Genomic DNA, 72,089 nt, shown 5'->3' with positions numbered 1-72,089 from the left:
TAGGCTGAATCATAACAGGTGCAAGGAAACCTATGGGATCAAATACTCGACTAACTAGTGAAAGCATTTTCCTTTTAGTTACTTTTTCTCTTTCATCAAATTTCAAAAATTCGGTGTCTATTTCCAAGGTATCTAAATCTTTGTCCCAAACCAGTCCTAATACCGGTGATGTTTTATTTTCTGAAAATGCAGGAATGCCAGAACTTTCCCATCCTCTGAGATCAAACATTCCTTCTTTCATTACATTAGTTGCAGATTCGATGAATATTTCTAGTTCGTCATTATTTTGTACACTAGTTACGCAATTATCGACATAAAAACTATCTTGTAATTTTTTAAGAAATTCTTCAGAATATTTTTCTTTCCACGTTTCTGTGGATAAATGATGGTCAATAACCGCCATCAGCAAAAATGGACTACAAGTAATGCCAAATACCACACGGGTGTGACGAAATGTCTTCACTCTACCATCATCACCATACCAAAGAAATCGTAAAAAATCTCGATCTCTTTCATTTAGAGATATCTGTAAAAAAGCTCTTCTGATGTCTGAAATCACACCAATTTCATGTAAGCGAAATCTTGCTAGAATAGACGGAATAGTTTCAATCAAATTAATTCCAGTCTCTAAGCAATCATTTAGAGATGGCTGATTAGAAAGCTTAGATGAAGCATCAAAAACGGGTCTAATTTTCATGGAAGATAGTGAGGACGTTTTCTTAATGACTGGACGATGTGGGAGGTAATGAACAACAGGTAAAGACAACTCCTTTTGGGGAACTTCTTCAATCACTCCTTCCTGCAGCCATTCATTAAAGACTTCATGATACCTTTCACGATATCCGATTTTTTCCAACTTCTTCGTAGTAGATTCGAGTCTTTTCAAAGATAGGTCATAATTGTCAGGTAAGACTGCATGCTCAATCTTCCAAGGTATATCAACCTCGTATCTACCATTTTCTAATTGACGAACTGTTTCTTGGAAATGAACCATAATAGCTCTTCTTGACTCTTCTTTAGTTTTTTGTTCAACAGGATCTCGGATACCCAATAATCCTAAGTACCACAACGATGAAATAGGCAGGTCTTCTTGAGATAACATAGAAACTATAGTCATATTTACATTGTGCTGATGTTCGGATTGAGGTACTTTACCCATCAAAGTCCAACCCAATTTTGTTTCTATAGCCACTAAACCTGTTCTTAGTTCTTCTCGTTTGCCAGTAAATAGCTTCCCTGCAACGTCTGCCCCTAACAGTACTTCAATAGGGCCTGGATTCCCTTGGGTATCGGTTAAGCGTATTCCCTTATTTCCTAATTCGCGAATCCAAGAACCGTATCTTATGCTTGAAATATCATTACAAATAACATCATGGTCTACAGCATCTAATTTACACGAATATTTACCATCAAGGCTACTCAAATAAATCTTGTAACATTGATGTTTATAAATTTCAGTTTTCTTTCCACCAAATAAAGAGTGACTAAATTCTTCCTCCCATTGCAAGTCAAAACCCATTTCTTCTGCAGTAGACTTTAAAACATAACTTTTTGAGCTACCCGTATCAATCATTAATCTAACTTTACGCCTTTTATTCTTACCCTCTATGTTCACAACTAGGTTCTGAAGGAAAACTTCATTCGTAGCACGCGAATGCAAAGAATCGATTGTTTTCTCTTTTTTCTCATCATTTTCCTGGTTATGCATTTCACTAGACTTATTACATTCAAGACTAGGACAAAAAAATTTCAAATGCCTTTTTGAACAAATCTGACACTTAACACTTGATCGACACTGGTTACTGAGGTGACCTTTAACCAAGCATATTCTGCATAAACCTTTCTTTTTTACCGCAGACATTTTTTCATCTAACGGAATATAAAACGCCTTTTTACAATTACGCGTTTCATGATCTTTTAAACAAAACGAACAAGAAGGTATTGCTTCATGATTCATCAAATCCGACGCGGAAGGAATATTTTGGCTAGTTGTCAAGTGCTTACGATCAGACTTAGAAAAAATATCCGCTCTGCTTAATTTTATTTTTTCTTCTGACTGAACTTCGCTTTTCAGAAATTCAATTATTGCATCAAGACTCGAAATGTTTCGTTCAGATTCAGTAATTTTTCGTTGTCTTTCAAACGATCGCAATACGTGAATAGGAATAACACTTTCCACAAGAGGATATAAAATTGTTCCACACTGATCAGTCGTTACACCAAGACTGCTCAGGGCTCTAAGTTGTGTTGAAAGTTTGTTATACAAACTACTCAAAGAATCCTGCTTCTTTTCCGCTGCGTTATCCAAAACAAGTTTTATTAACTCTCGAACATAAAAATCAATTAAAAGTTCTTTACGGCCATATCTCTCAGTAAGGCTTTCTATAGCCAAAGGATAATTTTCGTTCGTTACCGGAAAAGATTCTACAATATCTCTAGCTTCTGATTTAATTTTTGTTGACTGTATCAAATAATGGAATTTGTCTGCATTCGTTAAGTTATTATTTTCATGTATGTTTTTAAACTGATTCCAAAACGTAAGCCAATTTTTTAAATCACCTGCGAACTTATAAAGTTCTACTTTCGGTAGGCGTTGGCACAAAGTTTTACATGTATTTTCATCAGTAACTAATTTCTGACTACTCTCTGACGATGTATTTTGGATTTCGTTTAATTTACTCTTAATATTATCGAGAAATCGTTCCGATTTTAACTGTATCCTAACAGCCTTCTCTCGATAGTCCTCTGTTATTTCAAATTCTGTTTCGAATTCTTAATCATCAGTTATAGTATCTAAATAAGCACTGTGCGTCAATTCTAATGTTTCTGCCTTTTTCTTGAACAAATAAAAACACATTTCTGCTTCTTCATAATCAACATTATCATCATTTAAAAGTTCATCTAGTCTTTTATATGCTTTAGTAAAAGCTGAACGTTGCGCAGTTTTGTTTCATTTCATCACTTCCATTTTGTCATAAAAGTTTAAAATATTCAGATAAAAATTAGGCAAGAAAAGTATTTTAAACTTTAAACTTCAGTAAAACAATAATCAATAACTTTGATTTACTTTAACTTTTTAATTCGAAAACGGAAGTATAAGGTAATCAACTTACCCTATCTATTCTTTCATCCAACATGTTTCCAACAAACACGCCCACCCGGGGGCGCCAGAAATCTCGTGAACATTGTGAGTTTAAGAGAAAATAATGAGCGGTTTGTTAAAATTTAGATCAGATGAAAGATCTTTTAATATAGAGTATTTTAATACTATTTAGCACAGTGTAATAAGTTCATTTTACAGTACGCAACATCCTCAAAAATGATCGTTACAACGCAGTTCGATCATCCATCTTTTGAACAACAATCTCTCTCGTTGCCATTCCGTAACAGAGAAACTTACCTCTCATGGAGTTCGATAGTGGCGCAACATACTGATTAAGAAGTTGAAAGATTCAACGAACTGCCGAAATAGGCACACAGGCTGAAACGCGCGGTTCTTAAATTTCTACCTAGCAACCTTCACGCTCGCGATTCAAGAAGCACATATACAATCTCGTTTCCCTTCTACTCAATTCTGCTAAAATTTGAATATACTGCGCGTTCTACTACAATTTACATACTCTGGCATTGGCAATTCTAGGGGAAAGTAAAGGCTTGACTGGAAAGATAGCTTAAAATAAATGTTAGTTAAAATAAATATAAACCCTACAGTCTATCAAACGAAACAGCATCATCTAGTGCATCCACCTTGCTTTCAGCACGCAGTGCAATTCCCGCCGTCAGTTACTGTCAATAGAAAGCTCATTTAGAAAGACTTATCCTTAGTTTCAAAGTGCACCTCTTTTCCTAGATATCTCCGCCCGGCTATAGTAATCATGTCTTTATCTTCAAAACTATTAATAAATTTAAATCCATAACCCACAATTGGCCTGAGTTGGTGAGATCATGGGACACTGGTAGTTTAACTGAAGTTCGAATTCCAGCGAAAGGGTTGGCTTTTCGTGATTCCCTCTCTATGTGTAATGTGGACATACGTCTGCTTTCTTTAGAAAATTATGTATAAAGATTTCTTTCTTCCACTAATCCAGAGTTTCTGTGGTCGCGGGACCAGCAGTAGGGGGTCGTCAAAAATTTAGCAATTTTGGTATTTCTTTAACTTATTATAACAATTTTACAATTACCAAATACTTTTAAATAATGTACCAGAAAATACATAAAGATAAGACAATACAGACAAAGAAAAAACGAAAACGTTTCGAAGCATGTTTTTTTTAATAATAGAAACTTTCATTTTACTTCAAAAATTAAAGTCAATGACCTAAAACTGCAATAGTATATACAAGTGAAGAAACTGATAGCTTCACTCACGCGTATGTCGGGTTTGAGCATGGGTATGTCGGGTTTGAGCATGAGATGAATGCAACGATCTTATCTTATGGGGTCCCGCAAAGTGTTCGTAAGTATTAGGGGATCCCATGCCCAAAATGTTTACGAAACCCTGCATTAATCAAAATGTCAAGTGCTTTCCCATATTCGACTAAAGAAATAAATTTCCACATTGTTATCACATGAGCTCATTCCGGTCCCAATGAAAGTGCTACTTTCACCTTGGCTTAGCATCTTTCAGTAACAAGGCCATTCAAATTGAAGCTCAATTCATTACTTGTACATTATCTAAGTAACACATTCATTCATATTACTTCTCAAAAGTATGCATTAGTATCAGTAGCGTAGCTAGAAGTCTTGGGCCCCTATGCAAAAACTTTCCTTGAGCCCACTCTCCAAAATTTAGATACTCAAAATATAAATAAATAAAAATTTTAGATTTTAACGGCCATCCAGAAGGGTTTTTTACGCTCTCGCGCTGAGTGCGCAGTCTACCGGTCTGCTGTCGCATTCCTGCTAACCGGACTTTCTTTTTTTTTTTTTTTTTTTCGTGTGTGTAAGTGTATGTGTCTTTTCATTATTAACTTTTTATGTGTTTCATTTATTAATTAAGTAGGTACCACATTCATCTCACTTACGTAAAATTCAGTTCAACAACAAAATCACAATATATTTAAAAAGCAGTATATTTTTAGAATTCCAGGTAGAGTGCTTGAATTTGCTATACATACTGATCGGTGCATTATAAATTGAAAACGGAATATTTCTCTACAAATTCTATTTTTACCTGAACTGCCCCTTCATCAAAGAATCTCTAAGAAGAAGAATGATAGCTTCCATAGACGCAATGTAAACCTGTTTCGCCTCTGCGCCGCTGTACCGAAGAGCGACGGCTATGCAGTGAAACAATAGCGCAGGGTGAAATTTAAACAGCGCAGTTCGAGGAGATAGTAAATTTTTTACTTTGAAATAACTCAAAATGTTTTATTTTCATACATTTCTGAAGTTTTATGAGCAAAAGGATGTTAGTTGGAATTTTGGGCGAATTATAGAAATCCTGTCCAATTTTGATTTTTAATTTAAACAGCGAGCCATACGAAGACAAAATTTAAATGAAATAAATTTTTTAATTCTTTTCTTCTGTAAACTTAAAAAGGTGGTAAAACACATGCCATACAAAACATAATAAATTTTTATGAATCCATAGTTAAAATTTTACAGTGAAATTTTAAAAGCAAAATTTGCAATAACTAACTAAAACAGAAAAAAATATTTAAAGACAATTAAAGGCACCCCTAAATAAATTAAAAACACTGAAATACATTATAATTATCCAACAACAACTTTAAAAACAAATTACCATGAAAACGTTTAGACAATTATTTGGAATGACCATTGTGAAAACCAAGAGCAAAGTTTTCACCCAATAGCCAAAACCATTTCATTTACAGCATTACATTTAAAAAGTTTTTAAAAGAATTTCACATAGCTAAAACCAAGTACCTCTGACTACAACAACAAAGAACGTTTTCGAACAACGTGGTAAAAGATTGCTAATATGGCCTACGGCATGCTGCATTCTTTGACGCTGCTTTGTTGCCTCCTGATGTTATTTCGCACATGCGCAGTGAGGTACGGAGGGTGGATAGCTTTGGAATGGTTTGCCCCTTTAAAGTAAGCTTCAGGGATATACATAATGTGTCTCTTCGGTCTGACGGAGCCACATTTGCCCCGGGGAACCTTTAGAACCCTTTTAAGGGAGAAGAACGAAAGGTCCCATAGACATAATGTAAACCGGTTCGATCGTTGCATTCATCTCGTCTAGCCTAGTCTGAGCGAAGCAGTGAAGCAATGGCGCAGGGTGCAAGTGAAATTCGCTCACGAATAATTAGTCTTAATAAAATTCTTTGCTTCGAATTAATTTTCGATTTATACGCTTCTTAAATCTTCTAAGCTGTAGCATATTTTAAAGATACTTTTTATAATTTTCGAACTTTATGTTTCATAAAATTAATATCTGAAATTATGCTTTGATTTTAAGTAACAATAGATACTACAATAGATCTGGATAACTTTGGATGCTGACTTGGAAAGCTACTTAAAAATTCTTACTAAAGTTTTTTCTAATAATTCCTAACTTTAATTTTCTTTTCCTTGGATATATCTAAATACCTTTTCTAATAATAAATTATTGATTTATTACTTAGCAGCTTTAGCGCAAATTTTAGGCATTTTAAATTACTCATTATTATTTTTGCTTAGAATTTTTTAAAAAATATATACTATTAATACAATAGTATTAAACAGGAAATGAAAACTATTGTGAAAAACTTATCAGAAGGAAAATTTTATTTTTTGACAGGAGAAAATTTAAAATGCTGATCAGCAATTAAATTCATCTCTTATAAAAATTAGCTAAATATTAAATATATGTAGAAGATTTTTTAGAGTAAACAGTGAAGAAAGACAACACAATTAAAATAATAAAAAAATTTATTTATATGCAAACAATTTCATATTAAATACACATAATTTTTATATCATGACAAAAGAAATTACCACATGATTATTCCTTTTTCATATAAGACTTGAAAAAATCATGAAGATATTGTATTTTTAGATTTTAAATTAAACAAATTTTACAGTTAATGATTTTTAAATTAAACTATAACAAAAATGATTTGACGAAACATTGCTTTTACATTTTATTTTAACTAATATTAGATTACACTTTATGGAATATATCATATTACTACTCTGAAATAAAGAATCTTTTTCAAAAATTTATATTTTTCTCATATTTATATATACAATTATAAATGTATCATTTAATTTTTTTTACAACTACATTTAGTGAAAATATTCTTGAACTATTAAAAATAATTAAATTTCCTTTATTCTAAAATGATTACACATTAAAAGATTGCTAACTAAAATAACATTTTTAACATTAAATGAATAAAAATTAAGTTTTTTCCAGAAATATTTCTAAATTAGATTGCTTATTATGCATCAAAAGTTACTTTACATATAAAACTAAAATAGTTAAAAGGCTTGGAAAGCTGAAAAATTATACACAGTACTGAAATTAACATTTTTATGACATATTTTTAGCACAAAATTTATCAGAGATTTCTTTGATCATAGCAAGAAAATTACGTGTTTTTAAAAACAAAAATTACACAATAAGCTTTGCTAATTTGAAAATAATAGTAATACTTAATAGTCTTAAACAAAAAGCTTTCAGTTATTTTAAAAAAAATTAATTTCATTTAAAATAAATAAAATTACAATGATAAAAAAATAATTATTAAAATATTCACACATTCAAATAATTATTAAAATATTATTAAAATATTCACATTCATGATATATAAACCATGAATAAATCATACAGCAACAACCGAATACTTCCAAAACAAAATTGATTGTATATTTTATTCTTGCATATAATGACATAAAAAATTCAACTTAAGACTGTTGATTATAATTTCAAATAATTTACTCCACTATGATTCAACCAACCAGGAAACTTGACCGATGTGTTTTCACTTCATAGATCATTTGCGCCTTGACCTTCGTGCTTCGATGAGTTGGCTTGATAGCTCTTTCCCCCATAAGAGCGATTTGTGTTACCGGTCTGTTGATTTGAGAATTGTATTCGAGTACCTTGAGAATACGATGCCACCACAATAGATTTTTCTGCTATATGTCGGTTTTGGAACTTGACCGCCAACTCGAAGAGTCAAGGTGCTTGGATTTCGGATTTCCAAGTAATCTTGGACAGCAAGTAGCAATCTTGGTAAAATTATTCCAATTACCTCCGTGTCGGGTTTCTTTCCATACAGCATGTTTGTCAGCTTAACTTTTCGCAGAATAAAATCCGTCAAGTCTTCAATATTACGTTGATAAAAACTATAAAATTCGACTTCTAGCTTTTCTCGGTCTTGCACTATGGGGAAGGCCTTTAATAATGATGTTTTAAAATTTTCAAAGGTATATGCTTGGCCTCCGAATTCTCCTAATAAAACTTTCCCTATACTCTTCCACCATAGTGAGGCCTGTCCTCTTAGTGCAGACGTGGCAATCGCAACTTTTTGCCTTTCAGGCACAGGATATAACTGGAAATGATTTTCGAGAATATCGCCACCGAATTTTTTCCGTCAAAATTGACTGTTGGCTTGATAGATCGGCCATCTGAGTTCGTAAGATGTTTGGGCGCCAATGTAGTATCGTGATGGCCCCAACTTGTCAGCAACTGTGGTAGTGACTGCTACTAAGTGTAAATTTACACAGACACGTAAGAAGGGTTTAAAGCCCTTTTTATTCAACTATTAAAATAACAGCTGCGTCCACTTGACGCTCACAAACTACGCCGAACCGGCGGTTTAACTGAAACAGAACGTAAAACTGAACAATAATGACTGGATGAATAAAATAGCGAGATCACTATTCACGAGGCTTTGAGATCTTAAATTAACCTAACCGCGTTCTAAAATACCGCTGAGATTCAGCGAGCTTACTAATTAAGCAGTTGAAAGATTCAGCAAAAACTGCCGAGATAGGCACACAGGCCGAAACGCGCGGTTTTTAAATTTCTACCTAGCAACCTTCACGTTCGCAATTCAAGAAGCACACCTACAATCTCGTTTTCCTTCTATTCAACTTACTTGTGCTAAATTTGAATATACTGCGCGATCTACTACAATTTACATACTCTAGTATTGGCAATTCTAGGGGCAAGTAAAGGCTTGACAGGAAAAATAACTTAAAATAAATGTTAGTTAAAATAAATATAAACCCTACACCATAATCAATCTTTTGAGTAGCAAGCACTCACCGGCAGTCTTTTGGTTTCTTCTAGATATTTTAAAACACACTCTCTCAAATTCCAAAATTTCGCGAGCGCACGTCTTTTACAAAGCCAACGCACACTATAGAAGAAGTAACTTGCCATCCTCATTCATTTCGTTTGGGAAAAGAGCTCACGAAATAGTCGGCGATTCATAGCTTGAGCTCGTATTTTGTTGGTGCAGCGCACTATAGGATCAGCAACAGAAGACAGATTTAAGTCCTTGACACAAAATCTTTTATCCTGCCAGCCAAAGGCGCTCCATCTGTGCAAGCATTATCTAATTTTGTCTGTTCTATTTTATTAACTTCAGTTACATTTTTCGTAAGTTCTCTGAAAATGTCCTCATCTCTAGTTAAAACTAGTAGTTGGCGCAAATCAAGATCAAGAATCAATCAACGTAAATCAACAGTATCAAAATTATCGTTCGTGTAACTTACGAATATGCTTAACTACACATAGTCTGTGATGTCACAGCTTACATCGAAAGTTAATTAAAAGTATTTGCAGTCCAGAGACAATTTGTGTAGCATCATCCTGACCCGTATCATCTATACAACGCATGACGGTATTTCTTTACAAAGGTATTTTATCAACTACATTTTTTTATGTTTATATCACCGGAATTTTTGGGAAATATTAAAAGGCTGTTTCTTATTATCTCCTCTCCGTCGCAATAGGTGTTTTTCGTGCGTGCTAACAACAGAGAAAGTTTATAAGAAACTTTCAAAATATTTTCCATTTCTTTACTTCTCTTCTGAAGCAAGGATTGTTTGTCCGGCTAAAAGTATCTTTAGTTTTTTCTTTTTTTTATTAATAAATTCCGTTCGAAAGCGTGAGCGTGATCCAACAGTATATTTGCAACTGAAATCACTATGCAGCTATTTGAAATGTTGGTCTAGGTTAAATTTTTTAGGCAGTGTTACACAAATTCCACATATCAAGCAAACGGTCTTAAAAATATTTTAATGCTTAAACAAAATTTATTCTTCCCACACAGTTTTAAAATCACGAATTGTAATATCTTCTTCATATTTTCTTTTGGATGTCGAAGCTTTGATGCTCATGGACGTAGTGAAAATAAAATTTTTCAAACAAATACGCCGCCAAAAGTCCAAAATCAGTTGAAAACAGCTTAACGTCTTGCTCGGCACGTTTATATTAACTGAGCCAGCGAGACAGCAAAGGACTATGTCGCCAGTTTCCAGGAATCAGAGAACGTTTAAGAGCGGCACTTGCGCGTTAAAAATTGTAAGCGTCGCTTAAGCGTCCGTGAATATCTTATTTTTTATTTGGCTAATTTCCGTTTCATACCGTTGGAGTTTCTTATGGTACTAGCCGCAACGATTCGATATTTTCTTGCGCATTCCACTTCTGTACATAGCTGTAGTTGAACTTAGAGAATAGCGCACTGGAGTGTCGCTATAGTGAAATAAACCTAAACTAAAATTCAAAGACTTAAATTATATTTATTCTAATGTGTTTATGTGTATTTTTGTTTTGTTTTTGCTAGAACGCCCCAACCCGCCTGATCACAAAGTGATCTTATGCTCCAAAAAGGGGCGTCCCATTCACATGACAAGCGAAGGCAGCCAGCGACCCGGAGAGTCCCCCAACAAAAGTTAAAACGCCAGATTAACAAAAAAGAACAACTAATCCAAGATATTACACACGAAGCAACTTATTACAACACGAAGCAAGATATTACAACGAAGCATTTAACTTAAAATTCAAAGCTCCAAGAAACCAAGCCCGGTATTCCGAGTAACTAAAAATTTTAGTATAATCAACTAAAGAAAATAATAATTATACATCCAGCAAGGTTGCCATACAACTATATAATTTTATTTTTTTTAATGGTTGGATTAACGACACGACAGGAAAGAAGAAAACCAAAAATAACTAAATCAAGAAAACTGTATTAGTAAAAATGATAACATAAAATAAGGAATGAAAACACACATAAAACACACAACGAAAATATGACATACAGTCACACATATCATCAAAACACGACGAAAAAGACATCTTAAAATAAACACATTGAAAATAAAATGAACTTAGTTAAAAACCCCAATCGCATGTCTATTGCCATTAATAAAGGCCATCAATGTTCTTGCATATAATTTCAAATGTTTAAAATCAAAATTCAATAAATCAAAATGTATATCACTAAAACTTCGTCTAATAAAATCAGTCAATTGGCAATCCACCACGAAGTGTTTGGCATCACCCAAAACATTACAATTTGGACATAGATCATTATCTTGTACATAAAATCTCTTTAAATAATGAGGAAACCTACCATGCCTGGTGATAATCTGATTCATATCAATGTCATCATAGATTAAAACTTTATCTGTAATTTCAATATTAATCAACAAATTATTTTTCTTTGTTGAACTTTTCCACACATCTTTCCTTATATTTATATAATATTTCTTCATACTCATAATGGCAATTTGTCTAGAACCAGAAATTTCCACAATGGGTGCATTAGTTGAAATACATACCTCCTTGGCCAGACTGTCAGCACTCTCATTACCAAAAAAAAAAAACCCCACATGGGCTTTAATCCAATGAAAAGAGATCGTAGAACTGATAGATTGCAACAGAAATTTAATATCCATAATAACACAGTTAACATTATCGGGGCAAGAGAGCGACTGAAGCAAAGAACTCCGCTCTGGAACCCCAGGCGCCAATTCCATACATCACAATAGGTAATACAACGGCTTTATATAGAACCAATAGTATACCAGATCTCTTAGCAAAAATATTGCCCGCAAAGTTCCTTCTGTAAGCAAGTAAAAGCTGATCTGTTCTTCGCTAAAGCGTTCAACAAAAGTGAGCTTACAGTCCAACACAACACCTAAATATTTCATATTTTCTGTAAATTTAATTCTCCTATTATGATACAGAATTCGAGGAGGTCTCACCACACGTCCTTCCCTCGGGAAAAACATAGCCTGTGTCTTATCCATATTAAAATTCAATTTTTCACCATTACTCCAATTATCAAAAATTGCACAGGTCTCATCGAACAACTTTACCAGTTTTTCAAGTGAATCCCCCCTAAACAATGCAACGACGTCGTCAGCATAAACAACAAGTTCCACATTGCCAGACATTCACATTGAAGCAATGTATTCATAATCACGTTCGAGAACAGAGGAGCGCTGCAGGAACCCTGCGGGCAAATTTTAAATTTTAAAAAAGCAATTTTAAAAGTAGACCTATATTTACTTTCCGAAAAGCAATTAAAATACACTCTTCTACTCTTAAAATAATCCAAAATCAAATAAAAAATATTTCTGGGTATATACAAATCTTGAAGAGTCCCCAATAAAGAGACCCAATCCACGTTATCAATTGCAGAAGCGATGTCAAAAGAGACAAGAAGAACGTGCTGGTTAACCCTATGTTCTCTAATATATGAGATAACTCGAGAAAGAGCATCATCGGTACTTTGACCTGGAACAAAACCATGTTGACTATCATGGAAAGGATTATATTTAAAAATATAATGCATCATCCTATTAGTTATCAATTTATCAAGAACCTTTACAAATATCTTTAATAAAGCAATTGGCCTTGATTTTCCTTCGGTCCTAGGAATCAATATGATTTTACTTATCTTCCATGTGCCTGGAAATATGGCATATTTTAAACATGCATTATACAAAGTATTAAAAAAAATCAGGATAACAGGATAAGTCTTAACAATCACAGAATAAATGCCGTCAATTCCAGGTGCAGCTTTGTCTCTAAGACGTCGAATCACTCCAGCAATTTCATCACGAGTAAATCAAAAATCATCATCTTTTAACTTCGAATCATCAATATTCGAAATATCAAACAAAAAATCATAATCTAAATCAATATAAACTTTAGCATGAGCTTTATTTACTTCTTCAAAATTTCCAGCAACGTCCTCCGGTCTTTTGACAATAACTTTGTGTCTACTCTTTCCAGCTGCAGTCTTATAGAAACCATCAAAATGATTCACACAATCCAGAAAATACTTAATCTTACTATTCTTTCTTGCTTCTCTAATAGAACGTTTATAAATAGCTAGTTCTTTCTTATATCTAATTTTCCTTCTTAATCTAGTAACATCATCAATATTCTTTACCTGAAAACTCTTCCTAAAGGCCCGTACTCTTCTCTTTTGTCTTTCAAGACCAACGTTCCACCAAATAATTATTACCAACTTTTCTTTTAACCCTTAATTTAGTAACAATCCTTTTAACCAAATAAGTCTCAATTTCAGAGACTATATAATCAATTTCTTCGTAACGCCGAGCATTTCTTATTTTCTGAATAAAATCCTCAATGACAACATTTACTTTTTTACACAATTTGTAAACTTTCGGAACACTTCTACTTATAAAGTTTCCACTCCCATGCTGTAGACAAACACCTTCCATGTCAAAGAGAATATATCTGTGGTCGCTGAGAGATTTTCTTGACTAACCTCATACTTATAATCATTAATGTCCAATGATCCTGAACCTAACACAAGGTCGGTCCAACCCTGTCCAACTGAAGATGAAAAAGTTGGCGTAAGACCTTGAATATTAAAAAGCACTAAATTCTTAGATGTAATAAAATCAAATAATAAAATCCCACGTGCATCTGTATAACCAGCCCCCCAACTAAAATGCTTACAATTAAAATCACCAAAAACTAAAAATTTATCATAAGTATCTAAAACATTTTCCAATTTATACAAATTAATAGAAATATCTTCAGCTGGAGAAAAATAAATAGACACCAATCCATATTCTTGATCACCCAGCACAGCAGAAATACTGGTAACAACGTTTATATGTGCATCTATTGATGGAGTTAATGCACAAAATATTATTAGTTTTTCAAATCTTTCTATTTTTCAATACGTACGCTGCGGGTTGGCCATCGCTACCTTAGGCAGATTGTCCTTATGTACTTTGCCATATTGAAAATAACTTAACCTATCTTACCCTAAGCTTTATTTTTCTAGAAATCTCTGTTTATGTCTGTAACGGAAAGTCAAATCATATGTTTCAGTCATTTTCCTCTTATTACGTTCCGGTTTGCTTATAAGGTACTTTCTCCTTCCAATATGCCTTCGTGGTGTAACGCTAGCACGCTTGGCACGCGTTCGAGAGGTCCAAGTTCGAGTCCAAGTGAGGGCATTGCTCATTTTTCACTTTTTCCTCATCAAAAAAATTCTAATGATTACATACTAAAGTATTAACATAATTCATTTTGCAAAGCCATATTTGAGTTTGAAATTGCTGAAAGTTCACTTTAAAACTTTTTACTGAGAAAATTATAATTAAAATCCTTGTCAGATTCCAGGCATGCTCGAAATAATCAAAATTCAAGGTCAGCTTAAATACTATTTGAATGTTCCTGAGATTTCACAGAAATTACTTTTCTAATTAAAAATTAAAATTAAACAAATTAAAATAAAATCTGGAAGGGTTCAAATTTTAACCGTCTCCCAAAAGAATATTTTTAAAGTTTAATATTGTTTATCAGTACAGAATATCAATAGTGATAGTCGAGGTCGAACAACGAAACATTTCATAGGATACTAGATGGATATACCTAAGATTAACATGGAAATGGTTGCATGTTTGAAACGTGAAATTGACATGCAACGTTAATTCTATAAAAATATTTAATATTTTAATTCGATATATCATAAATTAAATGCATTTTTATTTAAATCAATCAAATTAAAAAAGAAATAGTAATAATAATATCCTGGAGAACTGCATTTATTGCTATTAAATAGCTTAGTTTTTTTAATCAATAACATATAGATTAAATCTGAAAGATATATATCTTATATTTTGTTGAATGGCAACAGAGCAGAAAGAAAGCGGAAACAGCACATTAAAGTGAATCAGCGCAAAATTATGTTTGGAGACTAATAGCTTCTTCGGGCTAAAGAAATAAAAGTAAGCAAATTTAAAAATAGATCTCCTTTTCAAATTCGCTTAACATAATCCTTTATTTTCAATGCACAGACTAAGAATGATAAAAATTTAAATGAATAAAAACTCTATTCTTTGAATAAATTAATTAAATAGCATTAGATCCAACATTCTATCAATGAATAAATCAGTTAAGAATCAAACTGAAGAAGAAAAAAAAAAAAACTTGTTTTTGTATACTTGTATTGGTCCGATAAGTAGCTTTTTCCTTATCTGCTGCGTTTCAAAACACCAGCGTATTTACTTAAATAAACGATTTTTTTGGATTCTTTTTTTTAACTGTTCCGCTTTACTTAAAACGATAATATCGGAGATTTTAATTCCAAAGTCTCTGAAGACCAAGTCCAAGAATTTAAGATAGCCAGTTTATTTTCTCCTAAAGAAATAAATTTAACGATTATGCAATTTTCATTTAGCAGTCAGAGTCTTTTCAAAGGAAGAATACTCGTAGCAGTTTCTTCGGTATTTTCAAACTAAAAACTAGAGATGGCTGACGTTAAAGAAAGTACTAAGGAAGTATACCAGAATAATTTTAAAGGCGAAGAATATAATGAAGAGTTGAAAGATTTACTTCCTGCTGCAGAACCTATTTTCGAATTCTCCTTAGCTTTCATACAAGAAGTAATACAATCAAGTAAGTAATCTAAGGTTCTCGATAGTTACTACTGCAATAAAAATCTTGAAAATTTTGTTTCAAGCCGATTTGTTGCTTGTTACTAAATAATTAAAGATGTAACTGCTATTGCATGTGGTAAAGAAAATTACTTTAATTTTAGTGTAAATAATAAAATTTTGTCTGTAATATGATGTATTAAGCATAATAGATAATCATTTTAACTTCTTAAACACAAAAACATAATTTAATATTTCATTATCGATTTCAAATACTTCTACTGTGAGTTTTTGGTTATATGGCATTAAAAAATGCGCCAATATACTATTCCTTCCCAATAAACAACATGATTACTTTGAACATAAAATTTCTTATCTCTTTTATCTTTGTTTTCTTGAGTTTTACTGACGTTTTGATGTTAAAAACAACTTTTCAATTTCATAAATATTTGCTATAAGGCGAATACTGGTGACTTCACAATTACTGATTTATGCTTATAAATTCAGGCAAATAGAAGAGCTTTATTTTGGCATAGATTTTATAAGAAATCTCTTCCAATTTAAGAAATTATTTTAGCCTAATTCTGTATTTATACTGGTATATGGTTCTTTCATACGTTGGTTTATATATTTCTTTTTCCTGTCTTTTATTTCATGCTTATTAAACATCTCAAAAATAAGTTTTTTTTTTCAGTCCATGGGTTTCTCGGCTTTGGCAAAATAAAACGGTATTATTATTTGAAGGAAATATTTGCTGCAAATCTCGTGCTCAGACGATCCAGCGAAATAGTCATACAGAACAAAAATTTGCTGCGACGTTACAGTGACGTAGCAGTGTTACATTTTCTTCGCATTTAATTGGTGAGTAATAAGATAACAGGGATGTCACACTGTGATGCGAATGGGAATGTCGCGTGGATATCACGTCACAGCAAACGTTTAATTTGACCAGCAGAAAATTCTGTCTTCTTCCCTGACCTCTCATGTTTTCGCTCACGTAATTTTCATAGAGAGTATCCTTGCGCGCTGACCATTTTTGGACATTAGGCCGATTTCACACCCGAACAAGCCAGTTCTTAAGACTTATACTGGATTAACGATTAATTTGCCTGGTCTTCAAAAAATTATGAAATTACAGTGGGTGCACCGCTTAATAAAATCAACGCTACTGCTTATAAAAATCAAATCTTTTTTCAAATTATAAAGTCAAAAACCCCAAGTTTGTGTTTCAAGCTTAGTGATTTTCTTCAAATTCGATTCACTTTCTCACATGGAGTTTTCATATATGGAATTGTCAAAACCATAAGTTTGTGTTTCAAGGTCAATAATTTCATTCAAGGTCAATTCACTTCGACAAATGAAGCTGAAAATGCTAGAATTTCCTGAGGGTGGGCTATAAGAGGTTTGTAAGAACTAGCTCAGACCAGTTGGAGAAAAGGAGGAACATAAAAAAAAAAAAAAAGACGTGAGGAAGAATTTATATAAAATGTTGTATTTTTTTTACTCACACATTTCGTTCAGTTCGCCCATCCGCGCCGTGCTTTTGTTGTTTGATCGTGATTCAAAATGTTCAAACGCAAGGACTTAAGCTTAAAATATAAAGAATTGCTGATAGAATATGATGCTTTACCAAAATGCAGCCAACGTGAAGCTTCTGTACAACTCAGAATATCACAATCTACGTTATGTACGTTGTTGAAAAAAAGGAAGGTTAAGTTCGGATGAAATAATGATATGCGTATTTAGTTCACGTAATCGGAAGCGAAGGGGAAAGTCCACCGATGTAGAACCTGCCCTCTTGGAGTGATTTCGAAATTCCCGGAACAACAACGCCAGGATGTCGCGAGAAATCCTGTATCAACAGGCAACAGAACTCGCCAAAATGCTGGGAGAGGAGTTTGTCCCTACCGTTGGATGGTTCACAAAAGGAAAGAAACAAACAATATCGTTTTGAAAAATTACATGGAGAGAAGCAAGATTCAGACTCTGAAGCCGGTGATTGGATAGAAAGGAAGTTAGCCGGATTTCGCAATTTTTCACATTCATGAGACTGGTCTTTATTATCGAGGCTTAATGCACTTTATGTTTAAAAGTGAGTCTTCAGCTGTCTGTAAATAAATGCATATAATACAGGAAGAAGTGTTGAGAAGACTCCATTAGTCATCCCTATAAGCAAAAACCCTCGTTGCCTGAAGGACGTCAAGCATTTACCTGTGATTTGTTACGGTAATAAAAGTGCTAAGATGACAAACTTTGCCCATCCAACTGATCACTCGTTGAACATAAAATTAGTTTTCCTTCCTTCTAATACAACTTCCATTCTTCAGCCATTAGATCAGGCTGTTATAAAAACATTCAAGAGTCATTATAAGAAGAAAGTAATTCAATTGAAATTGATATAACTAAAGCAGTCTGTTCTTTTAAAGAAATTGTTAAATCGATTTCTCTCTGAGATGCCATGCATGTTATTTTAAATGCATAAGATGAAGAAATTCGCAAACTAATTCAAATTGCTTTAAAAACCAGCTTTCATCCAAGGCTGGAAACTCTTAAGATGAATTTCTGGAAACTCTTAAGATGTGCCAAAAGATAAGGCTGACGATGAAGAAATGCAATGATGAGACCTTCCTCGATATTTGGGAATCGATGAAAATTTTCAACCTTGCTACGAAAAGATTAATGTAAGGATCGAAGTTATCAGAGAAAACAAAAGAATTAGTGAAAAGGAAAGGGAGTCCGAAGATGAAAATCCCGATGCTGAACCAGCAACAGCAGAATCTCGATAAGCATTAAAAATTTTGAGAAGAACGTCTCGAACTTAATAGTGGAGATACAAAGCGTTACAAGCAATGTCGTATCTTGGACACCACCATTTAAAAGCTACTAACAAGAAATATGCAACAAGCTAGAATAAATAAGTTTTTAAATAATGTTTGTTATGCGTACATATTGTATTAATCTAAGTATCATACTGAAATATTTTCAATTTTTCTGAATTAAGATGGCTTTGGCCACCTACGGGAAAATGTAATTAAAGTTTTATAAACTAAAAGTGTATGTAACTTAAATATTAAACATCATATCGAAAAATAGGATTAATCTCAACAGCAGGGCTGTAAGCAAGGAGAGAGAGTTTCAGGTATGTACACATTTCATTCGTAATTTATTGAAATCTTACATAAAATAAGTCTACTTAATTTTTTTATATCCCCTCGGAAATAAACGAAATGCTGCGTTGCGTCCCAGCACCGCATATAAAATTCAACCACTTTATAAGGTGGAAACGTACGTGATCATATAAATGGTACCCACCGTATGTTGAAATAAAATTAATTTTCAAAAATATTTCTAGTATTTCATTTTAACTGTCCATTGAACCATTGTTCAGTTGAGGGTGCCTGGCCTAGGCCCTAACTCAGATTAACATCAGGAAGATTTTCGAACAATTGGTAGCGTGAAAGATAGTTCAATAGAAATTTCTTTTAATCGCAGCATTTTGATGAGGAAATAATGACGATAAGCAATGTTGAAATACGATAACATTATGTAAGATTGTATACAGTGGCGAAAAAAAAAGGTTCAGTCACGAAGCAGCGGTCTTGCTTGCTAATTCTACAGCCAATGATTCCAGTAGACTGAGGAAAACCCAGTAAGTTTGCCGCAGTCTTATTTCACAAAAAAAAAAAAAAAAAAAAAAAAGTACGCTCAATAGCCTTGCACAAGAATGGCAAAAAAGATGGGAAAAGGAAAGCACAGGGAGGAGAATCTACAAGTTTTTTCCGAGCGTTTCATGCTCAGTTAAAATATACAGCGAATGCAAAACTCATTCCTACAGTGGCCATGTTCCCTTCCCACATTATCTTAAGACATTCGGCAAACGAGACTCAGAACTATGTGAATGTGGTGCTGTAGGTGATACAGACCACTACCTCTTCAACTCTCCACACACCGATAAATTGCATTCAAAAATACCAAGTGGGAAATACTGGCGGCTTCGGCAACAAGCAGGCGAAAACTAAGACAGAGGCGGTGATCAGGCTATTCTCAGCAAGGTATTAAGAAATTCCCTCCTTCAGAATTGGATCTTCGCAGCATAATTTCAGTATCAAATCAAAGTGATGCGGAGAGGCCTTACAAAAACTAAGTACATGGAATTGACAACTCTCAGATAACAGAGCAGCAGATTAATGTAGTTGTCTTTTGCAGCAATATCGAAGTAATTGAACAGTAACCAAAGTTACTGCCTTGATAGGTGCTACAACTATAATAGCAGTTCCAACTTTTCCAAGCAAATCAGCTAAGGTATTAGAAAAACTGAGTCACGTAACTCCCTACCCAGTTTAAGCCAGATAATACTACAAATGAAAATCAACGTAAGAAAAAATAGCTTTTCCCGTAGAATAGTAACTGAACTGTAAAAGCAAAAACTGCTATAATGTAAGGTTGTTACTATCCATTTAGCATGTACATGTTAAAAATAATAAACACAAAAAATCCAGTCAATGTGTAACTGAATTACAAGTTTCCTTTGATTACCTCAGTAAAAGTGTTATAAATATGAATTCAGATAATGTTTAAATGTGCACATAGCTGTCATGATTATATCTATCTCATGTAACTTTTGTATAAGACAATGTCTGTAATTAACATATCTATGCTTATACACAGGCCATGTATGCCCAAGTAATATCTGTATTTTTAAATGGAAAAAATAATTCCTTCTGCTAGGATGACTATTAACACTGTTAAGACTTTTACAAACACGTCAGGTAAGTGGTTATCTCAGGTGCCGCTCAGTAACGACTAGCAATGGTTGATAGTATAAATAAGCGCTGAGCTGATTCAGAGAGTATCTATCGTAGTTCGCGTCTAACAAGCAGATGGACGAGGTGTGGTGTAACTGGAACTGACCTCAACTACTGAAGTACTAAAAAAGCGATCTTAACCGTTGGCTGGAACAAATGGATCATGGATGTAAGTGATAATGCGGATTTAAGTATTAACAATTAAGCCATGAAAAATAGTAGGAAGAACAGGATAGCGTAGAAATCAATGGCGGGTTTAATATTAGAAATCAATAACGAAATGAATTGGATGAGAAAATTTCACATGATTATGTTGAATATTTTCAATAATTTTGAAGTTTCGGGTAATATTTTAATAATTTGCCGAGCATAACTTCTCATTGAATCGATAAAACGTCTAAAAATTATTATCCATTTTACTGAAGGCACTCTCAAAAATAGAAGCAGTATGCCATTGCACTGCAAAGTTTAAAAACTTTCATTTTAAAATCATTTTCTTATTCCTTTAAAAATAATACAATTTTTATCGGTATAAAAAATGCTGCAACGTTATTTGACATACTGTATTCACATATTTACAGCATTGCATTCATGTCACTTTATGTCATTATATCAAAATCGCATAGTGATGTTATGTCAAAGTATGATCCTATAACTATGATCCCACTCAGTTAGACTTTACATATTAGGAAGTCGTAGCATGATGTAGCATTCACATTAACGTCACAATACGACGTCACAAAAACTTCGCACTGATACGTCTAAAAACCGCGGACGTTAAGGTATGCCTATAACGTCACTGTGACGTTGCGTGAAGTTACGTGACGTAGGTGTGATACTGCAATTATCGATGTGTGCGATGTTTCAAACTTTACAGAGATCTCAACTTGTAATTGGGGTAAATTCACAGCTACAGCTTAAATAATTGAATTCGTATTTTATTAAATAAATGGAGATGTCTCTATGAGGCATTAATTTGTGAAGAAATAGTTGTACAGTAATGTTTTCTATGTCGCCATCTTGAACAGCTCATTTTAAATATAGCATTTTATATTCTATATTTTTAGTTTGGTACGACTAGTTCTTAAACCATCAAGCCTATCGTAATTCTTTAGTTTAAAACTCTTTCAAGTGTTGAATTAACAAGTGCATACCAAAAATTTAGATTTTTTTTAAAGATTTTTATAAATTTTATTTTCTTAAATACTTTTTTCAACATTTTGAAATTTCTATAGTACATTCTTCTAGGCGCTAGACTGTAATCTTGAGACCTGATTGTAATTTTCTCTTCTCCTCCCTCAATCCCATATTTTACAGTGGGGCGCGTATATCTTTGTCATAGCTACCAACCTTGAATAAGAAAAACAGAAGGTTCCCGCGCCCTAAACAAGGAAAATTCTGGCATGTTTCCGCGCTAGGAGGCGACACTATTTCAAAATGAGCTTCCAACTGACTTAAATTAATTTTATAACACCTGACTCATGTTACTAAACTATTTGTGATATTTTTCTAGCATAAAATATATGAGTTAGATAATCTAAATACATAATATTGGGGTAATTTTCTTACATTTTTGTACTGAAAAAATCTTGAGTAGGGAAAGAAAGCTTTTATTTACAATTTATTTCTTAAATGCGGCGAAAATGCAGTAGTTCTTGATATACATACTACTGCATGCGTAAATTTATATATGTACTGAAATGGCCCTTATTTTATTCTAACCAGTTATTTTTAGTTTTACTTCCCTTTCCTTTCTGATTTCAGTTTCCTGCCGAAATGTCAAGTTTTAATTATGTACTTAAGCTGCGTTTCAAGAGTTCGAGAAGAGTAATAGCGGCAGTATAGAGTCTCAATCTCTTTGATGACATAAAATGTAGACCAGGGGTAGGCAACGCAGCGCCCGCGGTCGATTTTTAATGCGCCCTCGCTGGACTAATGTAAATGTATTATAGCCAGAGCGATTTACTTACTCTTGTCAAACGGCGATATACAGCAAGTACTGTCTGACCACGTATTCCAGATCTATGTAAACATCCGGTTTGGGGCGGAAGTGGACATATCTATCAGTTATGTAGGGGTGAGTGCAGTAGCCCGGTAGACACTAAATGTCCCCTGACCTTCAATTTCACCCACACCCCTTCGACCTTCGAGAGGGAAAAATACTCGCGCTTTTCGCCCACACACCCCTTCAATTAAACTGACCCATCTTGGCTCTCAGCCAAACTGCTCTCGCTAGCGTGGTTAGACAGTAGTCAGTTGAGTTTAGGATTGTGCATAGATTAGCAGTTTGCTAACCTTGAGCGTATCTAATAACACGCGCGTATTTTTTGTTAGTATGTGATCGTATTTCGAATAGACCACGCGTAGACCGCGCATTTAAAACTACCAAATAATCCGAAATAATTCTTTTCTTTGAAAACCCTTCATGGATAAATGTAAAAGAAAAAGAACATATTATTTTAATGATGAATGGGAACATCTATATTGTTTCGTTGATTACAAAGGGAAGTGTATTTGTTTGTTGTGTAATAATAGTGTTGAGATTCCCAAGAAAAGTAATATTGAACGACATTTTCATACCAATTTTGATAGTGACTATCCAATGCAATCTGAAATTAGAAGGAAAAAAGTTATTTCTTTAAAATCTTCAATAACTAACCAGCAAAGTTTTTTTACTAAACCACTGCAACAACATAAAGCTGCAACGATCGCGTCATATAAAATATCGCATTTGCTAGCTAAGAATAAAAAACCATTTACAGATGGAGAATTAGTGAAACAAGCCATGCTAGAAGCTGCTGATTCACTTTTTGAAGAATTTAAAAATAAAAAGGAAATAGTTTCAGCTATAAACACGTTTCAATTATCAGCACGAACTGTTACTAGAAGAACTGAAGTAATTGCGGAGAATTTGGAGGCAGAATTAGCAAATTGATATGGAAAATTGTATTTTCTTTTCGCTACGGATGGATGAATCGGCAGACGTGACAAATATATCACAATTAGCAATTTGCGTTAAGATGGTATTTTCTGATTTTGCAACAAAAGAAGAATTCCTTAAAGTTCTGACATTAAAGGGAAGCACCAGATGAGAAGATATCTTTTCTACTCTTAAAAAGTATATAACAGATGTAAAATTACCTGTACAAAAGTTATCGTCATTTACAACAGACGGGGCACCAGCGATGACTGGTAAGAAAAAAGGATTTATTGCCTTATGTAGACAGGATTCCTTATTCCCGAAATTTATTTCTTATCATTACCTCATACATCAGGAAATGTTATGCGCAAAAACAATCGGTTTTCAACACGTATTTACGATAGTAACAAAAATTATTAATTTTATAAGATCGGGAGCTATGCAACACAGATTGTTTAAATTACTTTCAGAAGATGAGGATGTTCAGTTCACAGATCTTCTTTTACATACTGAAGTGAGGTGGCTGAGCAGAGGTTAAATACTTAAGCGGTTTATCATGCTTTTGCCACAAATAAAGGAATTTATTGCATCAAGAGGCGAATTTTACGAGCAATTAGAAAATAAGGATTGGCTAATCGACCTCGGATTTCTGACAGATATGACGGCAAAGTTGAATGAATTAAATTTAAAAATAAAAGGGAAAAATCAGAATATCCCTGACATGATTAGTGCTGTAAATGCATTCAAATGCAAGTTAGTGTTGTTGAAATCCCATCTATTGAAAAAATCATTATCACATTTCCCAAATATAAAATATACTGTTGAGAGTTTAAATTTGAATAATGAAAATTTTACTGCTACATCATACTTAGAAATTATAGATAAGCTAATAGAAGAGTTTTCTTCTAGATTTGAAGATTTTGCAGCATTAGAACCCGTTCTAAGATTTTTCATAAATCCATTCAATGTTACTGAAGATGATGTCCTTGAAATAGTTTCAGTGTATTTCGAGCTTCATAATATCGAAGATCTAGAATATCGAAGAATATATCGAAGAATAATAATATCGAAGATCTTAGAATTAGAAATAATAAACTTGCAAAGTGAAGCGCATAGTAATGATAAAATGTTTTGGAACTTAGTCGATGAAAATAAGTATCCTATTTTAAGTAAATGTTCGCTAAACATTTATTCATATTGTGCAACAGCATACAATTGCGAGTCTTGGTTCTCAAATATGAAATATTTGAAATCAAAATACCGAACAAAGCTTAATGACTCACATTTAGATAATTGTTTAAGGACCGGGAACTCTAAATATATCCCCAATTATAAGAAATTAGCTGAAAATATGGACACCCAAGTTTCACACTGAATTATATGTATCATTATGTATGACACCAACAAAATAAAGTTATAAAAAATCTGTTTTTTCTAATGCCTATTTATACCTGTTGATTATCTGTAAAATATGCGCCCTCGATGATTTTCAAATTTAGTATTGCGCCCTTAAGGACAAACAGGTTGTCGACCCTGATGTAGACTCTACGTAGAAGACGAAGTAGCGAATACTCGCTATGTCTTTGAATAATAAATATTGCAGAAGAACTTTTTAAATAACCATTTTATTTAAACTAAATTAAAACAGATGCACGCACTTGGTGCTCACAATTTACCACCACTTGTAACTGACTAAATTAACACAAAATAGAAGTGTAAAATGCACCTTAAATTAAGATGGCTAACGACTGGGTTCTTAGTTATCTAAACAGCTAAATCGGCTTCACACAGCAAAGTCGAGCTTGGAATAGCAGTATAAACTGAAAGGTGTCTAACACCGACTACAAAGGTAATTGCAAACATGCGACATAAACTCGGAATTATCATCGCTACCGTTTTTCAAGAAATCTTGAAACGCAGCTTCAATACTGCTTCTGAAATACATTTAGATTAGCATACTACGTCATTAAAAATTTACATTCCGGCAGGAAGCTGAAATAAGGAGGGAAAAGAAGTCAACCTAAAATTAATTGGTTAGTGTAAAATAAGGTACTTACAGTACCACATTTTTAAGTAAAACTAAATTAAATACGAATATTAACCGATTAAACATTGCTTGAATCATATTGTTGCGTGCGTACGGGTTCGTTACGAAATGAATACCCAAGTCCGATGAAAAATGAACAAAATTTAGTATTATCACGACAAATATGCTTAAATTTCCTCAAATATTCATACAGTATTACAATATCTGACAGTAGTTATCTTTTAACTAATCAAACGTTCAAGAGAACTTAATTCAAAACAGCTAAAGAAAGCTAATCCGCGAATTCATTACAATCGACAAGAGCAGTTTTCTAAACAAACTCTTAAAACAACAACAAACTAAGTAACTAACTACGAATCGAAATCGAAAATCGAAATCGAGTGAATGGTTAGGCGGCATTTGGTAGCATTTAGTACCTCAGGGTTTAGAGATGAATATAAGGTGTGTTATGAGGTCTTGTTATGTTGAATTTTAATACGTTACACGTTAGTGTTTTGATTGCAGGCGGTAGTGTTGAACACTTGTACATAAACACATTCGTGTTTGGTGTTTTCGTTTACAACACATGTCAGAGAGCACGGGGAGAGATAATTAAATAAAGTCATGAATGAAATAAGAATGTTAGGAGAAATATAAATATTCACGTGACTTGCCATTTAATTGTGTAACATTTCATTAAACTAGTTTTCCTTCCAGATCTCTGGAAGGAACCAGATTTCAACTAAGAACTCCTGTTTAGATGCAAGTACAAATGAAAAGTAATTGTCCATGGAGTTGATAATGTAAAAACGACTTTTTTTTAATCTCTAGTTTCTAGTGAGAAATGTTTGTAAAAGATTGGCCTCGCGTTAGATTCTAGAGCTAAAAGTTTTCAACAAGGTCGTTTTAGACCTCAGTTTCAAACTAATTAACTCTGGCGGGAAGTATGTAAGGATCCTAAGTTTTACTAACGTTTATTTTATTTTAAATCTTTACTATCACTTCTTATTTTCTGCTTCCGGCCAGAATTAAAAGCTTTAACTTATTTATGCAAATTTGTCTTGCTAACGCCAAGTACTTAAGTTGTGGCTTTTTGTCAAGCAAGAGAGAGGAAGGAGCTATTAGAAGCAGGCCGCTTGCCATAGTAGATTTACTCGGTTGCTGGTTGCCTTCAAGGCCAGAGGTTTAATCCTCTTGATAATTTTAAACGTATCGTAGTGTTAGCAGTTCTCTGTACTACATACGGCTTTTTGTTAATATACGGCCAATCTTGGAGTTAGGCACTTGTTTGATTAATCCAAAGTTAGTTTAGTTAGAGTTTAGTTAATATTTGTATATTCTTACGTTCAGACCACAAGTGGTTGGTCTCTGTATTCCGAAGTCCGGAAATCATTGTAAAGAGAGAAAAATAAAGGGTTTCGTATACCCTTCCTGTGTGTATTGTCTACTTCCCAAAATTATTGAACATAGCTTTAGTAAGCTCCCTGTTCCGAGTCAGGACAGTTAATGTTCCCTAAGCAAGTAAGGAGGAACACAGAACATGATAAACATAGTGAAATTCCCTCAAATGCTTCTAAGCTGGTGATTACTCTTCACTTTCAGCAAATCTCATCAGTATCATGGCTGCTTTGAACCCGGCAGTAAACTTCTCAGCCGTGGTTTTTGCAACGCGGATCTTCTCAACGTGCTCAACCATGCTGTTCAGAAATTTTTTGATTTTAGAATCTTGGATCCAGTTTATGATATCCTTGTACTCTGTGGGTGGGTTTTCCAATTTTTTCTTTATTCTAACACTGTAGAGAGGTTTCATCTGGGGTTTACTGCTGTCTTCCTCTGTTTCGATGAATTTCGGAAAATCTGCCGGCGTAGGGATCTTAGCTGCTGGCTTCGCCTGCTGCTTCTTTGCTTCATATCGCTTCTTGTACACGGGGCAACCTCTGTATGAACTTACATGCGGTAGTGAGCAGAAGATGCACTTAGGTTTCTCTTCTGGCTTTAGAGGGCATTCTTTACTTCTATGGTGCTGTCCACACTTGCAGCATCGCTAAGCATTTGAGCAAAGATGTTGCGAATGTCCATATTCTTGACATCTAGAGCATTGAATTATGAGTTTTTTCGGGGGAAACTTCTCGATCTTGACATTAACACTTAACATATTGTTGAGCCCATGAATTGCACGTCCTTCCTTCGTTTTCTTCAGCTCCAACAGGAAAATAGGAAGTTTCTCGATAGCTTCTCCTCTTCGTCTGGAAAACTGCCTGACTTTACTTATCGGGAATTTCCTTCTCTCCAGATCTGCCTGGATTATTTCTTCCTTCATCGTGGATGGGAGTCCCTTAAGAACAACCTTAATAGGTTTTTCGCTGAGTAACTGGAAAGTATGAAATGGTATATTTCTTTTCTGCAAAACCAGAGTTGCTTTTCTGTAATCGTCTACTGACTTTAAATTAACATATAGTAGTTTCATTTTCATATCGGCTTCGAATTCTTCACTGCAGGTATTGATAAGGTTTTCATGAATTTTACGCCAATCCACTTCGCTTTGCTGGAAAACTATTGGGGATGGAGTTTCCTCTTTTTCGGCTCCTCCTTCTTCTTCCATACCTTCTACTTCACTTAGCTGCTCAAATCGATTTTCCGTCGTAACTACCATTGGAGCTTCGTTTTCTGATACTTTCGCGGTTTTCTTAGGAGAAATCCGTTCTTGTTCCCTACTGTCTGTTCCTCTTTCAGTTATCTGCCCTGGATAAAATTTTTTCGTGAATGTCTTTACATCCATCTCACCCTTAGTTCTTTTATGAAAGTAATTGCAAATTACGTCAAATCCAAATTTCGCAATCTGGTTCCGGATTTCTTCTTCAGAACATGACTTGAATTTTGGGATGTCCTCATCATTTCTCATTGATAAATCTTCTGGTGTCTGTTCATCAGTAGCTTCTCCATTCGGTGTTTGAATGTCTCTTTTTTCCTTACCAGGTTTAACATCTCTCTTCTTACTTGGTTGTTCGCTTTCGGTATCTGACATAGTTTTCGCCTTTTTCGCTTTACTTTTCTTTTCTTTGGCCATAAGGATGAAATCCTCTTTCTTCAATGGATAGGTCTTGTTGGTTTTGGACGAACGCTCGCTTCGGTAGTCCTCTTCATCAGAACTATCGAGTGGTGTCCTATAAAAGGACATTTTTGTTTTTCGGTTTCGCAAATCAATTACTTATTTATAGACACAAAATTTTTAACTACACATCGCAAAGGAAAAAGAATTCGTGTCTCACTAAAATTCTTTCATTCCATGCACTTTAAAAATCTTTAGAACTCTAACTACGAATTGAGAGGTTTTCCTCCTTTTATAAGATTTTAAATCGCGCGCAAGAAATTTCTGGAATTTTCTCGAAAGTAAAAAGAGATATTTATTTATTAAATGTTAAAATGCACGTGTTCTTGTATTTTTAACTTTCCAGCTTAGCTTTCCTTTAATATTCGTCACGCGCTGCACTGCACGGGAAATAAAACAATTTAATTTATAATTCAACTAACATTAGCTATTTAAATACGAAATCCGTAACACTATAAATGTTTGTAAATGTCTACAGTACATTAAGGCAATTCAAATCAAAAAGAATTCAGTAAGAACCGTTTTGCTGAAAATAACTACGGGATAGAGGATTGAAATTTGCATAATTTAAATTTCATTAATGCAATAAATTTCATTTATTGATGTGAAACACTTTCCTAAGTAAAGGCTAGAATTTTAAAATCGGGAGATCCGGTCAGCTACTGGGATTTTCGTCATATTTTACAATCTCCCGGTAGACTGTAAAATATGACGAAAACCCAGAAGTCTCCTGGAAAACCAGGAAAGATGGAATACTGAATACTGAGTTCCACCGAGCGGGCTGGCTTCATAGGCGTTTTCATGGTTTACCCCACTTTATGGTACACATGGTACCCCCGGTTTGCCACATTAAAATGAGCCAGTTTCCCTTAAAATGTCCTCATCTCACTTTGTGATTATGTATCAAAGTCGCAGAGTGACGTTACAACAAAGTCGCAGTGTGACCTTATACGCAGTGAGGCTTCACACATGAGGAAGACATTGAGTCAAGTTATGTGACGTAGATGCGATACTGCAATTGTGGAAGTGTGACATGTTTGAAATGTTACAAGGACCTCACCTTGCAACTGAGGTAAATTAACAGCTACGTCTTAAATAATTAAACTTGTATTTTGTTAAACAAGTGGAGAAGTCTCTACGAGACATTAATTTGAGATGGAACCAGTCGTATAGTAATTTTTTTTCTGTATCGCCATCTTGAACAGCTCATATTAAATATAACATTTTATGTTCTATTATTTTTAGTTTGGTACGACTAGTTCTTAAACCAGTAAGTCTATCGTATTTCTTTAGCTTAAAACTCTTTCAGGTGTTAAATTAAAATGTGCATACTAAAATTTAGATCGCATTTTTTTTCCTGCCTTAAGATTCTTATAAATTTTATTTTTTAAATACTTTTTTCAACAATTTGAAATTTTTGTAGTAAATTCTTCTAGGTGCTAGACTGTAATCGTGAGTCTTGATTGTAATTTTCTCTCCTCCTTCCCCAATCCCATATTTTACATTGGCGCGTATATTACATTGGCATGGCTGTCATAACTACCAACCTTGAATGAGAAAAAATGGAAGGTTCTCGAGCCCCAAACAAGAAATTTCCGGCATGTTTCCGTGCTAGGAGGCGACACCATTTCAAAATAAACTTCAAACTGTCTTAAATCAATTTCATAAAGCAAGACTCAAGTTACTAAACTATTTATGATATTATTCTGACATAAAATATATCAGTTATACATTCTAAATACATATTTAGAAACAAATTCAAACTGTCTTATATCAACTTCAAAAAGCATGACTCGAGTTATTAAATTGTTTATGGTATTATTCTGACATAAAATATATGAGTTATATATTCTAAATACATAATATTGGGCTAATTTTCTTACATTTGTGTACTGAAAAAATTCTTGAGTAGGGAAAGAAAGCTTTTATTTACAATTTTTTTAAATGCGGCGAAAAAAATTAGTTATTAATGTACGTACTACTGTATGAGTAAATTTATTTATGTACCATACTTTAAAGTAAGATAAAATGCAATGAAATAATAACTAATTACACATTGGTTGAATCATCATATAAATTTTTGTAAATGTCCACACTACGTTAAGACAATTCAGATCAAAACGAATTCAGTAAGAAACATTTTGCTGAAAATAACTACGAGATGGAGGAATGAAATTCTCATAATTTAAATTTCATTAACACAATAAATTTCATTTACTGGTGTGAAATACTTTACTAAGGCTAGAATTTGTAAACTGGCAGATCCGGTCAGCTGCTGGAAGACCGGAAAGTATAACGGAAACCCCGAATTCTCCTGGAAAACCAGGAAAGGTGGCATAATGCTTTCCATATGCCCGCTAGCGGCCGAGCAGTAATAGCTATTGAACACTGGTAGTTCGATTCGGGGTTTGAGTCCCGCCAAGTGGGCGGGCTACATGGGCGTTTTCATGGCTTACTCCATGTTTATGGTACCCATGGTACCCGCGGTTTGCGACGTTAATATGAGCCAATTTCCCTTAAAATGTCCTCAACGGAGCATCCCTCATTTTTCTTGTTGTGGCAAATGGCGGATAACGTAATCAATAAAAATCATTGCTCTCTATATTAAATTTTTTTATATATAGCTGACTTGAACTTTATGCTTATTACATATCTGTTAATTACTTATTACTTTCAGAATGTCTAAATATACATTAACATATTTTGCATTAAATGCCCGAATATTTTATTCCTATACTTTCAGAGAAATTTGAAGGCACAAAGCTCCTTGAAATCGGAAGCGCAAGCACTATTCACAATATTGCATCTGCTAGTTCTTACTATACAAATATTGTCCAAAGTGAATTTACCGAATGCAGCCGTGAAGCTCTCAAGCGCTGGCATAAAGGCGAAATAAGTCTCGACTTCGCATTCCTTAAGATTGTCGCTAAACTTGAGGGTTATGGAGAGTAAGTACATTCTTTTCAAAATATGAACAATATCTTAGCCATCAGAATCATTATAAATGTGTGTAGAATGCTTTGATTTTATTTTAATAATGCAATCCATAAGCTACAGTGTATTAGTATGTTCTGTAAAACTGAAACACACTAGTGGAAATACTGTAATGGAAAATGAAATCTCAATGCCAAGAAGGCGTTGTGCTCGATATTTGAGAGGCGTCTTTGCTCATTTGAAGCATGACTTATATTCAAATTTCGCGTTAGACGTATTCGTGTAGTGCTAGTTGTTATTGTTGTCTTGTTCATGTAGTTCATGGAAAAATGGTCGTCAGAGCCTCAAGGAGGTTGGTCTTCAACCCCAATTTTGAACCCCTCTCCACTATCATCAAACTACTTGAGAGGACTTTCAGTTTAGAGTGCCCTCATGTCGCAAAGACACTGTATAGTCACAAACACCCATGGCTTTTCCGGTATTCGAAACCGGACCCTTTGGTACCACAGTAGGCTTCCATAACCACTCTACCGTCTGGACGGCTGTGTGGCTTCAGTTGCTCTACAACGCGCTTGTAAATCACGTTTACTTTAAATACGCGATGTAAAATTCGTTATTTATCAAAAGACTGGGAGATTTGAGTCAAGACTGAATTTGAAGAGACGAAGAAGGCAGTATCATCAGTTTACTGAGTTTAACGAGGCCATGTAATAAAGATACCAGAAGGTGGATGACAGACTGCCAGGGACACACTGCCGGTGCTGTAGACGCACTTGCCAGGAACATACCTACTGTGCAAGCGTGTTGCCAGCAGTGGTAGCGAGAAGGTACTTCTCGTCGTCGAGATGACATCCGGGCTAAGGCTGAGGTGCCTAATGGATTAATGTCACCCCGACTAAAAATATAAAGCAATCAGCAACCGCGCATTTACTGAAACAATTTCAAGCATCCATACATTCTGTTATGTTACATGAAATATTACGTGGTGGGCAAGTTTGTGCTCCGTTAGGCTCTTATATTATTCACAGTGATATAACTTCAAGAATTGCAGATTATACACAGTTATCTCTAATAAAAGAAAGAGTTTGTGTGTCTTTCGTTCGTGCTGCCGTAAGCTAATAGACCCAGGGCTACGAAATTTGATATATAGGTGCATCTAGACAAGAGCCAGTGCACCTCGAAGCGATTTTTTTCAAAATTCGAATCGGATTTTTTTAATTTTATCTTTTCGAATTTATCACATCATTTTGAATAGTTTCATGCTTTTAGAAATGTGGTTTTGACAACAGTTTTCGTTCAATTGTATATCGGACTGCTGACTGTTGAAAATCAGCTCTGTTGCCACTTGGAAAAATGAAGGCGATCATTCAGTACAGTTTTTAAATTTAATGTTTCTCTTGGGTACTGAATGCTTGTTAAGAGAAGGCAGCGGGAAGTTGGTTAATTTATTTATTAGGATAATTAATATTTGTTTTAAGGGATATTGCTTATTTTATTATAATTTTGTTATATGTAATACATTCTTTTTTAAATTTGTGGGGTTTCTTTTTTGATGAATTGTTCTACAGAGTAAAATTCTGCACAGTTTTAAAATTTAACGTTTCGTGTTCCCTTCAGGCATTTTTCCTGTGTATATAAAAGCCAGACAAAGGCTGGCCGCTGCTAGTGTAACATAAAATATTACATGGTGCACAAATTTGCGCTTCGTTAGTCTCTTACATTATTTATAGTGATTTTTATGTTGTCCTGTGCGTTTAGCGTATTTCGATATTTCGGCATTTAGCCTTTTGGAGCGGTAAAAAACGTTTTAATCATGCACGAGAAAATTTTTGTATTTTCTCGAGGTTTCTGGAAAGCAAATGAGTACAATTACGAGATATCTATTTATTAAATGTTAAATGCTTGTGCTCCTGTATTTCTAGTTTTCCGGCGTAGCTTTCTCTTAAAACTCATCCCGCGCATCTTTGCACGGGGAAATAAAACAATTTAATTACAATTCTACTAAAAATAGCAAACTAAATAGAAAATCCGCAACAATATAACTTATTCAAACTGTATTTATGAAATTCTTTAATTTTACTGCAAATCTGAGTTCATTTCACTAAATCACACCAACGGAACAAATTTTCGGTCTTGAATTAATTTCCATAATTTTGTCGGCCATTACTGAAACTTTTTCTAACTTTTCTTCGGACACTAATAAAATATTTTTTAATCAAATGAGGCATATCTTTAAATCACAAGGTTTTGAGTATTTTATCTGAAGAACCATCAGTAGCGAGTTATGCCATTTTCTGAAATAATTGATTGGTTTTTCCTATCTGCAAAATCAACTAAGCGCTTAATACGCTTCTTTTTGCTATCTTTGAATGTGTTTAATAGTCTTTCTAAGGCATATTTATTATCAAAATTTTATCCAGTATATAATTTTATCCAGTATATCAAAATTTTATTCAGTAAAATTTTATCCATGCCAGATAGTATGGACATATTTCGGCTCTAGCTGGTATGACATATAATTAAATTTGGTATTATACGTAGTTATTTCACAGATTTCAAACTCAGCTTCTATTTTAAAAACCAAATCTCAGTCTTTCGTGGCCAAAAAGGTGAAATTTTAACACTCACATATAAGTTTTCAGAGCTGGTAAAATTCCTTCCATTATCGAATGTTATAGTTCACCAGTTTTTTAATATAGGCGTTGGAGGAAGGATTAAGAATCAAAATAGAGAGAATTAATGAAAAGAAAATGTTAAAGAAAACAAGCGTTTTCCGATTTTCTTCTAATTCTAGCGGTGTGACAAATGCTTTATTCTTCGCGATTTTGCTAAAAAGTAACAATTTGGTACATAATATTTAGTAATAAATTTATTTTATTTACACTTGTCATTTTTATGGTCCATTAGAGGTTAAAAAAGACCATCATGTCATCATACAACATTCAGAGCCTAAGAAACAGACTGAATCTTATGAATCTTGCATATAAAACTATCCTTTGATTTGTAATTGATAAACGTTTCAGGTAAAGAATGGTCGAAAAGATTTCTTCAATGTGCATGCTGCTTTTGGCAATTTTTAATCTGATATAACCTTTGCTTAACCATCTGTAGCTGGCAAATAAGCTGCTATCCCTTCCCAACATGCAGCGTAATTTCGTAATTCCCAAGAAACGCATAGCTACCTGTCGCATGGCATTTAAAAATTATTTTCGTAATGCATAGTCACCAATACCTTCATAGAGTTTTGACTTTACAACTTACACATACAGAATTTTCATTGATATTCAATATAGCATTTATCGTTCGAGAGGTATAGTTATTTCCATAATCTTTAAGTTGAAACTGTGTTCGTCTCTGGCATCATAACAAACACTTAGAAATACCTACTTCAGACCAACACTATCTGGCAAAATATCATTCTAATGCTTCATAGTAACTTCTTAGTCTAGTTTCGTCTCATGTAAGTGCTTCCTCTTTTGTTTTTCATAAACAAGGCAATTTAAGTAGATAAAATGTACAGCAAAAGCAGCTACAGACCGACAGTGGATAAGCAGAAAAGACCGCTGAACTCAACTTCGACGCGGGTTCAAATCGAGGCAAACGGATTGGCTACATGTTCCTTTTCATAGATTTCCAGTTGTGTATCGTGAGCCAATATCTCTCAGAACTTAACCTAGCCTGAATCATTCTCATGAGGTAGGCATAATTTGAGTGCTCTGCTCTAATCGATTTAAGCAAACAAATTTGAATACTAGTCCTAGTCATATTCCATACTAAGTTACATTTTAAAATTTTTCCGATAAGTACTTTCAGATATATTTTTTACTTCCTAGCAAATGCTGTAATTTTACATACTAATCAACAGGCCTTTTTAAAAGTTTTCTGCTGTAGTATTTACCAAATATTCAAATTATTTTATTAAACATTGTTTCTTTTTTTTTTTTTTTTTTTTTTTTTTTTAGTGATTTGGAAAAAGGTAGAAAGATACTTGAATCCAGAGTTCGAAACGCCGTTAAATGTGTTGTTTCATGTGATCTTCTTTCAAATGAGATTCTGAAGATGGAAGAATTAATTTCTTCGGAAACTCAACCACCTTATGATTTAATTATAACAATGCTGACACTAGAATCTGCGTGTCCAGATTCTCAACACTTCCTTGCAGCTCTGAAGGGAATCAATAAACTGCTTAGAAAAGGAGGAGGATTGGTAGCTTCAGGATTCGAGAATGGAGGAAGGTGGAAAGTAGGCAGGAAATGGTTTCCTTACCTTCAGCATAATGTGCAAGATATTGTGCGTGCTCTAAAAGAAGCAGGCTTCGGAAATATCACTTTCAAAATATATTATCCCCAGGAAGCTAGAATTTATTATAAGCATGATGACGTGTTTTACTGTTTTGCAGCAGAAAAACTGTAAATGCACTATGAACCTGTTTTCTTACAAGAATCTATTTTTTTGTACTATAAGTGCTTAATAAAAGAGCATTTTGCATATTTTCTTTTAAATTATATTAAATTTGTTCATAAAAGGTTTAATATATCATGCACCTATAGTATATATATATACATATTATATATAAATGACTTTAGTTTGCAATAAATGACTTCATAACAAATATTTTCATGATCGTTTTCCTTTTTCTTATATTTATACGTGTATATGATTTAGCACTTAAAAATATAAGATATGATATTAAAATTATTTAGCATAATGCTTCCTCTAAGGAAAGCAAAAGCTCAAATTTCAGAAGTTAATCGAAGCAGGAAAGTTCGGAAAGGAAACAGTATTTTTAAGCACCTTAACCATGCTTGCATTCTGAAGCGTAGCAAAACAGTAGAAAATCCGAAAACACAATGACATTCTCACACTATTTAAATTATCAAAAATCTCCTTCAATTTAGAGGGAGTCAGGCACTAGTGTGCCTGTTTTTCAAGGAGCAATAGTATTTTTGTTTGAAAGCGCGATACTGTTAAATGTTTTAAAATGAGTTCTCTACGCGAAGCGTCACGTTTTCATGCACTCTTGGCCTTCATATTTAACAGCAAAAAAAGTCTAAGGAGAAATCCGTTGGTGACAAGAGGGAAAAGGAGGGCCAAATGTGTGACTCTGGTGAGTAAGGCTGAAACTGGTGAGCGAGAAAGTGAAGATGTCATTTATATATAAAGATGTCTAGAAGCGTTAAGAAGTTGAAATGCCGAAAAAGTGTTTCTTCAGAAGGTGAGGTTTCAGAAGGGACTATTATTACTATTAAATACTTATGTACTTAATAGTAATAAAAGTGGACTTCGAAAACCATTTCAACAAGCTGCGTAAGGGAAGGTCAATAAACAAAAATGAAAATGCAAAATGCAAAATGCAGTACACTGTCTAGAAAAAGCAAACATTGCATGCGTTTGTGTTAAGCAGTATCACATCTTGTATGCAAGTTTAAATTTTTTTTAAAAAAACACGTTCAAAATTTTCAGTTGTCTTCAGCTTATAATATTTTTCGGTAAAATAAAACAAATCACGTATCATTTCATGATTTCAATGCAATCCTCATTTTGAACTTAATGCCATTTCGTCATAGTATCCGTAGCTTTCAAAAACTGTTTTCTCTTCTGTATCGTCTCACTCTTCTTCATTAGCGCTCTGGATTTCGTTAAACTGGGAACTTCTGTGACACTGCTTTGGTTTTCTTCTCTAAAAGCATTATTGCTATTTATATATTGTTACTACCAAAATGCATGCAATATCCATTTCTGTAAAGCGGTATATCGAACAGCCTGTAACAATTTTAAACATTATAAATAGCAATTTCTAACTTCTTGAAATCTTATTGGGAAATTTTCCAAGGTATTAAACTATAAGCTGAAATTTTTTATTGTAATTTTTCAATAACTTAAGTGGAACAAATACCGTTTCATCAAATGGAAGTTTAAATCTGAAGAAATCATACATAAAATTCAATTGTATCCTTACCGAAACATTCTCAACTGCAGTATTAAGACTGCTTTCAAAAAATCTATACATAATTTTAAAAAATTTATAATCCGAAGCTTATATCTAGAATCAATATTTAAGCAAAATATACCCCATATTCAATTTTTAAAACATCTAGTTCTATAGTACGAGGTTTTATCCTTTGCTAATACATTTTGATAAGCAAGCTTTTCAACATTTCTTAAGATAAAGAAGAGAACTTTTGTTGCAAAACACATATGCTCCGTATTCGACGGTAATCATTTTCTGTTAAATAAACAATAAGTCATTTTAGATAATTTAAGTATGTTATCAATTTCTTGTAAGACAATAGTTTTCCCAACTTTGAATTGCACATCATCTCAAGATTTAGATAAAATTTTCTGGAACTTCTGATATCAATTATCTTGTAAAGCAATGGACTTAAATCATACGTTTGTTTTCAGTTACGAAATATGTTATTTTGAAACACATGTTTGAGACAAAATCGAACTCAAATCTCAATATGCTTTTGTATCTGAAATAATATATTTTATGTTCGTTGGTTTCTCATCTAGACGTCTTAAGAAATGATGATGGAGAAGCCTCGTAGAAATGCCACAGAAAGTTTCAAGAATTTAAAAAGTACAGAATCCGATGAAAAGTTATTTAAATCGTTTCCTTTGAGAAACAATCAAGTTGGCTTTTATTTGTCATTTATACATGAGATGATGCAATCAAGTGAGTATTTTAAAATATTTTCTTTGATATGATTTTATATTTTAATGTCGATTCATTGGGGCCCACCAGCGGCCCAGCGCTAAAGTCGCTGAACACTGGTAGTTCGGTCCGAGGTTCGAATCCCGCGAACGGGCTGGCTGCATGGGCGTTTTCGTGGTTTTCCCCATGTCTAACGTGTATACGAGCCAGTTTCCCTTAGAAAGTCCTCCACGAAGGCATCCCTCCTCTTAGGCAGATAGCCCTCGAGGCTTTGCCATAATCCCCCACACACACAATGTCGATTCATTTAAGTGAAAACTTGCTTATATATCTGCACTGTTTAGTCGAATTTAGTCAAAATACAGGAACGAAATTGAAATTACACTGAAAAATTGTTGGTAATATTATTCAAAAGTACATCAAAACTTTTTTTTCCTGGGTATTTTGTGTTTCTAACCCGTAGAATTTACAGATTTCAAATTATAAATATATTTTATATAGCATAATTATTAGTATAGTACCTAAAATGAAGCATTTTATTATCGACAAAATGATTTGGGAACAAAAAGTAAGGTTATAGTGAAAAATAATTTCTTTAGTAACTGCATTTTATTTCAATTTATACATTCCTCTCCAGTTAAAACAAGTAAAATATAATTTTATTTTTATTTATTTACGTGTTACAATTTTATTTATTTGTTGATTATTTTTATAAAGAACCTGAAGCAGTTTCAATATGGAAACAAATTATAAGACTTTGTGTAGCTATACATTTCACTATTTTAATTTCATATAGGCTTTTCATTTTGAATAAATAATAGTTCTAACATTAATTCTAATAAATAATAACATTAATTAATAAATAATAATAATAATAATAATTAATAATAAATAATAATAAATGTAATTAATAAATAATAATAATTCTAATTGATAATAAATAATAATAATTCTAACGTCCAATAAACTAGATTCTAGAAATGTCCTAAAAATTACTGCTCAATATCAGATATTCAAATTGTTCCAGATAACTGATGCTGTTTCCCATTAAAGTATGCTTATTCATAAACAGTTTGTTTATTATATGCGGTATTAACCAAAGACTTCATATTATCAGGTTCAATGTTCCTTCTAACCTTCTTCGGGAACATGCAAGGACCTGACTCGGAACAGAGAGCTCACTAAAGTTATGTTCAAAACTGTGGGAAGTAAACAGGATACACAAGAAGGGTATACAAAACCCTTTAGTTTTCTCTATTTACAATGACTTCCGTACTTCGGAATACACCGACCCGCTACTCGGGGTCAAAACGTAAAAGTATAAAAATAAAACTAAACTCTAATTTAACTTTAGAATAATAAACGTGGAAGATTGGCCTTATATTAACAGGAAGCGTATGCAGTACAGAGAATTGTGAACACTACAATACGTTTAAAATTTATCAAGAGGATTAAAACCTCTGGCTTGGAAGGCAACAAGCAACTGCGTAACTTCTAAGGTAAGCGGCCTGCTTCCACTCACTGCTTCCTCTCTCTCGCTTGGCAAAAAGCCACAACTTAAATACTTGGCGTTCACCAGACAAACTTTGCATAAATACCTTCACGCTTATAATTCTGGCCGGAAGTAGAAAATAAGAAGTGATAGTAAAGATTTAAAATAAAATAAACGTTAGTAAAACTTAAGATCCTTACATACTTCCCGCCAGAGTTAATTAGTTTGAAACTGAGGTCTAAAACGACCTTGTTGAAAACTTTTAGCTCTAGAATCTAAAGCGAGGCCAATCTTTTACAAATATTTTTCGCTAGAAACTAAAAATTTAAAAGAAAGAAATTTGTTTTTACAATAGCAGCTCCCAGGATACACAATTTTTTTTCATCTGTACTGCATCCAAACAGGAGCTCTTATTCAAATCTGGTTCCTTCCAGAGATCTGGAAGGAAAACTAGTTTAATGAAATGTTACACAATGAAATGGCAAGTAACATGTATAATTATATTTCACTTAACATTCTTATTTCATTCATGACTATTTTAATTATCTCTCCCCGTGCTCTCTGACATGTGTTGTAAAAGAACACCAAACACGAATGTGTTTCTGTCTACGTGTTCCACACTTCCTCCTACAATCAAAACACTAACGTGTTAAAATTCAACATAACAAGACCTCTTAACACACCCTAATTTCAACTCTAAACCCTGAGGTACTATTCTGAAAGTGTCTAACTCTGAAGTGTAGCGTCAGAGAGCCTAACTACATCATTCAACCTTTAACACATATTCACCATGATCTAGACTTTTTACAGTCACACAAATAAAAAAAATTTTAACATTCACTTTTACCATATCACGGTATTTCTTAACATTTAAAATAACAGTTCATATTGTATATAAGAACATATCAACATGCCGTTAATTTTACACATTTGAAAACATACATTAGTAGTACATTGTTAACTTCTATTCTTTTCAAAGCAAGTGCCAATTCTTTCTACATTGAAATACTACATTTCAAAAAGTCTTTCAGACTAAAACTTCTTTCTTGCTAGAATGTTTTAAATAAAATTTATACAATAACTTTTTACAATATTTAAGTCTTTACACAACGCTATTATACATCAACTTTAGTTTTACGCGCGAGCAATTGAAAAACATAATACCAAAATCGGTAACAACTCATTTCTCGCCCTTTTGGCGATAAAGGTAGACCTCGCATGAGGTAAAACTTCTTGAAATCTGCCACTTGCAGTAAGAATGAAAGATTAACTTAAGTTTGCAAAGTAACATAAAATTTTACTTATCTTTGTGATATTCGGACATCCTTTTCTGGGCCCAGTCCTTAAAGGTATTGCAGATAGTTGTGTGATTTATCCTTCTTCTTGTACGGGCTCGCCCTTCAGTGCCTTTCTCTGGAAGCTTCCTTTTTTCACCAGTTCGGTCACCCTTGAATACCTTCTTTTTCTCCTCTGCTTGTGGTCTTGGCCGTTTGAAGGCAGCTGGTCTTGGCGGAACCGGGAACCTTCTTTCGTGTTCCTGCTTGGACCTCGTTGCTGGCTGTTCAAATTTTCCTTGTAACTTTTCCTCCGCCGCTGATGGCCCTTCCGCAGTTCGGCGACATTTGCTGCGGAGAGTCCTGTCGGATGAGTAGATCTTTCGTTTTAGAGCCGGGTTATAGTTGTTGTCATTTCTCCTGGTTCTCTTCACATCCGTCGTCCTTCTCCCTTCTTCATTCTGGGGGTGTTCGTGAACTCTCTTTTCTGGCCGGTGGAACGGCTTCATTTTCTTGCTACCTTCAATTTTTCCGCGGGGAAATTTTCTTTTCACTTGCTCCTGCCTCTTAATGGCTTGCCCTTGTACTTGTCGTTTTTCCATCTCTGGAGCTTGTGCCTGCGGTGTCTGCCGTGCCGGATCCTGCAAAAGATCTGAAAATATTTGCATTTTATTATGATCGAAGTAGGGTTTGATTTGATCAATGTTTGCGGAGCAGGTTTCACCATTTCTGGCTTTTAACACTACTACAGCGTGAGTTATTTTTTCTATAACATATGGTCCTTCAAATCGTGAAAAAAATTTGGCAGTCTTATCTTCTGGTGCTGAAGAAAGTGAATGCTTAATTTTTAAAACTTCATCCCCTACATTATAAGTTACTCCCCGTCGTTTCAAATCATAATAGAGCTTCTGTTTCTTTGTGCTACTTCCGTATTCTTTTTTGCTTCTTTAATTAGCTTTTCTATATCACCCATTTTAAATTCTGGGGCTCTTTGTTGCACATAAAATAATTTCTCTAACGGCGTTATAATCTTTCTGCCTAAAAATAACTCAGCAGGAGTTTTGCCCGTTGTATCATGTTTTGCGGTCCTAAGGGCGAAAGCAAATTCATTGACATAGTTATCCCAGCTTTTATGAAAATTTTTAACATAACTACGGATAATTTTCACTATATTTCTATTGACCCGTTCCGCTACATTTGATTGCGGCCGATACGGGACCATTTTTAAATGACGTATGCACAGTTTTTGGCACATGTCTTCAAATATATTACTTACAAATTGAGGACCATTATCCGATATAACTTTTAGGGGCGACCCGTATTTTAAAATATATTTATTTAAAATAGAATCAGAAACTAATTTCGCGGAGGGTCGTTTTAAGGGAACAATTTCGGTCCATTTACTAAACTGATCAACCATAACAAGGAGATAGCGACTTTTATTTAACTGACTTTTTGGGAAAGGGCCCAATAAATCGATGCCAATTATTTCATTTGGAAATTCGGATTTAATACTATTTAGAAACCCGCCGGGCGGAAATTAATATAATTAACTGCTTGACATGTTGGGCAGGACTGGACATACGCCCTTGTTAACTTTTGCAGTTCAGGAAAGTAGACTGCCTCGCGTACGCGTTGGATAGTTTTTCGAATACCAGCATGAGAAGCTAAAGGGCTGTCATGGAGCTCCTGCAGGATATTTAATCTAAGACTAGCTGGGATAACAGGTCGAAATTCGTTGTTGGAATTCGTAGTTTTTGTATAGAATAATAGACCATCTATTAGTTCGTAATGGGCCGCCCTATTTCTTATCGCAACAATATCTTGGTGGCTAAAATTTTCAGGATCCTTCAAATACTCATAAATGCTTCCAAACTCAGGATCCTTACCCAGTTCGGTTATTACAGTTTCTCGGGAATTTATTGTACATGCTGTGAGCATTGCCACCTTTACGGTATTACCTTGTTCATCTATTTTAATTCTTGATAGGGCATCTGCTACGATATTTTCCTTTCCGGGGGTACGCTTGATTACCAGATTATATTCTTTCAGCTTGAGTGCCCATCTTATTAACCTTGGGGATAAATTTTTCCCTGAGTACAATCTAGTTACGGCCGCATGATCAGAGTACACTGTTATAGGCGCCTTTCCAAAATAGACTCGGAACTTTTGCACTGCTAACAGAACTGCAAGTGCCTCTCTCTCGGTCGCGGAATAGTTTCTTTGTGTTTGATTTAAAAAGCGGCTAAAAAATGCCACGGGCTGCTGATTTTGCGAAAGTACCGTTCCTACCGCATAATCCGAAGCATCCGCTGAAATTTCTAAATTCTCATCCTTTTCAGGAAATTTCAACACAGGGGCTTGCGTTAATGGTTGTTTTAATTTTTCGAAAGCACTATTGGCTTCGGCCGTCCACGAGAATGTTTCCTTTTTCCTTTTTAATTTTAACAATGGCTCAGCGATAGCTGCAAAATCTTTTATAAAGGACCTATAATATGAACAAAGTCCTAGAAAAGAAGAGAGCTTCTTTGCCGTGTTTGGAGGCGGATACTTTTGTACAGCGATTATTTTTTATTCGTCTGTCTCGATTCCTTTTTGAGATATTTTGTAACCTAAATATTTTAATTCAGGGGCTGCAAATTTGCACTTTTCGACATTAACTTTTAGACCGGCCTCATTTAATAAAGAAAACACCTGTCTTAAATCCTGTAGATGTTGGTCGAGATTATGACTAGTAATAATGATATCGTCTAAATAGATAAATGTGGACTTTCCAAGAACAGGTCTTAACACAATGTCCATGCATCGCTGAAATGTTGCCGGGGCCCCTGAAAGGCCAAACGGCATACGCAAAAATGCATAAGTGCCAGACTTGGTTATAAAAGCAGTCTTAGGCACGTCCTCAGGCCTAACCCCTATTTGAAAATAACCAGTCGTTAAGTCTAAAGTCGTCATAAATTTGGTTGATTTTATGTTCCTTAGAATTTCTTCAATGATCGGTAACGGATATACCGGATATTTAGTTATGGAGTTTAATTTACGGTAATCAATAGCGAATCTCCACTTTTTTGGATGCGTCAAAGGATAGTCATTATTTTTCTTACATAAAACCACCGGGCTAGCATAACTACTTGAGATGGGCGTTATGATCTTTTTACGTAGCATATCTGTAATATGCCATTCTATAATTTTTTCCTTATTCTTATCATACCGGTATGGTTTTTGCGAACTGGCATTGCATCTCCGGTGTCAATACTATGGTTAGTAACCTGAGTAAATCCTGGAATATCACTAAATAACGAAGCAAATTCACTTACCACTTGTCGGATTCTTCCTTGCTCGTCATTAGGTAGGTGGTCAAGATTTACTATCGGCGGTTCAGCCTTTTCCGTACGAACTGGTTTCTTTGTCAGCTTAAGGGACGCTTCATTAAAATCCAGCGTAGCTTGTGCGTCTGAAAGAAAATCTATTCCTAAGATTATATGTGCTTGCAGATTCTTTACTATAAAAAACATCACCTTTACTTGTTCGTCCTTGATACGGATATACAACGGTACTTTACCTATGCACTTACATTTTTCTCCTTGCGCCGCTAACACTGTCGTATTATCCGAATTATATATGCGGTATTTGTGAAAATACTTCCTAAAAAAATCTTCTGCCACACAGGAACACTGCGCGCCTGTATCCAGGAGTGCGGTGGCTGGGATATTATTCACCAACACTTCAATCTTCGGAAGAGTCAAATTTTTCACCATTACTGTATTTAACTTGAAGGAAGAGGGGTTTTCGTGGCCTTCGGATTTCCGCACCCTCCCGTCAGCAGAAATCCGTTTTAGTTTAAATCCTTTTTTGTTTCCATGCTTTCCTTCTTTTTCCACTGACCTTGAGACTTTTTTCCTGGGTTGCTATTGAACTGTCGACGTTCGCCGGCTGTTTTTGAATGCTCGGGCTTCCTTGCCCACTGATTCGCTTTCCCTCTGTAGCCGTGTGCTTGAGTTTGCTGTAGTCTTGGCGTACCAAATTGGTTTCGCTGTTGATATTGGCGTCTTCTTTCGACGTCCGCCGTTCTTCTACTTTCAAACTGGATTGCTAGCTCAAATAACTTTTCCAGTGTAGTCGGATTTCTTAATTCAATAAAGTCTTGCACTTGGGGCAGTAACCTCGGCAAAATCACTTGAATTATTTCAGGATCCGGACGGTTTCCATACAAGAGTTTGAAGACGTGAATTTTTCTTAAAATAAAGCTTGAGAGGTTTTCGATTCTTTGTTGATATATACTAAAAAGTTCCGTTTCTAATTTCGCACGATCCCTTACAACAGGGAAGGCTTTTAGTAGGGCAGTCTTGAAATTCTCGTAAGTATAGGTGGGACTTCCTGCTTGACCCAAGAGACTTCTGCCTATACATTTGAACCAGTTAAGCGCTTGGCCCCTCAAAGCGCTAGTAGCTAAGGTAACTTTTTGAAACTCGTGCACGGGGTAGAGCATGAAGTGGTCATCCAATTTTTCCAAAAAACTGGTTACCGGTGAGTTTCCATTAAATGTTGCTTCTGGTTTCATCGAAGCGCACATGGTCTGGACGATGTAACCAAATCCTTCTAGGGCGGCAGCTGGCATTTCTGGATTCTGAGCCGTTTCTGCAGGCAGCACAGGTTCTTCTTGAAACTCGGCCATGGTTATTCTTCTTCGTTGGGCGCCACTATCAGGTTCTATGTTCCTTCTAACCTTCTTCGGGAACATGCAAGGACCTGACTCGGAACAGAGAGCTTACTAAAGTTATGTTCAACACTGTGGGAAGTAAACAGGATACACAAGAAGGGTATACAAACCCTTTAGTTTTCTCTATTTACAATGACTTACTTCGGAATATACCGTACTTCGGAATACACCGACCCGCTACTCGGGGTCAAAACGTAAAAGTATAAAAATAAAACTAAACTCTAATTTAAATTTAGAATAATAAACGTGGAAGATTGGCCTTATATTTACAGGAAGCGTATGTAGTACAGAGAACTGTGTACACTACAATACGTTTAAAATTTATCAAGAGGATTAAAACCTCTGGCCTGGAAGGCAACAAGCAACTGCGTAACTTCTAAGGTAAGCGGCCTGCTTCGACTCACTGCTTCCTCTCTCTCGCTTGGCAAAAAGCCACAACTTAAATACTTGGCGTTCGCCAGACAAACTTTGCATAAATACCTTCACGCTTATAATTCTGGCCGGAAGTAGAAAATAAGAAGTGATAGTAAAGATTTAAAATAAAATAAACGTTAGTAAAACTTAAGATGCTTACAATATAACAGGTAGACGGCTCACCCACAGAGAATTCGTCTGCTAGGGTGTCGATATTTTACAATTATTTTTAGATATAACTTAATCCCCTTTTTCCTGAATATTTTATCTATATTTTTATTAATCGCTTTAAATTATTTGCGCCATTGTTTAAGATGTTTAGGTTAAATAATTTTAGGAAGAAAATCTAAAATAAATAATAAAAAATTGAGAGGAAACTTTAATTTTGAATAACGTTTAAAAATTAATTGCACTACTGTTATAATATTTGAGAAGGTAAAAAAATCTCGTTTATTTTTAATGCATTGCATCCTAAAGAGAAAAGAAAATCATATTGTAATATATGTATTTATGCTAGTCATGAAATATATACTTACAGACTGTTGACTTTCAGCTGGAACTATAAACTATTACTATCCAAACTTATAATATAGTTTATGATACAAAAAGATAAATTATACTGAAATCTTATTACAGAAAAATATTTTACTTTCTTATATTTAAGTAAACATAATTTTACTTAATTTAAAGTCAGAAATAGTTTTTGGAACAATTTCATTTACCTTTGACCTTTAAGTGTTACATATAGTACTCTCATTTTGGAAATTTACGATAGTAAATAAAATTTTTAGTTTTAAAAAGATCACTGATTGTAAATGCCCATTTTTTTTTCAGTTACTTGCATATTAAAGTGCTTATAAACTTACAATGTCCAGAAAATAATTTCATGCAAACTTGGAAGCTACTGCCTTAATTGTATGCTGCTATACATTAAATTTAGTAAGATTTCATATTTTGCACATCAGCTATAAAATGTACATTTCCAAAATAATTTTTTTTTCTGAATTATAAATTCAAACATGACAATACATATTATATTTTATTCCTGTATCCCAATTAAATAAGCACATTACGAAAATGTGCATTTAAATATAGTATTTACTATAAAGTAAGTGGATTAGTGCTATTTTTTATTTATTTAAATTATTTTTTCTAAAGTATACCAGGAAGAAATACCAAAAATCACCTACTCAACCTGGTAGTCAAATATATTCCAAATTTCCTATTTTTGATATGTGAATAAGTAATGAGCTTTTCAAAACAAAAACACACAATTTGGCTGAAATATAGAAACTACACATTATTATATACTACATGAATAACTTTATGGAATACAATACCCTATATAAGGCTCTGGGAAATTTGAGTTATGAAACTTTTTTTGAGATAATATAAATTTAAAAAAAAAAAAAAAAGTTAGCTTGTAAAACCATGGAAATCTTTATAGATGTATAAAGAATGTGATATTTACTTTTAAAAAATAAATACATAAAACAGTGTAAATAAAATACAAACTACAAATTAAAAATACATGCTTTTATTTTAACAAATACAGGGCTTAAATAAAACTGACTGTTTCACAGAAAAGAAAAAAAAAAAAAAAAAAAGCTTTTATGAATAGAAAGTAAAAACTAGTAGAGATATAATGATGAAAGCCTCATTCAAACCTGCAAAAGTTCACTCAGATATAGTTTTGATGGGTTTTTTTGGACAAACTATATATATATACTGTTTGTATGCAACAAAGAGTTAAGGCCTGTTCTCAAGAATTTTTTTTTTAATTTAACTCCTACTAAAAATCTTAATACACACTTAATCCTCATCATAAATTAAAGAAAATTCTATAGTTATGATATATTTATGTTGCTAAAAAATAGTTTTAAAGGAAAAGGCTTTTAAAAAATCTTAAATTAAACAAATATTACTATGAAAGCAATCAAATATTGAGGTAATTAATTTATAAATAGGTGGCACTTTTAAGTATAGGCAATCTGTTGACATTAACGAGTTTACCATTTTATTCCTTATACTTATAATGTTTGGTAAGTTCGAATTCACTGCCACTTTATTCCTGCTTTACTAGATCATTCTTATGCATTAGCTTAAATTTTAAAAAAATTAGGATTTATTCATGCATTATTAGCTAAGATATACTAGTATACAAATTTTCAGCTCATTTATAGATTTTGAATTAGCTTTTTTTTTTTAACAAAGTAAACATATCGCACAATCCTATCTCAATAATTTAATAATAATAGCATTTTTCTTTCTTTCTTTATCTTTATTTTTTTTTATCGCAGGCAGTACTTGTTTATGAAACCAAAACGCGTACGATTTGGCAAAAAAAGGTTAGCGCTAATTGGCGCAGCTTTCTATTTCAACGGAGTACACGGAAAAAGAACATAAAATGCAATTATTTGTAAAAGGTGATTCCAGTAAATAATGTCACAGTATTTATTACATTCTTGTAAAGCAGCGTTGGCCTGTGTAAACTGTGGACAAGCTCATAGCCAGGATAACTGCAAAGCAAAGACTCCACACTGCGTCAATTGCGCAACTCACAATAAATCCAAAGGCACTAGCTTCGACACCACACACCCGTCTAGTGCAAGACAATGTCAAGCCTACAAGGCAGAACTGTTCAGATTGAAATCAACGGCGCAGTGGTAGATGAACAGCAGGCTATTGCATATCCAAGAACAGTACATGGTTTTGCATTTCTTCAAAGCAACTTGCAACGCAGCCAAGCCGCAACTGTCCATGCAGCCCAGGTTATTCTAGAAAACAATGTAAATCTAGCCGCACTACAAGAGTTTCATTCCATTAACAACAGGATCACAGGATTCAGCAACTTCAAAACTTACCATTCAGTAGGCAATCAAGCAGTCATCGCCTACAATGGTCCACTCACGCCCCTGCGAATGCATAAAGGAGATTACACAGTTACTGTACAACTGGAAGGGCCTTATGGTCAGATTGTCATCACCAGCGTGTATTTTCCTCCTTCGCACGACACTGTCACTGCACTCCAGGAGCTGGAACAAGTCATGATGATTCCGACTAGGAATAAGATAATCGCTGGGGACTTTAACGCTGCTAGCCCTCTATGGGGTGCGCCAGAGAGGCGTGCTTGCCCTGTCCTTGACTTCATCACTTCTCATAACCTTGCAGTCGTCAACCCCACCGACAGCCCTCCTACATATGGACTAGAGACCCCTCAACCTTCTGAGGAGACGCACGCGTTTTTTATCGCTCCGCTTCTTGCCTATTCATCTTGCGGAAATATTGTGCTAAAGCATACAAATTTCGCATTATCGTTAAGAGGAAGATCTAAGGATTACAAAGATACCAAATTTGTGATAGAGAGATTTATAGAAAATGATTTATGAATTTTCAGATTGTTCAAAACTCTGAAATGGCAAAAGTATTGTAATTACGCAAGCTACAACTTTCCACAGTTCTATATGAGCCGCCGCTCATTGGATCTTCAAGTAACTTTTACCATCGAATGTGTAAGCTTTCCAGGAGCATTTTAAGACCAAGCTCAAGTCGTTCTATTAATTAGGGAATTTAATATTATTAAATTTCTGATTTTACACACGGTGTGGAATGCGATTGTGAACTCTGACCTTGAGCAAAAGGCCGTTGCACTCGTCTCCCCCTCCCCAACGGAATTCGCTACGGAGTGACCGCAAAGAATGCTTCAAAAATAGAGAAGTGGGCGTTTTTATACACAGTGTTAATAGTAGAACTAATTAGTGTACCAAGAGAGGGTTAGCATCTTTGATCTCTGCTCATCGAGACGGATCCAAGTTTCTTTATCTGATGAAATTCTGACTAGTGGTTCGCAAATTACGACTTTTTTTTTTTTTTTTTTTTTTTTTTTTAAGCTTAATTATTTAGCTTAGTGTGTTACATCAGTTCTCACAGCGTAGTGTGTATCATGGTGAGTGTGTTGACATCAGTTCTTACAGTGTAGTGCTCATTAGTGCGTTATAGTGATCTGTTCTAATTGTGTTGTGCCTTCGCTTTTGGATTACCTAATTCAACAGATGAAATACATAGAAGATAAACGACCAAGGATTTCCCAGCTGAAAAGAGCAATCCACATAGCAGTGTGACGTAGCAGTACGAATCAGGAACTTAAGACTCAGAATTTGGAAAAGTCCGCCGAATTGTACGTTTTCTATAACTTTTCTCGCTAGTTCTTTAAACTTCGGTTTTCTCAGCTGAAACCAACAATTAACGTAGTAGTGTGAGCTATTTAGTGATACAATGATAGTGTTGTGCGAATACAGTGTTCTACAGCGTGTGTGCGTAGTACTTAGCACTATTAGTGCTTAATAAATATTATTGTGTTTACTTCATAGAGAACAAAGGAAGCGCAGAAGAAGCCCTGCAATCAAGGTAGGATTGTTTTAATTATCCGGTAAACAAAATATCCGATAATCCTACGAGCAATAATTAAGATTGCATCACATTTACACAATAGCAGTCACCTAATTAGCATCAGGGTAATAATAGCTGCTTAAAACTTATGAGTTTGTGCGTTCAATTAGGAGCTGGTAAATTAGTTGCGTATTCATTCCTTAATCCTGTATACCACCCTCCTAAATATTAGCAGTTTTGCAAGGATTCGTTTCAGTGATCGTATCTTGTATATTTTCCTGTTTTATACATTTAACTATACTCACATTTGTGAGTGTTTATATATCAGTAAGTGCTAGTATCTGGTGTAATATATTTCTAGCTTAAATAATAATAATTAATTAATTAAGTTTTTTTCTCATAATGTGCGTTGTATAATTATATAATTATGGCTTACAATAATTTAACTAATTAAGTATTTATGCTGATATTTTATGTTATATACTTCTAACTAATAATAATAATTTAATTGATTTAGTTTTTATACAGAGAATAGTTTCAGCGCTTGTATTCTGTGTGATATCATGTTCTATACCTTTATTATGCGGCCCATAGACTTATTCATTGATCTTTACTAATTAAGCAGTGTACAGCGCTACTGCTACTTTATTAATTGAGCAGTGTGTTACCTGTCATATTTGATTGAGCAGTGTGTTACCTGTCATATTTGATTGAGCAGTGTGTTACCTGTCATATTTGATTGAGCAGAGTATTTGTCATATTTAATTCAGTCATATTTGATTCAGTGATCGTATCTTGTATATTTTCCTGTTTTATACATTTAACCATACTTATATCTGTGAGTGTTTGTATATCAGTAAGTGCTAGTATCTTGTGTAATGTATTTCTAGCTTACAAAAATTTAATTAATCAAGTTTTCCCCCTAATGTGTTGCATAATTATATAATTCTGGCTTACAATAATTTAGCTAATTAAGTATTTATGCTGATATTTTGTGTTATATACTTCTAGCTAATAATAATAATTTGATTGATTAATTTTTATACAGAGAATAGTTTCAGTGCTTGTATTCTGTGTGATATCATGTTCTATACCTTTATTATACGGCTCATAGACTTTTAATTGATCTTTACTAATTAAAAATTGTACAGCTCTACTGCTACTGTTTTAATTGAGCAGTGTGTTACCTGTCATATTTGACTGAGCAGAGTATTACTTGCATTACTTGTCACTTTCCCAGATTGAGCAGAGTATTCCCACTATCCTGATTGAACAGTGTATGACCAGTGCTTATGTATACTCATACAACTTACATGCAACTTATCTAGCGGCATTTCTACACTGGTAAATACACCAAAATACCCCTTGATTGCTATACTCAACTTCATCATCACCCATATTCCTTCCAGCACAAACCAGCACTATGCCTGATGCAGAAGCGTCAGTGCGCCTTTGCAAATTCGACGCAGCAACCATCGTAGTAACTGAAAGTCTTAATTACGAACAAAAGATTAATACACTCTACGAGAAAGCCAAAGACATTGGCACCAGTACAAAACGTAACAAGTACCTGTTACCGACAGAGCAAAGAAAGAAACTATTGGCCATTTTAGAGGCCTTCCGGACTCTAGCCACCAGAGGACCTGCTGCCACTCCACCTCCAGCTAAAACCAACACAGGTGTTAATACTGATTCAGGACTCTCCTACTCTCCACCTCAACCAACAATACACCCAGCAGCAGCTCCGGTTATCGAGCGTTCCTACGCGCAAGTGGCATCACATTCTACGAAACACACTCTTCTTATTTACCCAAAAGAAGACTCGAACGCCACAAGGAAAGTACTAAAGAAACACCTGAACGCCAAATTCCCTCTCCCATCACTAGGTGTAAAAATACACTCAGTTAGAAATATCCAGAAGGAGGGGATTGCTGTTGACTGCGCCACCAAAGAGTATCTCACCCACCTCACAAAGACACTAGAAAGCACGCAAGGCAAACAATTTGCCAAAACAAAACTGCCAGCAGTCAGACTACCTAGAGTCGCAATCCACGACGTAAAACTAGACGTCACCAAGGAGGACATTGAACGGGCACTAGGCTCTGAATAAAACCTTACCAGCAGCACTACAAAAGTCTTATACCGGCTAAAAGATAAAGCAAATGGCGTCAAATGGGTGCTGGAATGTCAGCCATCAGCCTTCCACCGCATCATGCAATACCCCAGATTGTATCTTGGCTGGAGAGTGCACCGAATTGCTGAATTCTTCAACACCATACGATGCTTCCAGTGCCAGGAATTCGGGCACACGCAGCAAGACTGCAAGAACAAAGTCTACTGTGCGTACTGCTCCGGAATCCACAACGTCAAGAACTGCAAATCCGGGATGGCCACCTGCATCAACTGTGCAGACTATAACTACAGAAGTAATAACAAAATATCCTGCGCCCACCCCGCCTATGACATCTCCTGTCCCACCTACAGCAGGTACGTTGAAAGAATCAAACGCAGCACAACCTACGAGTAATAGCACTGCGGACATCCATCAATCTATGCCTACAGACCACAACAACCAAGTAACATTTAGCCCCATAAAATGCGTCCAGATTAATCTACAAAGAGCGCAGGCAGCGACATCTCAAGCAGTCACTCATGTAACATCCCACGATGCAGATCTACTCCTGATACAGGAACCTTATTGTAGAGAGGGTCAAGTAGCAAGCCTTCCCATATCGTGGAAAGTCTATCAGCGTAAAGCAGAAACTAACGAACAATCCCCCAGAGCCGCAATAGCATGCACCAACCCATCCTGGTCTCCACTAGTCATCAAGAAAGAACGAGACTTCCTTGCCATCTTACTAGCATTCACTAACGCACAGTACATAATAGCTTCAATTTACTCTTCCCCAACGGACAGTATCACTGGCACCACCTCATACATTCTTGACACCATACAACGATGCCCTTCAACCCCTCTGCTTCTTAGTGGTGATTTTAATGCGCATAACACCATATGGGGATATGCAGGTACTACGACGAAGGGACAGGAGCTTGAGAACTTTCTGGCAGCCAATGACATTCATCTATTAAATACACCCGATTCCCCACCTACATTTGATAATACCTATCATATGGGCTGGCCAGATCTCACCCTCTGTTCAAGCAGCATCGCAAACCTAGTGCAGGACTGGACTGTGGTCGATGATGAGAGCTGCTCCGATCACAAATACCTTCAATTTCTCATAAACTGTGACACGAAAATCACAGTCCTACGTAGGTACAGGCTTCCAGGCAACAAGATCCGCCCCCTCAGTCGCTCCTTCACACGAATCTTAAGTAATGAGGAAAACAACCTTGCGCTTCACAACAGCCCAGAAGGCATGGAGATTTTCACAGACCGACTACTTGAAAACCTTAAAGCAGCCTGTAGTGAACTACTCCCCACACGCGCAGCGAAGAAAATACAAGGAGTCAAGTGGTGGACGAAAGAGCTCAGACAACAACGACAAAAATGCAGAGCTATCAGACGCCGCATACGTTCCACCACCAATGAAAACAGGAAAATCCAACTATTGGCGACATTCCGCAAAGAGTTAAACAAAAACAACATACTAGCTGCCAAAATTACTAGTTGGAGGAAATTTTGCACCGAAAACAGCAATCCGTATGGAATCCTCCACAAGCTAGCCTCAACTAAAATATACCAGCCAGCTCAAATCTTCATGCAGCCATCAAATACAAGCAACGACAATCCAGTACAAAATACAGCCACCACAATCCTCAACGAAGTCTTCCCCACAGACAACGCGGATGAAGATACGCCAGCACAGAAAATTGTTCGCATGAATACCACCATCCCACCGACTCCACATGATATACCATTTAGTGACAAGGAAGTCAAGCAAATTTTCCAATACCTACCCCTGAAAAAGGCCCCCGGTCCGGACGGCCTGGACTATAGCATCATCAAAGTTGCCTACAAAGCACGCCCCTCCTTCTTTTACAAATTCTTTAACCAACTGTTTGACAACCAAATATTCCCGCAGGCATTCAAGAAAGGACAAGTTGTCCTATTCCTGAAAAAGAATAAAAGCCCGCAAGACCGCGCTCTTTTCGCCCAATAAGCCTTTTGCCAACCCTGGGCAAAATTTACGAGAAATTAATTGTTAACAGACTAAAATATCATCTCCATAGCAACAATCATCTCAGCCCCAGGCAGTATGGCTTTCACACTGGTCTGTCCACTACGCATGCCCTCTGCAAAATTCGTGAAACAATTCAACGCAATAGCACCACAGGTTTCCATACATCTTTCATATCCATTGACCTCCAGAGTGCGTTTGACACACTCTGGTGGCCAGCGATAAGACAGGCCCTCCGAGACGCACAGGGTCCATCCAACCTCTTCAGCGTTTTTAGTAGTTATCTAGAGAATCGTAGTCTTCTCATAGCCATCAACAACGACACTACCTTCGAAGTGCAAGAAAGAGGATGTCCCCAAGGCTCTTGTGCTGGACCGATTCTCTGGAATTTAACATTCAACGCTGTACTGGATGCAAACTGGCCACGACATACAAGTGTCATCGCCTACGCAGACGACGCAGCTCTTCTTGTCAAAGGTCGCACTCGTGCGGAGCTCGAGAAAAACCGCACCGAAGTCTGCTCCCTCCTCGCCAATATCTGCAGCAACTTAAAGCCTACAATCTCTACCGCAAAGTCATCAGCAATAATAATACCCAAAGCAGGCACGAATCCAACGCGCCGCCCCTGCATTAAACTACAAGGAGCCAACATAAAGATTGTCCAAACGCTAAAATACCTAGGTGTAATCTGGGATAAAAAACTAACCTGGATCCCTCACATCCAAGAACTAAAGAACAAAACATCAGCTATAGCCAGAAAGGCGCGCGCCTTCCAAGGTAAAAACTGGGGTCAGAATCATCATATTCAGAAGATCCTCTACCATGCGGTAGCTGAAAAAAATAGTCTTGTATGCTGCTGCCGTATGGGCCCAACCGATGGGAGGACGAAAGATCAAACATCTCTTCAACGACCATTCGCCCTGAATCTCTGTAAAGCGTACCGCATCACAGTCACCAGCTCAGCGACAGTCCTTGCAGGGCTCATTCCACTCCACATACGCGCAGAACAAGAGGCAGTCTACACCCCCTCATATACCTCCGCAAAGATGCAACATTTGGCAACATAACATACAGCCCTCTGCAATTTCAAAGCCCAGGTAACACTCTTCACACTCATCCTGCACGTAAAGGCACAGGAATAAGAATTAACATCTCACGGATACAGCCACTGTCAATGACGCGAGTTTCAAGGGATACGCAAATATACACCGACGGTTGTAAGCAGGAAGACGGAGTAGGCAGCGCCTTTGCACACTATGACAAAGGAAGAATCATCCATGTATGGAAAGGACGCCTTGACTTAAACAACAGTGTGTTCCAGGCGGAGGTGCAGGCAATTATAACCGCGGTAGATTACATTTTCAATAATAATATAGAACGGGCGAAAATTTTCACTGACAGTATGTCAACGCTTCTAGCACTAGATAATCACAACCACACCTCGCCCTTGATCATCAAATTACAACAACTTTTGCAGCGCAACCCGCAGAAACATCTCTCCTTAACATGGATCAAGGCACATGCAGAAAATGAGGGAAATGAAGCAGCTGATAGCCTGGCCAAGCAAGCAGCCACTGATCCAGAAGCTAAAAAATCACAATCCCAGCCCCTCCTTCCTACCTCAAAGGGCTATTACGGGGTCAAGGCCTAAATCTTTGGCAGGAAGACTGGACGCACTGCACAACTGGAAGACGTACATACAGCTACCTCCCGAAAGTCAGCACTGAACGCAACATTGCAGTTGCTTCTTCTCTTACGGCTTATATTACGGGACACGGCCCATTCCCGACCTACTTCAATAGACATGGCATAACAACCACGGACATATGCGCCTGCGGAGCGGAAGGCTCCCCAGACCACTATGTTTTTGAATGCCATCTGACAGCAGGAAATCACCTCCCTCTTCCCATCAACAATAGTGAAGCTTATCACCGCTTCCTTATAAAGCACAAACCGGCAGTAAATACAATTTGCAAAGTTGTTAACAAGCTCAAGAGAATGGGCCAAGATTTGTGCTCTCCTCATTAACCAAAACTCTCAAGGCATGATACACTAACTAAGTCAGCATGCAGTTCCACATTCTCAGACACATAAGTCTACTCCTAAAACTTACATAAGTCCCTATTACAGACACCTTTCAAATAATGTACAATCAAATGTATTTAACATTTCCTCTTCTGTATATGCATAATACTTAATTTTTTATTTTTATTTATTTATTTATTTATTTTATTTTAATTTTTTTCCTATGAGCCTGTATTTTAATCCTATTATTTTGTAACTGTATTTTTGTATCTGTATATTTAATTTGTATTTTTATTTGAATTTTATTGTGAATGTGCAAAATTACCATAGCAAATTGCAACAACAAATGTCAAAACGGTAAAACTAATGCAATCTGCCCCTGTATGGCCATGTAAATGCTCTTGTTAACATCCTAAAAAGCTCCCTATGCGGCCTCTTGAGGCCCCAGGGAGTTTTTTCTTGTTAGTGGAGGGCGCGAGACATATGCCAGTTTACCTCTGTTAGACATCAGGCGTCCCCGTCCTCCGTTACCAACCAACCAACCTACATACTGGACTACCAGGGCTCAAGGGTGGCCTGATATCACTTTAGCCACCACTGGTATTCTTAATAATATTCACAATTGGAAGGTTAGCGAAACTCCCTCGTTCAGTGACCATCGCTACATTGAGTTCATAATAGATTCGGAGCACCAATTTATAATAAAGAACAGATGGAAAACGAAGTATATAAACCTGAACAAATTTAAAGATGCACTCTCAACCCATATTGAAAGTCTCGTGGCACAATGTAACAATTGCAACAGTAGTAAAGACATCGACGCCATGCATGAAGATCTTATGCAAACACTGCTCTCAGTGTGCGAAAAAGTCTTGAAAAGGAAACATTACGCAGACCCGAAATGCACTCCTTGGTGGAGCACCACGCTGACTGCTGAACGCAGAAAAGTCCGTGCCCTAAGGCGCAAAATGCAAACATGCATAGATCCCTTAGAAAGAGAGACACACTCGCTAATTTTTCGAAAGCAGAGAGCTGCTTACAAAAGACAGATTGCAAAAGCGAAGTTTTCATCCTGGAAAGAGTACTGTACCAACACTGCGAATAAGTTCGGAACTGTCTTCCGTATTGCACATGTCAAGATGTTTACACCTACTAATCTTACTGCCACAATAAGCCACGGAGCAGCAACTAGCACAGAAGTAGTTGCGCACATTCTGGACAATATCTTTAGACCTGATAACGCAGACACAGATAATCCCGCACAAAGAAATATCAGAGCCAGTGTTGAGCAATATTACAATACCAAGAAAGCAGATTTTGAACCACTGCCAAACGCTAAAGAAATGAGCGACATTGTTAAAGCCTTAAACACCAATAAAGCACCAGGTCCTGATGGGATAGATAATGGCATTCTGCAAGCCATTAACAGTACGCATCCGGAGTTACTGCATGCCTACATTACTGCGTGTTGGCGCAACAGATATTTCCCAGCCGGCACGAAACTTGGTGAGGTGGTGCTCTTCCTCAAAGCGAAAAAAGACCCTAATGTACCAACGTCTTACCGGCCTATTTGCCTTCTTCCTGCCTTGGGTAAAGTACTAGAAAGAGTCGTCCTTCAAAGACTTAAACACTATATCCTGTCTGGACAAAGCATAAATAACAAACAATACGGCTTCATTTCTGGCAGATCGGTGGATCACGCGCTGCAGCACCTACGAAAATTAATAGCAAATAACAGAATAAATAACCAACATAGTCTCATTATCTCTGTTGACATACAGGGCGCTTTCGACTCGTTGTGGTGGCCCGATGTACTGAAGAGATTACAGGACATGGGTAGCCCTAAGATTCTCTTTGACCTTATTTACAGCTACCTAAGTGATCGCCGCTTACAAGCCACTACGGACGCAGGAGTGCACTCACGTTCCACCAATAGAGGCTGTCCTCAAGGATCCTGTCTGGGTCCACTGCTCTGGAATCTTGTAGCGGACACAGCGCTGACTCTCTTTAACACAGATCCTCACACGGAAATACTGGCTTATGCCGATGACCTTTTGCTGGTAACCAAAGGGCACAGCCGCAACGCATATGAGACTAGGGCGCAACAAGCAATGGACAAGATGGCCAAATGGGCCAATGACCATAAGTTAACTATTGCCAACTCAAAAACCCAAGGTATGCTTATCTGTTCAGGTAAGCGCCATCGAAGAACCCCGTGCATCAACCTTCATGGGGAAAATATTAAAATAGTCAGAAACTTGAGGTACCTTGGAGTTATAATTGACGACACATTGACTTGAATGCCACATTTAAAGGAGGTCAAGGCACGACTTCACAGGATATTTTATTCCATGCTCAGAACAGCAGCACCAACATGGGGAGTTTCTTCGAGGATGCTTAAGACGTGGTACTCTGTAGTTGCTGAACGTATTGCACTATATGGGGCCTCCATGTGGGGCATAACGATCACTACTAAAATGGAGAATCTGCTACGCTCAGCACAAAGACCATTCCTCCTGAGCATTACCCGAGGATATAAAACCTCGCCCACTAATGCTCTAAACGTGATTTCAGGACTACCGCCTCTGCATCTCTTAGCTCAGCGCGAGAGTGCAATAGTGCGAGTGCTCCGACTCAAAGAGACAATAACTTTATGGGACAGGACTTATGTTTATACTGACTATGCAAAGCATTCCCGAGCCACCTTGCCACCCGGCCGAATTCAATATCTCGATTAACTGCAGGTCACCAACGTGGTTCAACGCCACTGCAATCTACACCGATGGTTCCAAAGGAGAATGTGGCACCGGTAGCAGATACTGTGTTCTACTTGGGAACCAGATCTTAAAGACCTGGGAAAGAAAGCTTAAGCACCAGAACTCAGTTTTTCAGGCTGAACTGATTGCATTAAAAGCTGTACTTGTCTACGCACTGGAAAATAACTATTCCATTATATATTCAGACTCAGCCTCTAGCCTCCAGGCAATCCAAGGCACATGTAGTAAAAATCCACTCGTCAGGGCCATACAAAAACTCTTACTAAGAACACCTAAATACTATAGGTCTGAACTCCAGTGGGTACCTGCCCACACTGGAATACTGGGTAATGAAATTGCAGATGCAATAGCCAAAAGAGCAGCAACTGAAGCCCACGTTCGCACACTTGATGTGCCTCTCCCGGGTTCGTTCTTAAAAGCTGAGCTCGAGAGAGAATTACTCAAACATTGGCAACATCTGTGGGAGACAGAAACCACCGGCAGAAGAGTTTACAGATTTTTTCCAAAAGTCTGCCGGCTTCTAAAATCTGGCTCGTCTCACTTCACTCATTATCTAACAGGACATGGTCCCTTCATGACTTACCTGCATCGCTTCATACGACGCGAAAACGAGCATTGCTCATGCGGGATGGTAGGAGATCCAGACCACTATCTGTTCGCTTGCAGAGAGACCGCCAAATATCATCTTAGGCAACCAGTAGCAAACCACATCCATGCATGGGCCGAATCTACTTCAAAAAATCGCAATGCATTGAAACGCATATGCGATTGCATAAACATTGCACGCAAAATCTCAGACAGGCTGGAGTAATTCTCAGCCACCATCCTCGTCACCAGCACAGCCCCTGTATGCACTGTACCTGTAGTGAACTAATTTTATCTTAAGTTAGCTTATTCGGCTTTTCTTATTCCCTGTATATATTTATCTCCTTGAACTGTAAACCTTGAATTATGTATTTTGCCTTATTTTATGTATTGTTTCCACTGTTTTGCCTTTTTTTTTATTTTATGTATTGTTTTACTTTCTAGTATTTTACTTCTTATTACTTTTAGTATTTGTAACCACCTATAAATTACTCTGTAAATATGTAACTGGAATTGTTCTTCACGCCCGCAATGCACCCTTCTTCCATCATGCACTATCGTCTTCGTCCAGCATTTGTTTGCACTGCCCCCAGGAGTCGTCTTGAGCACAATATATATTTATAAGTATGTCTTTTGTTCAAGTTATTTCCGTCAGTGGGGCTACCTGGCCGATATGCTAACTACCCAGTGGACCGGCTGCCTCGCTGTCGGTGGAAAGAAAGAAAGTATTTATTACATTTTGATGCTATTAATACATGCTGAAAATGTCATATACAGCTGCAACTTTCTTATACAATATGGCTGAAACTTTCCAACCAATTCAACAGAGATAGTAAAATGACAAAAATACTGGAAATAAAATAATAAATCATGTAGTTTTAACTTAGCTATGAAAGGTTACAGATCCCCCTTTTACAAAACTTTCTTTACATCCATAAGCGCTGCAGCGGATAACCCATTTTTTCTTAAATTTTATGTGACCAAGGAGAGCAGGCGTCTTTCGTCCCATAGAAATGAATGTAAAGTATTTCCTGACTTTCGGAATTTGACCAGCAGTCACGTGACACTAATGTTGGAACTGGTTGGTGGTTGCAATAAGCTCTCTACCAGTATATATCTCGTTGGTATTAACTCTTTTTGTAACCCCACTGCTCAATGAGCGCCACCGCCGGAAGAAACACCGGCCAAAAAAGATAATAGCCTTCAGCCGATATGCGGGAGTCATGAACTAACCCCGAGATTTTACTTTGTAACTTAAATGTGTAATTATAGCGCCCTTAATTGTAATGTTTTATCTTAATTGTGTTTTGTTAATTAAAACTATTTAAAAAGGCCAAGTGAATCTTAAATTTCAGTAGTCAGTTTAACTTAATGAAATAAACTAATATTAATTTCCGGTTCCACTTTTCAGTATTCAATGTCATTTCATACTGCACTAAATATGTAATTCAATATTCAGTTACTTAAAGTAGGTTCTAATGAATACTGTTCAGTTTCGAAAAATTTAAAAAGTATTAAGATTTATAGACAATGAGTACTACGCACACTCACACACATATTCATACCATTTAAGTTATCAATATGGGTTAAAAAAACAAGCAACTCAAATAAAATAAATGTAAAATATTATTACTCTTTTAATTTTTCTTATTAAGTTCTTTTGTTTTTGTTGCTACTTATGCTACATTTGTCTGACCTATAGTCAGCTCAAGCCCTCGAAATTCCTAGCAAGGAGCGCAAGTTACGCATGTAGTTGGCAACAGCCTTGAGCACCTTATCGGTGACAGTGCAATTTAGCTCAGTTCCGCCCCCAAATTTTGATGAAGAGCCAACCGTCGGGGATGGGCCCGAGGGTCTCCCACCCCTCTTCTCTTCCACCAAACGTACGAGAGGACTTTCGGCTCGCTGCATATTTAGAGTGCCGCCATGCCGCATCAACACTATACATTTACAAGCATCCATGCCTTCTACGGGATTCACACTCGGACCCTTCGGCCATGGCAATCACTATACCTGTTGGGAGGCTTATTGAACTCTAAAACTGGTAGACTAATAAAATTATATAAAAATTATATAAATTTTAAATCCATTGATGACTGAAGAAAAAAAGCAGTCTTTTTTTTTTTTTTTTTTTTTTTAATATATATATATATATATATATATATATATATATATATATATATATATATATATATATATATATATATATATATTTCCTTACTGTATAAGAAATAGATAACACTTTTTTTCTAATTTTAAAAGCCATTGACAAGTTCCTTGAAATAGATGACAAATTATTTTTCTTATTAGTCACCAATAAACTTTTTGTAATCAGAAATGTTATCTCAAAGAAAGGGAAAAAAGAGAGAAGACAATATTATGCTTTACAATTTACTTTTCTTCCTTAGTTATTTATGGTTCTATACATGAAACAATTTAATATTCATCGGCAATGAATATTTCGTCTCACTCTTTTGTTGTCATCATCTGACTCTGTATTAAATTTTCTATTCTTATTTTTAAATCAGAAATCAGTTGCTGGGAACACTTTATCTCTCTGAGTGATGGATAATTATTGCCTTATAAGATAAAAACAGATTATAAGGTTTACTTTAGAATATTTATTTTACTACTCAAATTTACATATCGCTCGTATCGCTGTTCTTATCTAAACTGTAATTATAAAGCCATTATTTCTTTAATTTCAGAAAACTTTAATGGTAGGAGAATTTTGGAAATTGGAAATTCAGCTGCTGTTCATTACATTGCATCTGCGAGTGCTTGTTTTACAAATATTGTCCAAGGCCAACTGATTCCAGATAGCTGTGAAAAATTAAAACGCTGGCACAGAAAAGAAGTAAATCTTGACTTCAGCTTCTTTCTTAATATCGTTGCTGAACTTGAGGGATATGAAGAGTAAGTTTTCTTTTCATTACTATTTGTAAATTTGTATTGAAGTATATTGAAAATTCCAAGTGTTCGTAGTAGGAATAAAAATAAAAATTATAATTTTCATGTTCATCTGCAAATGCCATATTCTAGTACAACTACTACATAATCTGTTACAATTTATTTTAACTCTGAACCATAATAATTCTTGTAATTTAAACTGAAAAGTTACAATTTAGTTTATTCAAAAATTGATCTTATGCTCACTTTTAATAAACGTCGTTTACAAATTTTAGAAAAGAAACTTTTCACTCTAATTACTCGAACATGTTTTACTGTTCTAAAGTAAAATACCAACATACAAACATATAAATCTACGGCACTTTTCATTTGACCCTGAAGTGAAGAGATCCATATAAATGTTACTTCTTTATACCATCTCTGCTCGATTTGTACAATCACTGCTTATTTTAAGCCTGTGTTTCTTTAGATTGCCTCTTGAAACACGTCTTTGAGGAGCTTCAGTGTTTCATGCTGTTCCTTTAAAGGCTCCACGAATCAAAACCAAAATCTGAAATTATTTTTAATACATTTGGTTCACAAAACTAAACTGAAATAATTTCTAAAATACTTATTAAAATGATATTTCTCATTTCTACTATTATTCCGACCTAAAATAATATTGAGCAGATGTTTTGACTAAAATTCTAAAAAAAAAAAAATAATGATCTCCTTTCATTTTTTACAGTGCGGGCAACGTCGATGTATTTTCAATTCTTTTGTAACATTTACTTTTCTGCAATTGGTAAGAGTTACAAAAATTATATTTTTATTGCTTTCCTTAGTAGTTAAAATTTGAAGTCTACCGTTCCATACTATTTTGAAATCTCGACACACGTTTGGAATATGCGACTTTCATATCCTTCTCCAGTTTCCCTATAGCCATCATTAGCTTTCAGGTACTGGTATGTTGACGATGGATTAGAGGGACAAGGCTAGTCTTTTAACATTTTATAACATACATTAACACTTATAAGTATATTTACCTAAAATTCGAAAGCATTGAAAGGAACACCATTTTGCCTCTTTTGAAACCGTGCGCTGTTCGAGTGTGGTCGGGTTATCGTAGGAATGGAAGGAGATTTTTGGGTTTCATCTGCTCTAGGCGAGAAAGGGCTAGCTGGCACTAACCTGTTCACTTAACTTAGAGATTCTGTGAGTAGATCATAAGAAATTTCAATTTTCTCATGATAGAATTTACAAGAAAATGTAACTGTTGGTGCTATGTTTATGTTTCATCTTCATAAATGCATTTTTAGAATATGCGAAATAATGCGAAGTAAAACACACTGATGCAGTAATCCTAAGTTTAAACTTATAGAGTGAAGTGGTATGGAAATGAATCCTCACGCAACAAATCTGTTACGTGCGTACGGATTCATAAGGAATTGAATAGCTTGATAAAATTTATTTTTCCAAAAGAAAGACTTTTATATTTGTGGAACCTTTCACAAAAGTATTCGTATAGCTTTTCTTAGCACAATAGAGCACAATCAATAATTGCCACTTCAAACTAAAAAGGACATTAGAAAGGAGACAACATAAAAAACATCAATGCGTAAACTCGCAGTACTCTTAATACTTTGAGCTAAACTCTGAACTCAAACTGAAGTAAACTGATGCTCACTCCGGTCTTATACTAATGACTGTGAAAATTGCAACACCATGAAGGAATTATGCAAATTGAACCAAACTTTCAGAAAATGTAAAGTGAGGTAAGACAGGCAAATGATTAGAATTACAAAGCGATTGCATATGCGTGGAATAAGAACAGGCTGCTTGTTTCATGTATATAAAGGACTGTAAAGTTGCGTTAAAATCTGCTTATCGTCCTGTCTGCGGTGAACGTTTAATTAGTGGGCAATATGCCTCGTCAACAGCGGTGGGTGCGATAACAACAACTAACGGAGTTCGAACGAGGCCGCATCTTCGGTATGCAAGAGGGTGGACTTTTGTATCGAGCAATAGCAGCCCGCACGCAGCGTTATGCCACAACAGCGATGCGTGTGTGGAAAAAATAGACAGAGAAGAACCAAACAGGGCGAAATCCTGGCAATGAGGCAAGCAATAGCACAACGACACGGGACGGCAGACATTTCATCCGTATAACTGTGACGGATCGTACAGCGACCTCTCGTGTGTTAGAAGAATGTTGTAACAAGCCTAGAAGTGTTGTGTTATCCAGCTTCACGTTCGTTGCCGTCTGCTGCAGTATGAACTGCGTGCAAGGTTTCCTCTATGCAGGATTCCTCTGTCTCTGAATCACAGATGCCTCCGACTTCAATGGGCAAGGCAACACAGTAAATGGCGTACCGTGTGGTAATAACTTGTTTTCTGCAATGAATCTCGCTACAATCTGGAGTACAATGATGGAAGAGTACGTGTCAGACATTGCAGAGGGGAACATCTGCTCTTGGAGTGTGTTATGCAGCGTCACACCGCACAAACGCTTGGCATCATGGTGTGGCGAGCTATCGGATATGATTGTCGATGCCATCTAGGGCAGATTCTGGACAACCTCAACAATGATCGCTACATAAGTGAAGTTTTGGAGCCAGAAGTCCTCCCTATTATTCGACGCACTCCGGACACTGTATTTCAGCAGGACGCTGTTTCTGTGTTGTCCATACACATGTTTATTAGACTGCGGAAGCCTTCTTTAGGGCACAAAAGGTTTCGTTTCTTCCATGGTATGCTTATTCCCCGGATATGTTGCCCATTGAGCATATCTGGGATTTCATCGGTCAGCGGCTCGTTCGTACAGCTGGTGGTGTACACACTAAGACTGAACTTTGAAGTCAAGTCGAAGCCATATGGAATGTCATTCCCCGGATTACATTCAGAACCTGTATGATTCAATACCACAACGAATACAGGGTCTCAACACACACTCAGCATGGCGAACACACAAAGTATTGATTTCCGGCGTGCGTTTCGTTTTTTTTTTTTTTTTTTTTTTTTTTTTTTTTTTTTTGTGGGGGGGAGGGTTGTTTGTTTGTTTTTGTTTTGTAAATTTGAATGTTTATTTATATGTTACTACTAAGTGTAATAAATCCCATTAATTTCCCACAATTCCTTCACGGTGTTGTTGGATTTTTCACAAACATCAGTGCATGTAACTTTTCCCCGGCCGACGAGAAGTTTCCAGTATCTTCGGTTTCTCAAAATTGCTGGAAGGCTTACACAGTTACAGTTACATAAGGCCGGATACCGTTACAGTTAGATATGTATAGGATCAGTTACACTTATACATTGATCGGACCAAAATGTAACCACACTTTGGCAACTTTTGACAACTTCACGACAAATTTCGGGGTAAAATTAAAAATTAGTCGCCAAAACCATGGACAGCTTGGCATTGCCATTTACCTTTATGTTAAATTGACTTATTCCTGTATTCCTTTTTTTCCGGCGAATCTTCCCATTTCTGCGGTCATTCAATGTTGCATTATGCAAGGGGTACAACAATTCACATAGAATTTTGCTAAAACTATTTACATATGTAAAAAATCTGCAACAGATCGTTAAAGAGCACACGCAAGCAACTTCTGATGCTGTTTTATAACAATGCGCAGATCAGCTGCCAGTGCAACAACCCTGTGGTCTTGATCGCTTGTCTGTCATGTGTTTGGGGATAATATATTTTCAAAAAGCACAAAAATAATGGCAAAAGGTAGATCTATTTCACATGTTCTCAGCTATACAAGCATGAAGTATTATACTAGTTATTCCAAGGAGGAATATTAAATAATTTCAAAATGATTAATGATATGGAAAAGGAATTTCTTTTGCTAGCCTTATACATTTTTTCCCTTCAATTTAAAATGCTTTTCACTAATTATTTATTTTTATGATATCCACAAGATTTAAAAAATTATTTATGCTATATAAGATCATTGTAAGTTCCCTCCTTTATCCAGTTTTCATAAACTGATCAGAGCGTTTTAACGATTATTGTGCTGCTTGGACTTCAAATTATATCGTTAGCCTTCATATTCAAACTAGAATTAACCCTATCCTGACGACCTCCTCCTAATGATTGTAGTGTTTTGTGAGAATACTGTAACTAGAATTTAATTTCGAAGAGGAGGGGCTGCAACATTTTTCTAAAACCAATGCTTTGTAACTGCATTCTATTTCAAACTACAACTTCAATTTCGTGGCTCCATTCAGCAATACAGAATTAAGAGAAATCCCATAACTTGATTTAGAAGACGAATCAAACGAAGCGGAGGAGAGCTGATGTACATTCAGGATGAAAACTGGTCTGGTGGGGGTATAATATTTTATATTAGAACACTCATTATCTCTAATTCTTTCCGTGTGATTAACAGAGAGACATTCATCCATGGTTTTTTGCCATGGTTTTTTGCTTTTATCTAATTTCTTCCATAGTACGTTTAAACGCCTTTCCGCCATTTTTTTTTTTTTTTGACAATCCCAATGGGCACCATTTATCTTCAGTTATTGGTACTATTACAATATGTACTCGAATCCCAGGGAACGGGTGGCTGCATGGACGTTTTTGTGGTTCTCTCAAAGTGTAACGTATATACGATCCAGTTGCTTTTAAAATCTCTTCCACGGAAGCATTCCTCCCCTTAGGCAGATATCCCTTGAGTGCTTTGCAGTAATTAAATAAATAAACCAATCATTTTTTCTTGTGTGCTCAAATGAAATGCTCCTCACAGTACTGCTGTCCAAAGGTTTTGCTTTCACTTGAATTTTTAGTGCGATCGCCAAGGAATAATTTCAACTAAGGAAAAGTATCACAGTTTCATCAATTCCCCCTTATTTTGACATTTTCAACTTCTGCTGTGCTCAGCAATGGTACCGTATTTATTGCAAGGTTTTTTCTGAGGTAAGAAAATCTTCAGGTTTGTTTGATTTCTCTTTTATTCTAAGATTTTTAACATTCCTTAAAAATTAACTAAATGATTCCTTTGACTGTAAACGCAAGTGATCTCGGTGACTGTCAGCTCATTTAGTCCTTTTTCAGCTTGAGAATATGTGATACGTTGCAAACGGCTTTACGTTTTGGAGTATAAGGCTGTTTAAAAAAAATTATTGCTTCTTGGATAATAAATCAGTTATCAAATTTTCAAAGCGGGAAATTTGATTTATTTTATTTGAATAAGCTTACCTGGTGCTTCAATTAATGTTAATTTATGGAATTACTTTATATGTAACGCAGTACTTTAATTCCAAAAACGAGGAATAATTTGGAAAAATATAAGATCTTGTAAAATAGATTCTAAATAAATTTATTTGTATTTAAATTTTAAATATTAATTCTTTGATTTTAATTGGAATTTAATATCAAATTAAGTTTTATAACGTACGCTTTACCCTCGATATGTTAAAATTTTTCCAGTTTTCACGTTTGTTTCACGCTCATTAGACTATCTTATGTCAATCAAAATTCTGCTTTTGCTAGCTAATCGATAAGTTAGTTTTTTATGTAAAGAATTTCAATTAATAATTATTAGAGAATTTAAAACACTTTATTAAAATCATATTACTTTTTCTTACAGTAATTTGGAAGAAGGAAGAAAGTTGTTAGAATCACAAATACGAAAGTGCGTGAAGTGCGTTGTGCCATGTGATATTCATTCAGATCCGATTCTGAAACTGGAGGAGTTAACTGTTGTCGAAATTCAACCACCTTACGATCTGATTATAACAATATTGACACTGGAATCTTCGTGTCCAGACTTTTATAGCTATGTCACAGCTCTGAAAAGAATCCACAAACTTCTCAAGAGAAAAGGTGGATTAATCGTAGGAGGATATGAATGTGAAGGAAACTGGAAAATTGGCAATAAATGGGTTCCTTGTCTTAATCTCAATATAAGTGATATCTGGTGCGCCTTAAAATTAGCAGGATTTGGAAACATGACGTTCAAAGTACATTATGGAAATAAACCTGAAAGTTATTACAAACATAACAGTTTCTATTGCATCGCAGCAGAAAAACTGTAAATATATAGCTAATTGTCGTTACACGAGTAACCATATAGCATTTAATACCATCATCAGCTTTATAAAAGAGAAAGCTGATATAAGAAAAAAAGGGACTAATTTTTCTTCGCTTTATTGAGTGCATTTATCTTCTTATTACAATCAAGAAAAGAATAAAATTACTTTTTATGTGTTCATATCTTTCATTTAGCCATAGAGATAATAATAGCAAGTATATTAAAAATGTATATTTAAAAATGTATCTTAAGTTCATTTGAATACTAGTTTCAATCATATTATGAGTCGAGCATGATGAATTCATGATAAAAATATTAAACAAAATCTCCTCGACACATTAATAAGCATGCCGAAAAAACTTGAAAATTCACCAAAACATTGTTTTAATTTCCATTCTTATCTTTTAACTCTTCATTTAATGTCGTAAATATATAAGAAACTATTATCTATGAAATTTGAAACATGCCAGTCAATAAAAGTCAAAAATATATTCTTTTTGTAATGAAGATTTTTATAATTTTTTATTTTTATTTTTTAAATTTATTTTATTTTTATTTTTTATTTATTTTATGATTTAATAATTTATTTTTTAAACTTATATATAAACGAAATTGAATTTTCATAAAAAATTGCCATTATTAATTGGTATGAAAACTACGAAAATTATCATTAAATTAGTATGAAAACTGCAAAATTTTCATAAAAAAGAGTACTAAGAAGTCAATGAAATTCGCACATGAAAATAATAAATGTTTCTAAAAATTATGTTTTCAGAAACAATAAGCTATATGTAAATAATTACACTGTATATGCTGAAATGGAATCTTATTAGATTTATAACATAGAAAACAGAAAGTTGAAATGTTTAGAAATATTAATAAAACGTATATTTGCTCACATACGAATCAGTGTATTGTTCCAAAATTCTTCAAGATGGCACTTAAACAAGTTACCTTCATAACTAATATTCACAATTGCTTTACAATGTGAATGTTTTTATAAATAATTGGGTCTGTCTAAATAGTTCTTGCTTTGCTATCGGTATGAAAATATTGCACTGAAAACATTTCTTCTTTTCCTTCTACAGAGGCTGTTCGCACATTTTTTAGACGATTTTATAAAAAAATCGACTTCTTGGCAAATTCTTTTTTTTAACTGCAACTATATTTCTGAAAGTATATTTTTCTTTTACTCCAGGAGTTCGCCATGGACGTTGAAAGGCTCTCTCATCTCGCTTTTTCGAAGTGCCAGAAATAAACAAGGCGAATCCTGTCCCTGAAGTAATTCATCGATGGCATCCGGGATTCTGAAATACAGAAAGCTTTGCCTTTGACGTATATCAAGGATTTGAAGAGCTCTCTGATGTATGCCCTAAAACCCGAGACAGCCCAGGAAGCAACTGTTAGAGACTACCACACAATCATAGTTTTTGAAGTTCAACAGCCAGTGGATTAAATGACTACTCGTCTAGACTATTTAACCAGATGCGTCAGTGCCTTGAGACGGGATAGGAGGGGCAACAACATTCCATAAAGCCCTGAAATCGTGGTGCTGAAGGCAAAGTACGAAGGAACTGCAGAAGATCCCAGAGCACGGAAAATAAGACTGCTTCTCAGCAAGGACACAAGAAACAAATTAGTGGCCATCTCGCGGAGCGGTATTTATAAGATAATGAGAAGCCCCGTTTCAAACACTTCAGGTTTCTGCAATGAGTGGCTGCAGTTATGGTCTCTTCATTATGGGACATATAAAGGGAGTTCCTTGCAATATGACCATCGAAACATGAGCCAATGTTACCATCATCCAAAAAAAATTTCGCTCAAAAACCTGAAGGTAAACTCCTCTGGACGCCACCCTGCGTTACCCTCCAGACTGTGTCCAGGGTAAAGTTCGACATCGACGGAAAATTAAACGTTAATTATACGTTTGGAAGTGCCGCTTACCATCACACGGCACGTGTGGCAGATATTGCAGACCATTACGTACTCGAATTATACTTTCTAAGGAAACACAATTTTTCCTTGGACTTTAAAAATAACGAACTGTATTCTGCCTCTGAGAACATAACCCTATTCTGAATTAATGATGAAGGAATTAAATCTGTCCATAAAATCAAAGCTCAAGACAATATCACAGTACCAACGAGAACCGAATTTTTACTTCCTGGATCTATAGCCGAAAACCAAAATTTCCGTTACGGTGTAATGAAATATCCCAAAAAATGTAATACCCTATAAGGAGTACTAGTAGCCTGAGAAGTTGTCGGCTTATCGAGGGCAGTTATCCAGGTGAAAGCCGGCAACGTCAGAGTTAAAGTGAAAATCGGATAAAACGGAAAGGTGAAGTGGTTGCTGCATGTACTCCAGTGACCTGTATTAAACAATTCAGTACGCCGCCAGTATCTATGTCTTCGGCGACCATAATATCGGAGTTATTGCAGAATATATACGTATGTGATGAAGAAAGGAGTGCTGCCGAAAGGTGACATTCAAGAATTTCAAGACGTTTTCTCCTGCTCATCTTCTGATGTAGGTCGAACCAGTTTGGTACATCATAGAGTTTATATAGGGGATCATCCACCAATCAAGTAATATCCAAGGCGTCGACCGATTGCTAAATAGGAAGAAGGAGGAAAACTTTTAAAAGACATGAAAAAAAGCAATGTTATCGAGTCTTCAATAAGCCCTTGAGCTTCTCCCATCTTCCTGGTCAAAAGGAAAGATATTTCAACTAGATTTTGCGTTGACTATCGCAGGTTGAACGAGATTACGAAGAAAAATTGCTACCCTTTCCTTAAAATTGACTATATTTTGGACACTCTTTCTGGAAGCAAGTGGTTTTCGATGCTTGATTTAAAGATTGAATATTGGCAGATAGAGATGCATCCTGATGACCGAGAAAAGACGTTTGGTGTTTGGTGTATTTAATTATGGCAAAGCACACGAGGGCTATCTGCCTAAAGGGAGGGATGCCTTTCGTGGAGGACTTTCTAAGGGAAACTGGCTCGTATACACGTTACACATGGGGAAAACCACGAAAACGCCCATGCAG

General features: G+C 35.5%; 2 protein-coding genes across 2 annotated transcripts; both read left to right on the top strand.

The window, feature by feature from the left end:
- The first annotated feature begins 15,545 nt into the window (after positions 1–15,545).
- LOC118189227 (indolethylamine N-methyltransferase-like) lies at positions 15,546–36,246 on the top strand. The gene is made up of 3 exons (XM_035359801.2): positions 15,546–15,862; positions 31,444–31,648; positions 35,597–36,246. Exons 1-3 carry the CDS (start codon positions 15,715–15,717, stop codon positions 36,045–36,047), a joined length of 804 nt encoding a protein of 267 aa, XP_035215692.1. The 5' UTR covers positions 15,546–15,714; the 3' UTR covers positions 36,048–36,246.
- A 1,792-nt stretch (positions 36,247–38,038) lies between these two features.
- Positions 38,039–69,213, top strand: LOC118205359 (nicotinamide N-methyltransferase-like). Its single transcript, XM_085811093.1, has 3 exons — positions 38,039–38,313; positions 62,819–63,026; positions 68,594–69,213. Exons 1-3 carry the CDS (start codon positions 38,163–38,165, stop codon positions 69,039–69,041), a joined length of 807 nt encoding a protein of 268 aa, XP_085667219.1. The 5' UTR covers positions 38,039–38,162; the 3' UTR covers positions 69,042–69,213.
- The last annotated feature ends 2,876 nt before the right edge of the window (positions 69,214–72,089 follow it).

The sequence above is a fragment of the Stegodyphus dumicola genome, chromosome 2, assembly GCF_044657685.1.
Source record: "Stegodyphus dumicola isolate Sdum_Otavi_A_Nest chromosome 2, ASM4465768v1".
Lineage (NCBI taxonomy): Eukaryota > Metazoa > Arthropoda > Arachnida > Araneae > Eresidae > Stegodyphus > Stegodyphus dumicola.
Note: the sequence above shows the minus strand (reverse complement) of the source record. Positions and strands in the feature narration are given on the sequence as shown.

Coding starts and splice junctions, on each gene's coding strand:
- LOC118189227 (XM_035359801.2), top strand. CDS start 15,715: ATGGCTGACGTTAAAGAAAGTACTAAGGAAGTATACCAGAATAATTTT. Junction 15,863..31,443: donor ACAAGAAGTAATACAATCAA/GTAAGTAATCTA, acceptor CTATACTTTCAG/AGAAATTTGAAGGCACAAAG. Junction 31,649..35,596: donor AAACTTGAGGGTTATGGAGA/GTAAGTACATTC, acceptor TTTTTTTTTTAG/TGATTTGGAAAAAGGTAGAA.
- LOC118205359 (XM_085811093.1), top strand. CDS start 38,163: ATGATGATGGAGAAGCCTCGTAGAAATGCCACAGAAAGTTTCAAGAAT. Junction 38,314..62,818: donor ACATGAGATGATGCAATCAA/GTGAGTATTTTA, acceptor CTTTAATTTCAG/AAAACTTTAATGGTAGGAGA. Junction 63,027..68,593: donor GAACTTGAGGGATATGAAGA/GTAAGTTTTCTT, acceptor TTTTTCTTACAG/TAATTTGGAAGAAGGAAGAA.